Raw genomic sequence first — 52,700 nt, forward strand, 5'->3', positions numbered from 1 at the left:
ATTTTTGTTTTCCAACTAGTTTGTAGGCACTCTTTCTAGCTAGCTTATAAATATTGACAAAAATCTTATCACAATATGGCTTTTATATGTCATCCGAATTTATTTTTTTTAAATTTAATTTGACATATCATAGATGGACCCGTTGATTCATCTAGTCCTTTGATAATTATCTGTCGCTGTTCAGGCATTAATTTGATAATTTTTGTAGGACCACAACATTTAAAACCATGCCTGTGAATTGTATCAATCAACACTAAAAGCATAGCATGTGATTGATCAATCTTTCTTGATCCCAGGTATGAACAGAACCTCTCGATTTAGCTGTATTGTTCACTCTAGCAAGCAGCAAACTAGTTAACGCTCCATGCATCATCACTATACATAACCTTTTCCTGCAAAATTTAACAGCGCAGATGCATGAACATGCGTGAAAAAAGGAATACCGGCTCAAACGCTCCATCATGGATGTATGTATGCATTGGGAATGGTGGTTCTTGCACCATTTTATATATGCAATTAATTAAAAATTGAACAACTATGGAATTGGTCTATATACTTTACAAGCTAGCTACAATAGCAAGATGTTAAAATTTGCTTGCTTGGGATGAGGACTGGTTTGCAATATTGTTATTAAACCCGGTCTAATTCAAGTTGAGTTTTAAATTAAAACTGGATAAAAATTAATCTAATAAAATTTAATTAACTTGGCAGATTACCTCGTGACTTTGTCAAATTTTAATATAACTTTTTTTTAAAAAATTACATTTTATTTTTTAAAAAAATCTTTAAATAATATTGTTTTGAATTGACCCGAGCCATTTAGAGTTAATTTACTCGACTCTTAACTTAGATTTTAACTTAAATTATAAGCTGAGATGAGTTTAGTAACTTAGTTTGAAAGATAATTTTACTATGTATTGAAAGAGAGCGGTCGAAGAAAAGACAAGTTTTGTTAATGAAGCTTGAAGTTTTGTGTCTAAGCTTTTTGTTATTTGTTTTTGTAGGGTTGTATTAAAGGGAAAACACAATTTTGATTATAATAGGTTGAAAAATGAAATTGATGTGATATATCTTGTAAAATTAGGGAGCATCCAAACATGTAGTGATAAGAAAGATTTGATGACCATTAAAGGATTCAATGAGAATCAAAGAAAATCAAAATGACTAGGAAATGAAAGCAACTTGTGCAATTGTCTTTTGGATAGGTCATGAAATCAGCTACCTTAGTTGAGCTTATCAAGCGTCAATATTAATTTCCTTATCTATATAGTATAATTAATAGCTTTTGGTAGGTGATGTTATTAAGGGTTTGATCCACCAGCAATACCTAACATATCATCAATTAGCATAATTAATTAGCTTTAATGATACAACTAAATCTAATTTAATTTAATTTGAAACTAATCCCCACTTTAATTACTCATTTCGAAGTAACAGCCACTTTAAATATCATTATTTATGATCACCAGGTAGTAGATTTGCAAATAAACACTTAATTGTTTTTAATTGATGCTTCCTAAAAAGTGGTTATAATTATGTCTGCCAACACACGTATTAGCTAGATTTTCAGATTGTTTTTCTATTATGATCGAGTTCATAGAATAAACATTGGACCGCAAACGCGATGATAGCCAAGTCTAGCTACTAGCCCTTAATTTTAGTTACTTTTTCCTTTTCTTTTTCTTTTTTATAGAACCCTATTAATTAAGCAGTATAAAACAATTAATTTGAGGTAAAAACATTTAATATATTTAATGTGTTATATAGTAGGTCAATATAGCAAGTTAAAATTAATTACCTTTTTCATTAAATTTTGTGATTTTATTGTTATAAAGTATACTTAATCCAATTCCAAATCTACTCCCAATCATTCTACAAGTTGGGATGTCCAATTCAAAATCCCTTCCACTTCCAAATACCAAAAAAAAAAAAAAAAACTTAACTCAATTCAAGGAAGATTTAATTTTGTGCTGATTGCGACAACAAATGAATTATTTTAACCTGTTATATCTTAAGTTATGGCTCTCAGTGATGCTTCCCATGTTTGGAAGCAGCAATGAACTTGCCTCGAATATTATTAATCTGACCTCTCAATTATTTGCTATCCTAAATAATCCTTGAGACAAACCCTAATCTTGATATATATAGACATAATCCTAAATTTCTGCAATTTATCTGGAGAATAATTTGGTTTTGGCCTGTACAAAAGTCAATATATAATTTAATATAGAGCAACCCACATGCATGCATTAATATTCTAAACATATTTTTTTTAAAAAAAACAACCCTGATTAATTAAATTAAGAAGGGATCTGGTTTGAACTTGGTTTTGTGATCAATTGAATCAAAGCTCGGGTTATATATATAATAGATTAATCTTAATCAATTTAAAAAATTCTATGTTTTAGAATTTATTTTAAAAATTTAAATTATTTTATTTTTTAAAAAATTAAATAAAATTTTGACTGTGTTGTCAATTAAGCTGTAAGCTAATTTCTATTGATTTAATTTGAAATTTGATTAGAATGAATTTCCAAACATACAAGTCGCCAAGTTGAACAAGAAGTTGTATCCTATTTAATAACAACAATAATTGAAGATAAATCTTTCCTAAAAAGAAAAAAAAATGAACAACCTGACAACATTCCATCAACAACCCTAACTCCAAACCTGAGGTGCACGATCACATACTTCCCTTAGATTATGGAAGCCACCATGTGATAACCATGAAAAGAAAATCTTTTCTTGTCTTTTGTTTGGCTCTATGCAGTATGCATTGCATCTTCTCTTCACTCCTTACACGTGTGTCGTCTCCCATTTCCCTCGCTATATTTTTTGCTTTTAGGAAAATAAAGACCCGTACTTTAACAAACAACTCATTACACTTAAGAACATATGGCTACCATTAAGTACTGCTAATAATTCTGTTGATAAAATGATACATTATTATCATAATAGTACGAGCAACAAGGACGACACTTTTAGGACTGTGTGTTACAACCCAACTAGGTTGGTTGCCACTTCCTAGTTGGCCTAGCTGTTTGAGAGCTTGTAATGAGAGGAAGAAAAGTGTTCTTCGTGGGATATCCCACAAATCTCTATTTATAAATATTTATTAAACTCAGCTTCATCTGGTTGGTTGATTTAAGACCCATTCAATCTAGCTTGATCATAGATTGGGTTTAAAAATTCAAAATGAGGATTGATTTCATCAAATTCAACAACTTAATAAATTCACTTGTAACCGGTCAATACGATGAAAATTAGATTTTTTTTTTTTAAATGGTTTTGTTTTATTTAAAAAAATATAGTAATATCATTTTAAATAATTCAAGTCAATCAACTCGTAATCTAAATCTTGAGTTGGATCTTGGGCTGAAATTAATAACTTTAATTAGTATTTGTTTTAATTAAATTTCTATAATTGAATACAAAATTAAATATAACTAATAGCGCAATTTGATGTGCTTCTATAATCACCTATTTAACAAACTTATACATGCAAACAAAGTTAATCCTTAAAACATGGTTGTAAAATTTGTATCGATGAATTAACTTAATAATCCATTAACTTAAAGCATGATTTATATTAAATTTTATTTTAAACCAAAACATCAATATTATATTTTTAAAAATAAAAATGATATATTTTTTGGTAAGGAAAAAATGATACATTCAAGCTAACATGACCATCAATAACTTGGATTTAAATCAAATAATAATCCAAAATTAATTTTATAACTATGTTTTAAACATTATAATCTTTATCATCGACAAACTTGTAGTTTTCTATTTTTCTCCACAAGCTTGAATGAATAAAAAAAAAAAGCTTGAATAAAAACAATTAATCTTAATTTCTTCAAAACCATAAAATTAAGAAATTCTATAAGGTAGCAATTTCCACCATAAGAATAACAAGTTTTAATTTTAAAGTCTGTTTGAAAATACGGGTTAACCCGTGTTTCTAAAAAAAAATATTTTATTTTATTAAAAATTATTTTGTTATATATTCTAAATTGTTTCAATATGTTAATTTTAAAAAAAATAAAAAAACATCATTTTAATATAAAAAATATTTTAAAAAATAATTATAATTATAATCCCAAACATATCTTCGTAGCCCAAACTCTTACTTAGCAAAGAGAATGCCAGCTATAAAGTAAACAGCCAACAAAGATAGTACAGAAGCTGCAGGAGAACCCAATAAATCTGCTTCTGTTTTCTTCTTTCCCAAATTAGCCTGGACAATCAGCAAGTTAATCAACACCCATGGTGTACAAAATAGTAAATATACTCTCATAAATCCCTATTACTTAAAAAAAGGTAAAACAGCCAAAACCCAAATATATAAAAACAAAAAAAACTAACTATAAAACCCAAATTTTAGCTCTCCATTGCACCCTCAAAATCCTCTCTCCCTCTCCAAACATGGAGCTACCACTATCTACACCACCTGTATCATCATCACAAAAACCACTGCTTCTTCCTCCACCATCACCGTCGGAAGACCATCAACACCAACAAGACTTAGTCTTTGACAGCATTAGAGCTATCAAAGTCCTAGGCAAAGGAGCCATGGGGACAGTTTTTCTTGTCCATGATCAAGAAACCGACCCAGCAGCCAAGAACCCCTTTGCCCTCAAAGTAGTGGAAAAATCCACACTCCACACCAAGTTTGACGCCGAGCGCCGTGCACGGTGGGAGATCCAAGTTCTGAACCAATTATCCACCCCAAAAACAGCCCACCCATTTCTCCCTCACCTCATTTCCTCCGTTGAAACTCAAGAATTTCTTGCATGGGCTGTCCCCTTTTGTCCTGGTGGTGACCTTAATGTCCTCCGCCACCGCCAAAACGACCACGTTTTCTCCCCTGCTGTAATCCGCTTTTATTTAGCTGAAATCGTCTGTGCCCTTGATCACCTCCACGAAATGGGCATTGTTTTCCGGGACTTAAAGCCTGAAAACATCCTGATACAACATTCTGGTCATGTGACTCTGACAGACTTTGATCTTTCTCGTACGTTAACGAGGAAAACGGTAAGAAATCTTATCTGTAACGCCGCCGCGACCAGCTGTCATTTAATCACCGGCAACAGACTTGAACAACCTCAAAAGAAGCAGCAACAACAGCATAGGAGGAACTTGACGAGGTGGTGGTTTGTTAATGACAATCAACAAAAGAAGAACGGGTTAAAGAAGGCAAAATCGGCACGAGTTAGTCCAGTTAGTCGGAGAAAGCTGAGTTTCAACAACGGAGAACGATCCAATTCTTTCGTGGGCACAGAGGAATATATCTCGCCGGAGGTTGTAAGAGGGGATGGACACGAGTTCGCCGTTGATTGGTGGGCTCTTGGGATTTTGAGCTACGAGATGCTGTACGGGACGACGCCGTTCAAGGGGAAGGACAGAAAGGAAACGTTTCGAAACGTTTTGTTGAAGAAGCCGGAGTTTGTCGGGAAACGAAACGATTTAACGGACTTGATTGAGCGGCTGTTAGAGAAGGACCCCACACAGAGGTTGGGGTATCAACGTGGCGCTTGTGAGATTAAAGAGCATGGGTTTTTTAAAGGTGTTAGGTGGGACCTATTAACAGAAGTATTAAGACCGCCGTTTATTCCGTCAAGAGAGGACGGGGAGTTGACGGTAACGACAGGTGGTGTTGATATTAGGAAGTATTTTGAAGATTTAAGGGCGCCACCTCCGTCAATGCCTCCGTCACCATCTTCGGATTGTCATAGGAAGTTGTCCGAGTTCTAACCCACACGTGTGGCAGGTGGCATGTGAAAAAAATTAGCTTAGTTAATTTTTTTTCTTTTTAATCTCTGTATTTGTGTACATAAAATAAATGGGTTATAACTTGAAAAACACTAGTCTTAGTGAAGAAGAAGAAGAAGATTACTTGTTACAAGCTATAAATAATAATAATTTTATACATTTATTTATAGTTTATAATTATAATTTATATGTTTGGTTACTTTAATATTTATATTTGCACTAATGAGAATTAATTTAGTCCAACAATACTTTATTATAAAGAAAATATATAGAGGAAGATAGATTCAAATATTTATGGCTCTATGATTGCTATCTAAGTATTAAAAAAATAGAAAAACTTGGTGGCTTGTTGCACCTATATTATTGGAGAAAATAATGCATAGAATTAAATGGGTCTTGGGGGGGGGGGGATTGCTTATGGGAGAAATTATGCTTGTTTTTCCCCTCTTGCAAAAGAAAATAATATATATCTTGCATTTCTTGGAAGAAATTTCTTGAGGATGAGTGCTCATTGTAGCTAGCAATACAATATTTTTTCTCTTAAGAACGAAGGAACAAGAGTGATTGAGTTTTTGTTTTATGAACATGGAAAGAAGTATGTATTAAGAAATTAAATTATATTCAATTAATGTCTACTTTTTATTACTTTGATCATGTTGGCTAGTGGGTCTTGATGGCTTTGGTTTTATAATTAATTACAGTGGTAATGAGAGGGATTAATAGGCGAGTGGGGTCGTGAATTTTTAAAATTGACATCATTTTGTTTACCGAAAGATGATAATAATGCTACTGTTTGTTCCGTGAAGAGTGGTGTGAAAAGATCGATGAAAAATGTTGCTGCAATTTACTACGTGGGCAAATATTAGAAGCTAAGATTTAGATTCTTTCGTGCTCACGTGCAAAGATGAGATCTTTCATCACTGATGTTTGCCTAATTATTCTAGAACTTCATGATTCTTAATTAGATCACTGCCCTTGATAAATATGAGATATTAATTAGCGTGTTGATTTCATAATTTTAGGTATAGCTGGTATAGATTCGGCTTTGCCGCAAGTAAGGTTTCAAAAACCTGAAATCTAGAATATTCTAGAATATAACCTTAATTGAATTTCCAATAGAATAGAATAAGATATTAATCTAACAAAACAGGATTGATCTGATCAAAATAAGATATTTTTATCTTGTTTAGGAGTTATTTTTAAAATATATAGATTTAACTAACATGTTAGATTTAAAATACTTGAATTTGATGGTCAATCAAGTACAAAATAACATGAATATGATATATTTATCAAATCTAAACATCATAAATCTAATATATAATACCTGCCCTGTAATTATAAAAAAACTATTTATCAATAGATTAATCATTTTAAAAAATAATAATAACAGAGAGAGATCGATGATGAGTTTGAAGGAGTCAATGGATGAAGAAAAAGGTATTAAGTTGTTGAAATTTGATCTAAAAAAACTGGGAAGCTCGATTTAATTTGTATTTCACGAACTTTCTTCCAACTTGCAAGTAAAAAGGGTTGCTTGTTGGGAGATGACCACTTTGTAAAAAAGGTTAATTAATTTTTGGTTAGTTTACAAATTTCAATATGAAAAGTGAAGCTTCGAATGATTACCAGACAAAATGTTCTCAGATTACGGGGCTTGCTGGAGGGCTATTGCTTAAATGGCCTCTCAACTTTATTACACAATTCCTGACTTCTAAGGTTTGGCGTCCATTGTAATAATTACACCTTCCCTCAATCTTAGACTTGAAAATATTTGCTAACATGTATCTTTTGGGTAGTGTTCCGTTAGGTAGTGATTGAATACTGTTTTCGAGGAAAGAAGAATATTGCGAGAGTATGAATAAAAATAAACATTTTTCTAAATACTAATCCAGTATTTATTTAATGATGGAACTAGTTTATTATTAAGATTACGGTAAGTTGGAGTTCAAGAAAAAATATGTCTTTTCTATTCATACTCTTTTGAAATTACATGGATTAATATCGGAAGTATTTTAGAAATTAAAATTTTTAATTTTTTAATATTTATTTTTTTAAGCAAACATGTTTTTATTTATCTGTATTTATTTTTATTGTTCATTGCAGAAGAAACGAAGATAGCGAGGAGGTGAAAGGAAATACATTTATGTTATATATCCATTTTTTTTTATCATCAAAAGTATTATCGCATGAATAATAAGAAAAAAACAAGAATTGGCATAGTGAAAAAAAAAACATAGGTTAACTTGTGATTTGATCAATTTATAAAAACATAGTTAAAACTGGGTAAAAAATTATTGACTATTTTTTTTTTTTTGTTTTCTTAATGATATCATTTTTATATTTTTAAAATTAAAAAAAAATATTTAACTTGAGTTAATTCGGGTCAACTCACTTGACATGTGACCTGGTCTTTGTTTCGGATCGACTCTTGTACCGACTCCTCTAAAATAAGAGGACAACTTATAATTTTGAATTAAATGAAAAAAAATCAAAAAGAAAAATCAAATTAAAAAAATCTAAAAAAAACAAGAGAATGAGGACAAAATTTGAAGAATAAAAAACCAAGATTATGGATTCAATGATGAAATTAAATTTTTTTTTTTATAAAAGAACTAAAAATCAAAATTTAAAATAAAAATATTGAGGGTCTAACCTTAAATATTATCAAACTTTGAATCGAATTATAAGTTTTTTTTTTTTAAAAAATTAAATTAACAAAAGAATCCAAAACAAAAAAAATATTAAAAAAATAAAGATCAAATTTGAAAAAAATACGAAGCAGCCTAATATGCTAGCGTGTGTGTAACAACTTTTTTTGAATTATTGTTAGAAATGGAGAAAGATGATTGAATTGCCCCTAACCTTATTTAATAATACCAGAACAACCTATATGAAATGACAAAAACATGTATGGATGCAAAGTTAGGAAAATTGATTTTAGAAGCAATTTAGTTATTTTAATTTTTTTAAAAAACCAAAAATACCCTTTAAAGTAATTAAATGAAAATAAATTTAAGGGCAATTTAGTAATTTAGCTTTGCTATAAAAATATAAGATGACTATAATAACTCTTGGGAATTTAACAATGATATTTGAACCCTTATAAATAAATCTTGTTACCCGCCTAGCGAAAAAAGTTATTCCTGAAAGGAAAGAGTAAAAAGATAAATTTATTATGCTAAACACAGTAAATTAAGAATGTATATACAGTAAAAGACCGATCGTATTTAACTTTTTTTTTTTAAACCTTTTGATATAATAATTGTCTCAATTTTCCTGCATCCGTGAAGACAGAATCACTTTGAACAATGGCAACCCTCTATTAAATGCCAGAGCTGCAAACTAGCCCTTGACTCCAAACAACTAAACTGTGACCATCCAATTATACCAAAAAAGTAGGTTCAAATTTGTGTACGTTAAAGCTTTATAGCTAGTACTACTAGAATCATATACAATTTGCTAGACCACTAGCAGATGGCACCAGGTGCTTAGATCACTAAATTTGGAATTGGTTCCCTAGAAGGCACTGAAATAGTCTCAATTTGTTCTATCTGTCGCGGAATTCAAGGCTTAACGTGACAAAATATTCATAGCAAATTTGGGTTTAGGTCCACTCATGCTAGAGACCAAATTGACCCTTTGTCCTCTACTTGTGGATCTTGGCATATTGCAATTTAAATCAGAGGTGGCCCTCCGGTCACCAACAGGTTAATGGATAGGGAGAGGGTCGCAGAGGTGGGTGGCCCTTGCTTTCCTCTTACAATTGACAAACATCAGCAGGTTACTTTAGTGTTTTGTTTTTCTAAGTCCAGCTAGGTGGAAAGACGTATCATTTGATCAGTTCTTGGACAAGAAATCGATCAAATGTGACCTTCAATTGTAGTTATCACATTGTCTATCCCCATAAATTTCCAGTGAACGCTAGAACATAGAACTAAAACTGTGCCCTATGGCAATTTGGTGTGTGGCGGGGCAATTCTAATCTCATCCCTTGTAATATATTCTATTACTTCAAGAAAAAATTATCAAAAGTTAGGTCACGTGCAATGTTGAGTGTACGATTTGCATGGAACTTGGCATCATATTGTAAGGCCATGGACACGCTTTTGAATTGTGAGCCATATCCAGTCCATTTTGTCAAAAGCTTGATGGATACGAACCATGAAACAAAATGGAGTTGGTACCGAGCTCTCAAGCTTCTCTGGTGTCATGATCATCTCAAGTAAAACAAGAAGAAAGGTGGCTTTGATTATGAGTTTGTCCCCCTTTTACTAGTTTTGACCATGACTAAACTTTGGAACCCTCTTTTCAATGTCCGGCCAGTGTTTGGTTAATTTTACTTTGATGTTTTCAACATCCATGGCATCTATGTTTACCGATGAAGAACAGGATCTTCACGACCATGATACTTTAACATTTTTATGGTGCTATAAAGGCTATTCTTTAAGTCGTCAAGAGAGTCAAAGCAGACATTTAGTTTTGGTGAATGGGATCTCTAGGATCCTTTAGTAAAATCATAATATGTTTGAATTGAAAGTGATTAATTAAGTTCAAGGAAATTATCAACTTCTATTGCCCGTTAAAATGATTTCTAAGTTAGGTAATTAACAAGATTTCCTTTTCAAAGTTAGGACTTCCAACCTTTCTTCGAAGTAAGGACTTGAAACCTTTTGTAGGTGGTTGTAAAAGCATGTAATTTTGTAAGGCTAATTTACATTTTTTTTTTTTTTACATATTTTGTAAGGCTAATTTACATATTTGATGATGGGAACTGCTGCCTGGATTTGGCTCCCCGGCCTCTACTGCAACTACAAGACTTTCATTTTCTGGGCTCGAGTATTGGACTGTTTGTACTTTTTTCATGTAGACGGCTCTTGTTTCTTCTTCTTCTTCACTTCTCTTTTTGCCCTTTGGTACACTAGGATAGAGACCCATTGGGCTTTAGCTACATTATTATAGCCTATAGGAGGAGTAGCTCCTTCTTTCCATGAAATCTCTTTCCCTAGCTTTTCTAACCTAGTAAAAAAACAATTGGTTTGTTGAATAATTAAGAAGGTATGTTCACTTCCTTAACTTTAGGAATTCAACCTTGAAACAGGAAAAATTTATTAATTTTTTTAAATATATCACATCAATAATGAAAGTATTCTTTTAAAAAAAATATTATGAAACTTAGTCTTAATTGATACATAAATTGATTCAATTATACCCCTTGTCATTAAACAAAATTTTCCTTTTCTAACATTGATGATTAAAGTATTTTTAGACTAGCTTTCATTTAGAAAATTCATTAAATTCAAACTCAATATGATTGTAGAACAAATCTACTAACCAAAGTATTAATTATTAAACGAGTCAAGATAGCTTCCTATTTCTCCTTTATCAAATAATGAGTCAATATGGCTAAATTACTGTAGAGTCTTTAGACCAACTTACATACACCCTTTTAGCAAACTTCTTCGAGGGTGAAATGATTTCTACTCTGGTAAATAAGTTACTTTTTCAAAGGCAGAAAGTAGTTGTAATGGTAAGTTATGTGACTTTAAGGTTGAATACATCATATCTATGTTGTTGAACTTGAAACCGGCAGCTAGCTTCAGTCGAATGTCTCCTCTTTCAAACACACAATCACTTGTTCTTAAGTCAAGACATGTAAGATCATAGGACCATTCTATAAGTAGGCAATAATTTCCAGTTGAATAAGGATCCAATAAGGAAATATATAAATTATCTCAAGAACCATAAATTAGTTGACCTGTTTATTTCTCTTTTTCGGTAGAGAATAATAGTACCATAGAGTAAATGCAGAAAAGTACCATAGTGGAAATGTAGGAAATAGAGGCCAGCACACATAATTATGTCTAGAATCACTGGTAAAAATTTGCGATTACGTACGGGTAACAATTGATTTTTACATGACGAAGAACAATTGTCCTTGCAAGTGGAGAACAATTCGTAAAAATGATAAAGTGATCAATCATGTTCATTAAGCTTGGATATAGAAGGTTACTTAAATATTTCTTGAACAATTTAACATGCTCCCTCTTCGTAGTTTCATGAGGATATCAAAAACTTAACACACACATATCTTTTCTTTCATCTTAGAGAGAGAGAGAGAGAGAGTATTCAAAGTAAATTACATCTTGATCTACAAAAAAATAACTTTGAAGTGCAATTTTACTTCCATTCTAAAAGAAGTGTCGAGTATTCTAAACTTAAGGTTATGTGGTATATATTTGTTTCTCAGATATTAGACAGAAAATAAAGATTTGAGTTCATAATTTTATAACATAATCAAGGTTTAGCGTGCGATTGGAATTATTATTGCGAATGAAATTAATTAATCTTTTACTGTTTGTTTTTTATTTTTTATTTTCTTTTTATTCTTTTATCTTGCTTTTGAGCTAGTATATACCTTCTAGTTAGACTATATATCGACTTTTTTAAAAAAATAAAAATATTAAGCTCTAAAAACATATAAAACAATTTATTAATTTTGTTTAGTTCTTTTAGGTTCATGTATGTAAAACATTAATGATATAATAATCCTTAAATTTTTAGAATTATTCTTAAATTAAAAAATATATATATTGAGAGTATTATAATCTAATTTAAATTACACTTGATTGATATGGAAATAATATACTATAATACATGTGAGATGTGTTTCTATCATGCTTCCTACTACTCCTCTCTCTATTTTTTTTTAATGCTAGTTCAATCTGATGGGATGTTCAAGGGATTTAGAACATGTGGTATAAGAAAGGGAGAAATCATAAAGGAAATGAACGTAGATCCAGAAAAATGGACGTAACATTCAAAGAAAAAGATAAAGCACATGCTTCCAATAAGAGAATATGGACCACACATGAAGAATGAATAGGTGCAAGATGATAAGCCCACGATAAGGAGATTTTTTTTTTAATAATAGCCCACGAGAAGGAGATGAGTCCCTGTATGAGAGATAATGTGATATAAGAAGCGACCACACATGAAGAATGAGAAAGAGAGATGAAGCAGTGTCATATAAAACTATAAAAGAGCCATTTAGAGATGAAAATCATGGAAGAAAGATTTTTGGCCAAAAAAATGTGAAATGGTTAAGAGAAGCCATGTTCAAGCAAATAAATTTATTGAAAAAAATAAAAATAAAGAGATAGCAATTTGATACTACAAACTAGACATGGAGAGAAAAATCTGACTAAGAAAAAGATATAAAAACTAAGCACAACATGCTTTTAAATTTTAAGAATTGTGAGATTTTAAAATTAAAAAGAAGTGTTAGAAATAAATTTGAACTCTAAAAAAAATACAAACGTGAGTTTATTAAGATAATCCTTTTAGTTATTGAAAGCATGCTTCATTACCATGAAAAAGGAGAGTGATTGGAAAGTCTAACGCAATCACATAATCAAAAGATTCTATTTTCTTGGATTTATTAAGTGAAGTTATTGATGGAGCTAAATAGTTATTAATTAAGCTGAATTAATTTTATGTTTTGACCGTTTAATTTATACACCCTTTCTGCATACTTGCAAGGCAAATAAGTTTCCTTTTCTAAGGTAGAAAGTAGGTTCAAAGGTCGGTTATGCGACTTTAAGAGCTGAATACATCATATTTATGTGTTGGGACCAGCAAGACAAGATTACAGTGTCCTTAATTCTCTTTCAAGTTTCAAATTCACAACAATGGAGAGGGAAAAAAACATATAAGAAAAAGTTGGAAGTGAATTAAATGAGGATATCTAGAGAGGACCACTTCTATAAGTCGGCAATAATTCCAGTTCAATAAGATCGTACAAGGATCCAATGAAGAACTAACTATTTCATAATCACCGAGGCAGTGTAATAGCTAGTAACAGACAGCTCAAGAAACAGTTTTACGTGTTCTTTGTAAATCAAAATTTGCCAGAGTATTATTTAATTAGATCAAATTAACCTCTTCAACATCTATTGACAAAATAAATTCTTGTATAAATCGATCAAGTTTGAAGCACATATTGAGGGTAAGACGATCAATATATAGCTCCAGATATAAGGGTTTAATAGGTGATCTTTCATTAAAAATTGAGTATTTTTATCGCATTAGTCTCTAATTAGTGATCAATTTTTATCTCATAGATTTCATTTCGCCATTAATAGAAGAAGATGACATGTAGTTGAGAAAATTCCAAAAACATGTTGGTTAGATAGTGTAAAAACTTGTACGTTTTTTTTTTTTTCTTTGTGTTGTTTCTCGAGCGAAAAAGGAAATTGAAAATGATTGATGGAGACAATAATGAAGGAAATTAAAGAAGGAAAAAAAGGAGGATTTTTCACGAGATAAATTTGGTGATCTACAAACCACAAATTAACATTTTGCTTATCTTCAACGATCTTTCCGTCTCTTTAAGAAGCGTGACCTGCGCGCACTCATGTTTTAGCAACTCTATCTATCCCTCCTCCTGTGTCCTAAGAAATGATAAAGCAATTTAATCGTAGCACTGGCCAAGAATGGGTCATACACATCAAACGAACCCTTGATGAAGGTATAGATGAGGAAGATGTAGGCGTTCCTGTCTGCATCTTCAGTGTATCCAAAGCCGTAGTTTCAACCAAACAAGAAGCATACATCCCTCAACGAGTTGCAATAGGCCCTTATCATCATCGACGCGTAGAGCTCTTCGAAATGGAGCGTTACAAGCTCATTGAAGCGGAAAGAGTCCAGAAGAAGTATCAAAACATTAGGTTCAGTGACATAGTTGAGCATTTGGAGGAAAATGATGCCACTGTCCGAGCTTGTTATCATGCCTACTTGGATTTTGATCGAGAAGAACTGGCCTGGACTTTTGCCATTGATGCTTCCTTCTTGCTTGGGTACCTCCGAACCTTCATAATTACAACTGAAGAGCTATCAAGGAATCGTTCATCTTCTAGTCTAGCAGATATGGTCAACCCCCTCGCCAAGAAGAAAACCATTCGCCAAGCAATCCTCGGGGATATGCTGATGCTGGAAAACCAAATCCCTCTTTTCGTGCTAAGAGAAGTCAATAGGTATTTTCAGTTTGAAAATCCTGATGAAGCGTTGGCCATGATGTTAATGAAATTTTGTAAGCATGCGTCTCCTATTAAAATCGTGGATGGACAGCAACGTGTCAGCGAAGAATGTCTCCAAAAGAACCATCTTCTTGATCTTATCTATTGCACGGTTGCACCAAAATTCGAAGATATTGAAAGGGAAATCGAAGAGCCGAAGGAGCGCAACGAAGAGCATGAGGAGAATGGTTGCTTTAAGAAAACTTGGAAGTCAATATGGAGTTTTTTATGTTTCATTATTGTAGTTCCTATTCGGTTTCTTACACGAATACTCAAATCAAAAGCTGTCAAGGCTGCAGTAACCTTACCATGGAAACTCATAAAGAGTGTTTGCCATCTTAAACCCACAAGTGAAATAACCAATCTTGTATCAACAGCAGAAACTGTAGCTGCAGAGGTCGAAAGTGTGTCTGCATTGAACGATGCGAGTGTATTGATCGAAAAGCTATCGATTCCATCTGCGACAAAACTTTTTGGGATTGGTGTCAAATTCATTCCCACAAAGGGAGGCTTGAAGACTATCAGCTTTGACAAACCTGGTGGAGCATTTTATCTTCCGGTGGTGAACTTGGACGATGACTCAGAGGTGTTACTGAGGAATCTTGTAGCTTATGAGGCTTCTTTAGCACCAGAATGCACGGTGTTAGCACGCTATGTTGAATTGATGAGTGGAATTCTGGACACAAAAGAGGATGTGAAGATTTTGAGGGATTCAGGGATTGTCTTGAATCGACTCAAGAGCGACGAGGAAGCAGCAAATCTTTGGCATGGAGTTACTAAATTCTTGAAGCTAACCAAAGTTCCAATTCTTGACAACGCAATAGAGGAAGCAAATTCTTATTATTCAAATAACTGGAAAGTTCGGATGTCAACGTCTTTCAAGAAGTATGTTTATAGCTCATGGCCTGTTCTCACATTCTTAGCAGCTAATCTTCTCATCTTGCTGTCTGCTTTGGAGGCCTTCTGTTCTGTGTATGGCTGCTCTAAATGGTCAGCTTCTCTATGATAAATTTGTAGCACTGTATTTTAACATTTCTATTGCCAATGTCATTGTAACACACTTCTAAGAAGTTTCAAACAAGTGATCATTTTCATCCATACTATTACAGGGAGGCAAACCATGCAGCGGATAACCTGGCAAAATTATGGAGGACTTCATAGAACAAAAGACCTCGTTGCTTGGCTTTAATTTCTGTAACAGATTTGATTAGTTTGAATTTTTTATTTCTGTTTTTGACATTTTTAGAGCTTTCTTATGTAATCTATGAATCTTGTTGGCTTCAAATTATGGGACACAACATCCTTATGTTCCTCGTTTCCTTGATGAAAATCGACTTAAGTTCATCAAACCCTGGGTATTGTAGTGAAGAGTTTTTTTAGTCTTGTCACTAGAGAGAGACATCTCGATGATTTATGATTAGGATTGGTAGAGTAAAATTTAAAATAAAAATCATCATCTAATTTTATAATAGTTAGAAACTTTAATTGACCTTTAAAGTTCAGGTATGAAAGCTAATTATACTAAAGATAAGATTTAATCTTTTAATTACTCCTTTAAAGACATATATATATCTTAATTTTTGGCTGACTATTTTAAGACATGAAAGGTGCTAAATGACAAGCCCCTCGTTGTATGATAGATGATGCAGTGTAAGAGGAGATCACACATGCAAAAGAGAGAGAGCTATGAAAGAATTCAGGTGAGTGTTCCGGTTATTTTTTTAATAATTTTTTATATTAAAATAAATATTAATAATTTTTTTTATTTTTAAAAAATTATTTTTGACATCAACAAATCAAAATAATTTAAAAACACTAAAAACATATTAATTTGAAGTTAATAAAAAAAATAAAAAATTTTTAATTTTTTTTAAAAATACTTTTTAAACACAGAAACAAACCTACTATATTATAATTATATGTTTTTGCATATTGAGCAATTTAATCTCACCCCTGATCAGAAATGGTGTTTAAATTAAGAAAGCTATACTCTTAAATTAGTCAATTCATGTAGCTAAATTTTTATTAATTAAGCTGTATTAATTTTATATTCTGACCGTTTTATACACCATTTCAACGTACTTTGAAGGTTATATGTTTTTAAGAGTTAAACCTAGTTAAATTCTACTGATTAATTTAATGATTTGCTAATTCGAGACTTAATCTATACTTAGGTTTTATATTAAACTTAATTAGAGTTAAACTAAATTGATTCAACTAATTAACCCACGACTTGGTTAAAATAAAAATAAAACTTGTTTTGACTATTGTTTTTTAAAAATATTATTTTAATTTTTTTTAAATAAAAATAAAATCTTAAAACCCGCTTAAGTACTTGTTACCCACATCTTAAATTTGGGTCATAGGGTTTTATAAATATATTCGGGACCATCCATACAAAAGAACTGTGTCCTCTTTCAGATCTCAAATTCACAATATCGAGAAGAAAAAAAAAATATAGAAAGAGTTAGGAGTGAATTAAATAAAGATATCTAGAGAGGACCACTTCTGTAAGTAGGCAATGATGCCAGGTCAATAAGATCACAAGAATCCAATGAAGAACTAACAATTTCATAGCCACGATGCTCTGAAATAGACAACACGTTAATTTGATAAAATAACATTATTAAATAGATGTATAAAATATTTCAAGAGATTAAAAAAAAAAAATTATCCATAAAAAATCAAGTATTAGAGGATAATAGAAATTAATTATTAAATTTTATATAAAATTTAAATTTAAATAATTTTTTTATATGAAAAGATTAAAAACAGAATTGACTATTCAAAATAACGGTAAACGTACTTCAACGTCTCATTTTTCATTTCAAGTTATTATTATTATTATTGGAGCTTTAATGTAACTTTCATCTCAAGTTTTTCTCTCTCTCCTCGCTGGTAAGTTTGGTGATCTTCTGTTTTATTTTTCTTCTCTCCAGCTGTCCTGACCTTTTCTTCTCCTTCTGGCCCATGAACTGTCTGGGCTTTTTTTTCCATCTCTTTCTAGCTCGTGAGATTACATTGCTGCTTTGGGTGAAAATGAAATTGGAAAATGATTTAAGGAAACAATAAGGAAGGAAAGGAGAAAACAAAGAAAGGATTCTGCATGAGCTAGATTTGGTGATCCACAAATCACAAACAACTTGCTTATCTTCAACAATATTTCCACTTTCCAGCTCTTTAAGAAATTTGAGCTGCACTCATGTTTTAGCAACTCTAACTATCCCTCCTCCTGTGTCCAAAGAAATGATAAAGCAATTTAATCGTAGCACTGGCTGTGAATGGGTGATACACATCAAACGAACCCTTGATGAAGGTATAGAAGATGAAGATGAAGATGTTCCTGACTGCATCTTCATTGTACCCAAAGCCATCGTTTCAACCAACCAAGAAGCATACATCCCTCAACTAGTTGCAATCGGCCCTTATCATCATCGACGCGTAGAGCTCTTCGAAATGGAGCGTTACAAGCTCGTTGAAGCAGAAAGAGCCCAGAAGTATCTAAACAATTAATAGGTTCAGTGACATAGTTGAGCATTTGGAGTAAAATGATGATAGTGTCCGAGCTTGTTATCCTTCCTACTTGGATTTTGATCGAGAAGAACTAGCCTACTTTTGTCATTGATGCTTCCTTCTTGTTGGGGGTGATCCTCCACAGCTTCATAAGTAGAACTGAAGAGCCATCAAGGAATCGTTCATCTTCTAGTCTAGCAGATATGGTCAACCACTTCTCCAAGAAGAAAACCATTCACAATGGAATCCTTAGGGATATGGTGATGCTGGAAAACCAAATCCCTCCTTTTGTGCTCAGAGAAGTCAATACCTATTTTCAGTATGAAAATCCTGACGAAGCGTTAGCCAGGATGTTAATAAAAGTTTGTCAGCACGTGTCTCCGATTAAAATCGTGGATGGCCAGCAACATGTTAGCGAATAATGTCCGCAAAAGAAACACCTTCTTGACCTTCTCTACTGCAAGGTTGCAGCAAAATTACAGGATGTTATTGAAAGGGAAATCGAAGATTCGAATGAGGGCAAAGAAAACCAGGAGGAGACTGGTTGCTTTAAGAAAGCTTGGAAGTCGATATGGGGTTTTTTATGTTTCATTATTGTAGTTCCTATTCGGTTTCTTAATTATACGAATACTCAAATCAAAAGCTGTCAAGGCTGCAGTAACCATACCATGGCAACTCATCAAGAGTCTCGCCTTCTTAAACCCAAAAGTGAAATAACCACAGTTGTATCAACAGCTGAAACTGTAGCTGCAGAGATCGAAAGCGAGTCTGGATTGAACGGTGCAAGTCTATTGATCGAACAACTCTTGATTCCATCTGCTACAAAACTTTCTGGGGTTGGTGTCAAATTCATCCCCACAAAGGGTGGCTTGAAGACTATCTGTTTTGACGAACCTTGTGGAGCATTAATTTTATCTTCCGGTGGTGAACTTGGACGATAACTCAGAGGTGTTACTGAGGAATCTTTTAGCTTATGAGGATTGTTTAGAACCAGAATGCTCGGTGTTTACACGCTATGTTGAATTGACGAGTGGGATTCCAGACACAAAAGAGGATGTGAGGATTTTGAGGGATTCAGGGATTGTCTTGAATCGACTCAAGAGCGACGAGGAAGCAGCAAATTAATCTTTGGCAAGGAATTACTAAATTCATGAATATAACCAAAGTTCCAATTCTTGACAAGGCAATAGAGGATGCAAATGCATGCTTATTATTCAAATAACTGGAGAGTTCGGATTTCAACGCCTTTCAAGAAGTATGTTCATAGCTCATGGCCTATTCTCACATTCTTAGCAGCTGATCTTCTCACCTTGCTGCCTGCTTTGGAGGCCTTCTGTTCTGTGTATGGCTGCTCAAAATGGTTGGCTTCTCTATATTAAATCTGTACTGTATTTTAACATTTCTATTTCCAATTGGCACTGTAACACACTTCTAAGAATAATTCTGAAACAAGTGATCATTTTCATCCTTCTATTACAGGAGGCAAGCCATGCAGCAGATAGCCTGGTAAAGCTATGGAGGACTTCAAAGACCAAAAGACCTCATTGGCTCATTGCTTGGCTTTAATTTCTGTAACAAATTTGATTAGTTTGAATTTTTTTATTTCTGTTTTGGGCCTTCTTAGAGGTTTCTTTTGTAATCTACGAATCTAGTTGGCTTCAAATCATGGGACACAACATCCCCTTGTTCGTCTTTTTCCTTAATGCAAATCAACTTAAGTTCATCAAAATATTATGGGCATTGTAAGAAGAGTTTTTGAGTCCGTTAGCATCAAATTGGATTTAATGTTTTACTATCATTGATCAGAAAAGAAGGACTAAGATAAAAAATAAAGAGTATTATAAAACTATTTATAAGATTTCAAATTACACCTTAAATTTTTTTAAAAGATATCTTGTTGATTAAGTAGTTATAAGTTCAAATCTTATTATTTCTATCTAATCAATAAAAATTAAATACAAGATAATACGAGGCTGTACAAGTTTAAAAACTCAAAAACTTTTTACTTAAGAAATGTATTAAAAAATAAATATAAATTTTTACAAGTTTCAAGTCTAAAGATTTTTACTTGATAAATTCTTAAAAAAAAACTCACTTAAACTATTCTTTGATAAAAAATAAAATAAAATTGCATTCATCTTTTTTTCATTCACTCTTCTGATTTTTTTTATTATGAAATGACTAAAACAAAAGTTATTAAACCCTCGGGACAAGGTATCTGGAATTTGATTAGTAATTAAAAATTCATTTTGAATAATTTTTCAAAACCAAATTTTTAATGGATCGACAAAGGTGCTGAATATTTAAATATTGGATCAAAATGAGTAAACTTCTTGTTGACTAAAAAAAAAACCAATTCAGTACAAGGGACATATAGGCTAAATCTCAAGTCAACCATGTTAAATTAATTCGAGTTTAATAACTATAATTAAATTAAATACCGACTAGTGTCTGCTATTAAATGCAAAACGAAATGAGTATGTGTCCCTTAAAAAAAGAAGAGGAGGAGGAGGTCTGCAAGATGGCAACCAACTAGTCTGCACGTGAACGAGGCAATAAATTAATAAACCACAAAAGTTATAAAACGTATGGATATATATTTAAGGATAAAAAAAGATATATAAAAAAACAATAGATATGAATATATTTTTAGAAAGATTTTAAATATGTTTACTAACACTGTTTTAAAAATCAAATTTCTATAATTTATTTAGCATGCCTAGCTATCATTTGACTCTTAAGGAGTTGGCCTAGTAATTAAGATGATTTACTTCCATTTACTTATTTGATTTCGTGACTCGTGAATCTAAAACTAGAGGTAAATGGAAGTAAATCATCTTAATTACCTACTTCCATTTACTTATTTAAATCGTGGGTTTAAGAAAAATAAGCCTTGCCCATCCTGCAATGGTGGTGGGTTGGGGTCCAGAACTCTCGGTTCGACATGGATTGGGTCTAGACTTTAGATCTCTTTAGTTGGACCAGATAAATTTCAAACCCATCTAAAACTAGAAATAAATAATATCTTAACTTATATTTCCACCTTCTTCGACTGCCCAGTATTAATTTTGCGTAACAATTTTGCACTATTTTTTTAATTATGGTGGGTACCTAGGCTATTTTATACGTGATTCGATTAATTTCATATATTTTAAAGTTAATAATCATGAATGTTTTTAGTGGTCCTGAAATTTATGGGATTCAAACTAGTGATCTTTAAAGAGCAAATCTTGAGTTGACTAGTTGAGTTATACTCTTCAGAATTAATTTTACAACTGTTTTATTTGAGCTCGATGTTTTTAATTGATAGATTTGTTTTACAATATGTTGTTTTCCAAATCGTAATGTCGCCTTCATATATATAATTGGCTGTCTAGAGATAAGGTTTATATGCATGTGGCTGTTGCGAGCTTATTGCTAATACATTATTGATTAATGGAGGAGGGTGGAGCAAAAATGAATATAAAATACTTAAACTTGAATTATTTGTGTCCTTTATTGATGTCCAAGTACTATAAGCCTCTAGGAAGCATGCCACGATTAATTTCTTGAAATATGCAATGATTGATTTAATAAAATATTCAATTCGATCCAATATATTGGTGCAAGACTTGACTGTATTTATAGCTGGACTTTCTGCTATCCTCTTAATTTGGACTCAAACTAACCTCATTGAACAATTGAAGGAGTTGTTGACAGTGAGAGTTCTGATGGCCTTAATGAAGCTTCTTTTCCAGTTTAACTTCCAATGCCAAGGTTCCTTCACATACTCTCCCATGTGCAGCAGACAAAGCATAAAGGCCTGGAAATTTGTCCCTTAAAATCCCACTTTGTAAATATTTATCTGTTCAAAATTAAATAAATTGTTCTTCCATTCCCAGCCATGAAATAGCACTCACTCTTCAAAACTGATAAAGTTTCAGAATTAGAGTCTATAAATACTCTTTCCATGTTTCCGAAAGTGGGACTTCGATTAAAATATGGAAGACCCCGTAGAATCAATCATATATTTACTTTTCTTGTCGAATGATGCGAGCGAGTCGGATGATATTTCAATATTAAATTAGTAATTTGATAGAAACAACCTCGTAAATATTCCTCCATAATTTGAACTCGTATGATAACCTCCAATTATTAGAGAGAAAAAAGGGCTATAAATGATTGTTTGATCTACAAAGTTTTCTTTTCCTGCCCCACTAATGTATTATTACAAGCCAGCTGAGATGAAAGAGACGTACGAGACATTTTATTGAGCAACTTGTCCAATTCTCTAACCTACATAGTTGGAAGCAACAACAGCCAACCAGGAGAGGTTTCTTTTCAGCCATGGAGACTTGAAGAAAGATATTTAACACAAATGTCCCATCACGGGAGAGCTTTGGGTAACAAGACGGTATTCTTAGCAGTTACAGGACATTTACGACCATACATTCACTTACAAAACTTGGCTGGACACTATGCCTGAGATATGGAACTATGATTATTTTATTTTGCAATAAATATCAGGAAACTGCTGTGACAAAAGGGAAAGTGTCATATTTTATTTTTTTTTTAAATTAAAAAGAAGAGTTAATTGTTATGGAAAGCATGGAATCAGACGTGCTACATCCAATTACAAATCGCATGATATGATACTCTCGCTCTCAATCTATTCTGCAACTTGCATGGATGATTTGGCCCTTTGGATAAATTCAACCAAATAATTCTTAAAATAACTGGTTTATTAATTGATTGTCCTTTGCATGCCTTCATTCCCTTCACAATTTATTATATGAATCCCAGTGGACCCTAATGAAGAAAGCTACTAAGAATATTTTAATTATTGGTCGCGTGCAATACTTTCCTGCCAATAATAATAAAAAACTTACAGCAAGTTTAGTTTATGAGAGATGTCCATTTTCAATCTCAATTGTTTTACTAGTTGGGATCACAAGTTTGAGTGGTGATAAAACAGTGATTGATATTTTTTTAAATTCTATATATATATATATATATATATAGGGATTAATGAAAATCTAAAGCTAACGACGAAAACTTTCATCAAATATTTTGTGATTTTTGCTTAGTAAACAAGATTTTTATTTTTAAAAATTATACTAGATTTTGATAAATTAAGATCGACGTACTCATTCATTTAATCCGGTTTACTTTCACTCAGTTTTTTTTTTAAGCCTAAATTGTACCCATAACACCTTTTGAGATGGTGATTCCAATAATAATTAAAAAAACTAAATAAATTCTGTTACTTAATTTATTAATTTGGTTGAGATGATTTATCAAAGATTTGACGAGAAAAAAATTTTAATCTTTCTACACCAAATGAGCAAAAACCGTTCTCTTCTTATTCATAATCTGGAAATCCAATAAAAACAGGAACAACCCACAAAAAACCCGGGAACTTAAAAATATTTACAACTTATATATATATAGAACCCTTTTAACAGCTAAGTTCTTACTTTATATTTAAATAGATACATAGCTGTGTGTTGTTGTCTCTCAACAGTTGTCCAAAGATAGATTCTATGTTTTTGTAGTTTTACTCATCAGATTCTCCAGATTCCTCTTTTCCAGTTCTGCAAATTTTAGTCATACGCAGCCTTCCATAGAAACCGACAACTTATCCGTGATTCTTCTCTGTCATCTTATACTCTCTCTTGTCTACTCTAAATCCCTCTCTCTCTCTCTCTCTCTCTCTGTGTATGTGTGTGTGTGTGTGTGTAGAATACACATTCCTTGTTGTTTTTGGTTTCTTTTCTTTTCTTATCTTATCTTTTGTTTTTTAATGTGCACGAAACCAAATTCTTGCCTTTCACGAGATGATAAGAGAGTAGTAGTGGTAGTAGGAGGAGCAATAGCTTTTAGTCTTTTGAGCTTGATATTTTTGGACTCTTTCTTGCTATTGTTGGCGCTGTGTGTATGTACATATAGGGACTTCACGTGCCCTGTTTTATTCAGCTATTCAAGGCCCTTTGGTTTTGCTTCTTTCTCGCTTTGTTTTTGGTGATTTTCTTTGACTTGGAGTCTTGTACAATTCTGTGTTTATTGGTATAAGATCAGTACCACTTGAATTTGATGATTTTGATCTTTGTTTCTGCAAATTTTGGCAAAGTGAGGTTTTGGTTTCTGGGTTCTAGTTAAAGTTCATGTTTTGATTCTTTTTAATTGAATTTGAACTCAAAAGAGTTGTTCTGCTAAGCTTAAGTTAACTCAAATTGGGTGTTCTTGAACTGTGATATATGCAAATGGAAAAAGAAATGAAGGGTTTGTTAGCTTTGGCCATGGTGTCTATGCTATGTAGTTTTGGTATCAGCAAGGAGTGTACAAACATCCCGACTCAGTTATCGTCACATTCATTTCGATATGAACTTTTATCATCACAGAATGAAACATGGAAAGAAGAAATGTTTGAACATTATCATTTGATACCTACCGATGATTCAGCTTGGGCCAGTTTGCTGCCACGAAAGATACTGAGAGAAGAAGATGAGCATAGTTGGGAAATGATGTATAGAAATTTGAAAAGTCCTTTGAAATCCTCTGGAAATTTCCTTAACGAAATGTCATTGCATAATGTGAGATTGGATCCAAGTTCAATCCATTGGAAGGCTCAACAAACAAACTTGGAGTACTTGTTGATGTTGGATGTGAATAACTTGGTGTGGAGCTTTAGGAAAACTGCAGGTTCGTCTACACCGGGAAAAGCTTATGGTGGTTGGGAGGCACCGGATTCCGAGCTTCGAGGACATTTTGTAGGTTAGTTTTTTTGTGGTTTTTGCTGATGATCTTAAATTTAGTGTTGATCAATATTAGTACATATATTTTTATGACAAACAAATTTGATTTGGCTTGTTGAAGGGCACTATTTGAGTGCATCAGCACAGATGTGGGCTAGTACTCATAATGTAACTCTAAAGAAGAAAATGTCTGCAGTAGTTTCAGCTCTATCTGCCTGTCAGGTGAAAATGGGAACAGGATACCTTTCTGCTTTCCCATCTGAATTATTTGATCGGTTTGAAGCTATAAAGCCAGTCTGGGCTCCTTATTACACCATTCATAAGGTAGTATCTACTTCAAAATGGTTCACTGTAGTGATTCTTCAGAAAATCATACGACTAACCATTTGTGTTGTTGGCTTTGACAGATCCTAGCAGGTCTTTTGGACCAATATACATTGGCAGATAATGCTCAAGCTTTAAAAATGGTTAAGTGGATGGTTGATTACTTTTACAATCGAGTTAGAAACGTTATAACCAATCACAGTGTTGAAAGGCATTATCTATCACTCAACGAGGAAACTGGTGGTATGAATGATGTCCTTTACAAGTTATTTAGCATTACAGTAAGTACACTAATCTGTGCAGTTTCCTTTGCTTCTCCTGATTCTTCACTTAACGAGTCCTATGAATTGTCTCCCTGGAGCTGGAATGGATATATTTTTTGAATTTACTCTGTTCCGTGGAAGATAAACCTCTGGATATCTTTAACTGGAGCCTTAAATGTTACTTTGGTGCAGGGAGATCCAAAGCATTTGGTGCTGGCTCACCTGTTTGACAAGCCTTGCTTCCTTGGTTTGCTTGCAGTACAGGTAATTTATGACTATCAATTGTTGTTTTTCAGCTTTTGGCTGGTGTTTTAGTCTTCTGGTTTTTCAGGTCTTTTCCTTCCTTTTGCCGGTAAGAATAGTTTCCCTTTGAGAAAACAAGCTTCTGATTTTGTAAAATGAAATGTTATCATCTTTGACATAACCATTCCAATCAGTTAGAGCAAGCCTAATTTAAGATGAACTTCTGAGTTTTTTATATTGCAAATAGAATGAATTTGGAATGCAGGCTATTTTATAGAAGCTCCTTCTCTTCCTTGTAGGCCGATGACATATCAGGTTTCCACGCCAATACACATATCCCTGTTGTCATCGGTGCACAGATGCGATATGAAATCACTGGCGATCCTCTTTACAAGGTTAATGCTTTATATTAATCATAGATTACCTGAGCAGCATTTTCTATGAAATGTTGTAGCATTTTGATTACTGTTCTACTGAGCTATTGCAGTTCATGTTAGAGTAGTCATGCATGCATGATCTCTGATCTTAAAACTGCCTAAGACAGATTTGATCTTCCAGGATATAGGAGCATTCTTCATGGATGTAGTCAACTCTTCTCACAGCTATGCAACTGGAGGAACTTCTGTTAGCGAGTTCTGGTACTGATTGTTGTTTTAAGTTCAATAATACTAGTGATATTCTGAAGTAGGTTTAATGCCTCCATATAGAAGAATCTTGCTTCTATTTTCATAAAAAAAGCTTGCTAAGATCTTATCCTCTGTTGGTTGACACCTTGCCTGATGTGTGAGTAGGTCAGATCCAAAGCGACTGGCTAGCACGTTACAGACAGAAAATGAGGAATCATGCACAACTTATAATATGCTGAAGGTGTGTTTCATATCATATCTCTGCTTACTGATTTAGATTTTATGTGTACTTGATGAATAGAATTTGTTTCGATCTTTTCAAAAACTTATTTTGACTCCAAGGTCTGTATGTCAGTAAACATTTTGGCATCTATACGGCATTTACCTGGCAGTTTTTTCATCTTCGTGTTACATAAATTTTCCGGCTTAAATACTCTGCACTTTATTTGCAACCTGTAGGTCTCTCGCCACCTGTTCAGATGGACCAAAGAAATGGCTTATGCAGATTATTACGAGCGAGCTCTGACAAACGGTGTGCTAGGCATCCAAAGAGGAACAGAACCTGGAGTGATGATTTACATGCTTCCACAATATCCTGGAAGTTCCAAAGCCAATAGCTATCATGGATGGGGGACTTCGTATGATTCTTTTTGGTGCTGCTATGGAACAGGTGTGGAAACTGTTACCTGCCTCATCCTTTCTTAGCTGCTAATACAGTTCACTGTTTTTAATCATTTTTTACTTGTAGGAGGAGAAACATACCTCTGCTTCTGTGCTAACAATTTGATATTATCTTTTGTTGCTGTACCCACAGGAATTGAATCATTTTCAAAGCTGGGAGATTCCATATATTTTGAAGAAGGAGAAGCCCCAGGCCTTTACATCATTCAGTATATATCAAGCTCTCTTGATTGGAAATCTGGACAGATTGTGCTCAATCAGAAAGTTGATCCTATCGTTTCTTCGGATCCATATCTTCGGGTGACATTAACCTTTTCTCCTAAGAAGGTATTTGCTGAATCGATCTATCATATGAGCATACGGAAACTAGTGTTACTTTTAGAGGTGCTTGCCAATAAAAAAAAATTCGACCTGGGTCCTCCTTGGCTGGGAAAACGATGTTAAAAAGTGGCTAAATCTACTGGAAATTTATAATTATTTTTGTAGTGTGCAAGTGCACAGAGAATTCTTAACAAGGGATGGGAAAAAAAGGCCTACCTGTGATCATAATGGATCTGATTTGTGCAGGGGACTAGCCAAGCATCGACCTTGTATTTGCGGATACCAATTTGGACAAATTCAGAAGGTGCTACTGCAACAATAAATTCTCAGGGTTTGCGTCTACCGGCTCCAGGTGTGAAGTATAATATTGACTATTTGCATCTGTTAATCTACAGGTTTCTCATATTTGACTTAATACATTTTATAAGTGCTAATAGGAGAGTTCATTTGGCATCTTCAGAGTGATACCTGGAATAGTCTCTAATACTCTGCTTCTAATGCAGGTAGTTTCTTATCAGTCAATAGAAAATGGAGAAGCAGTGACAAGCTAACCCTCCAGATTCCCATCAGTTTGAGAACAGAGGCCATTAAAGGTATTTTCTTTGGATTCCTGTTTGTAATGTAAAATATTTTCGTAAATGTCTATAATGATGATGGACATAGAGCTGACAAAGTCCTCTGAACAACATTCAGATGACCGGCATGAGTATGCTTCTGTTCAGGCAATACTATATGGTCCTTACCTACTTGCTGGTCATACAATTGGTGACTGGAACCTCAAAACCGGGTCAGGAAATTCTCTTTCAGACTCAATAACACCAATCCCTGGCTCTTATAACGGACAATTAGTATCTTTTTCCCAAGAGTCTGGAATTTCGACTTTTGTGTTAACAAATTCAAACCAGTCAATATCAATGGAAAAGCTCCCGGAATCAGGCACCGATGCTTCTCTTCAAGCCACCTTTAGACTTGTATTAAAAGACTCTTCTTCCTCGAAACTCTCAAGTGTTAAAGATGTTATTGGAAAATCAGTCATGCTTGAACCCTTTCATCTTCCTGGAATGCTTTTAGTGCAGCAAGGAAAAGACAGAAGCTTTGCACTCACAAACTCTGCTGATGATGATGGATCATCTATCTTCCGCGTGGTTCCTGGATTGGATGGAAAAGACGGAACTATATCCCTGGAATCAGGTATCCAGAATGGTTGCTACGTGTACAGTGGTGTGGATTATAAGTCAGGTCAAAGCATGAAGCTTAGCTGCAAATCGGAGACATCGTCAGATACTGGTTTTAATCAGGGAGCCAGCTTTGTAATGAACAAAGGACTAAGTCAATATCATCCAATCAGCTTCGTTGCAAAGGGGGACAAAAGAAATTTTCTTCTTGCACCATTACATAGTCTGAGAGATGAATCTTACACTATTTATTTTAACATTCAACCTTAACAAGTGTTGATAGAGCTATTGATTAGTGACTCTGCTTTTAGATAAATTAAGTTCAATACATAAAGAGGAGGGTTGACCTTGAAACCTCTTACGAGGAAAGGGTGTCCTAATTGGTGTGGGGCACTTTCTTCATTAGTTTAGTATAATTATTTTTATTATATTACTTCCTTAACTGTTAAGATTTTTTTGGTGTATGAAAAGACTCTAGTGTAAGAACATGCTTATCTTTTGATTCCATCAAGCTAAAATGTTTTTACAATGTTTTAAATGTTTAATTATATAGGATAACCAGCTTGCTTACAGGCTGTTTTTCTTTGAGGCTCAAATTAAGCTCGAAAGCTACCATTTAATTTATTTTTTTGTTGTTTTTGAATTATTTTTTCCTATTTAGAATAGGATTTTTGATGTGGGACAACCAATCCAAGATTTCATGGATCAAATCGACAAATAAAAATGGTTCAAGGCTCAAAATAATTATATTTTTTTATTTGATTACTAGATCAAATTCAAATTTTACAGTGAATTTTTGATAAAAAAAAATAATTTGAACTTACGATCAGCATCTTTCGCACTCCAAACTTGATCATTGCTCATATTCACCAAATTCCACTTCAAAAATCCTGAATTCCACTTCAAAAGTCCTTAAAATTGCCTTCAAAGTTTTGGACCCTATTTGGAACCTTTTCCTTGTTAATTTTGGATGTTAGCTTTATTATTTTTCTAAATTAGTTGTTTTCTAGCTATTTATGAATGTTTACGGTATTTAAATTTATATTCTCAGATTTTATGACTTTTTGATTAATAAAACTATAGTCTTGTAGAACTTTGATTGTGTTTATATCTTATCGTGTGTTAAATTCAAATCCTTAGCTTTCTCTACATCAATTTTTAATTTAATTATGATTTTACAAATTGAGTTTTTTCTTGTATTGAAACAGCTTTTTAAGCTATTTTTTTTTAGATTTAAGAACACCAATTTTTTTCTCTATATATAGAGCCGCAAAATCTTAGGAATTAAAGATCCTATCTATGTAATAATAATTAGTAGAAAATTAATCCTATTCCTTATAAATACTCAAGATTTTCATTTTCCATTTAAATCATAATTTTCTAATTCCTTTAACATATAATCCATATTTCTTTGCTAAAGCAGGCAGTTCGATCAAGAGGTCAGCTTTATTTTTTTTAATTATTAGTTTTTTTTAGGACTCACATTTTTTTATAAGCCAAATCATCATATATATATATATATATATATATATATATATATATATCTTGAATCTCTACCTCGTTTGCATATCTCTCTACTATAGAGTAATTACGGTGGTTAATGCTCTAAATTGTTTTGTTTCTGATAAGACTCTGACAAGAGGCAAATAATGATTTAATATACAGCAAATAATGTTTTTGCTTGAATGATGGAACACACTGTTTGTATGACAGTGAGAATTCCACCTGCAATAACAGAGACTATGGATTATTGACAAACATCTGTTTCAAAGCTGCCTTCAAGGCCATTAACTTACTATCCCTACGCCTTCTGCAATGTAAATTCAGATCTTCGCAGACACCCCAAAGAAAACTATTTGTAGTGACAACAATATTGTCGTGGTCATGACTGTCAAGAAGATTCGACACTACTTCATAACTGTTTAGCATATTTTTCGACTTCCATTTACGAGAAAGTACTTCCACATCATTAGGGGCCCTGACGAGGCAGCCGATGAAACTAATATAGTCATTTACGAAAGTATCCTCAATCCTATGATGGTATTCCTCAAAGGCCAGAAGATTTCTCAATAAGCTTTCCGTGCCTTCATCTATCTGCAGTTGTGGAATTTCTAGAATCCCTTTCCTGAATCTTATGCCAAACAGTAAGCTTCTTTCTGGATTCCTAAATTTCACTCCATATTGATGGAGCTCTGTTGCAGTGGGTGCTCTTGAAAAGGCTGTTTCTTCGGGACGAGGGCACAACGCCGGTGGCTGCTGACACTTTCTTAGGAAGTCAACGAAATGCAGGACTCCAGAGATATCGATTGCTTTCCAACTGTCCTCTTTTACCCAGCCAGCCCATTGACATCTTAGAAAACCACAGCAATTGATTGTTTTCCAACTGTCCTCTTTTACCCAGCCAGACCATGATACTTTTAATAACCCAAAAGTAAGCTCAATAAGGGTACAATTATCAGGATTGGCAGCTACGCTGGATAGCTCAAACAACTTCTCGAGGATGAAGAATGGAAGCTGATTTTCAAGCAATAGCATATCGAACACTACGTTATGTAGCATAAATGGACGATAGAAAATCCGATCACTACGTCCATTTCTAAAAACCAATCTCCTGTACTTCAACTTCAGTAAGACCATAATAATAAAGACAGCATCCAGTACGATCATTGTTGCGAATTCATTGCTAGTAAGATCAATGGCCTCTGCATAACAATCACGTAATTTCGTTTCATTCTCCTTGATAATGTTAAATAAATTCTCCACACTTAACTTGTACTCTTCAAGAAACTGCTGCAGGTACGTTTTCTTTTGGTCTTCCATAGCTTTTAGATTTTCCTTACCATGGTGAAAAGGGCCTATTGAGACTACTCGAGGTGTAAATGCCTTTCTATGTAACTTCCGCGATCGTTCGGGGACTCTATAGATGCAGCATTCCGGGGAGGGAGCCTTCTCGATCTTCAACCACTCCGTCAAAGAATTGGCCAACTCATTGATATCAAGTGAAACTTCATGGCTCTGATCCATTATCTTCTGCTCAGAACCAGCACGTATAATTAATCACTATTGATAAAACAAACTGAAATACCAAAATAATATTTGCAGGAAATCAAATTAGAACAATACTCTCTTAAATCACGTCTTTTCACATTTTCACACAAACAGCAATATAATGGCTAAACGCAGATATTTTTCATGGCTACTCAAGCTCACTTAAATTTTATTGGTTTCAAAAAGTTCTTCTCATTTACAAGCCTCCAAAAAAGAAATTTTTTTTTAAAAAAACTATTTCACTAATTTTCTATTGAGATAATTTATTTTAGTTTGCACGCAGCAAATAATAAATTTTTATCATTATTGAGATTTTTTATATAGTTTTATTGAAGATACTGAATCAATTCTAAAGATCTTCACTATTACGCTATTACCAAGTATAACTTATTTGTTACCTAGTTTAGATATGATTGTATATTTATTATTAGCATATAATCTTAGCATACTGTTGGGAGAAGGGATGCGCAGGATTGTCTTTCCTTGCTGCAAGTTTTTTCTTTTGTATATATATGCATATGTACAACATAAAAAACTGTAAATGAGAACTCTGTTTTTTTCACATCTCTTCTCTGCTTCAAATTTCTTCAAGTTTATCACCTTTGGGATGGAAAGGTGTAATATTAAGTTTTGATAATTGAGAATAAAATTTAGAGTATTTTTCCTTGTATTATGAGAATTGTGTAAGGCTAAGCTTTCTCAAGCTTCGTTTTTATAGCCTTTCCTGATTGATTACCATACAATCTTAATTTGTGGTTATTTCTCTGTGTTAGTTTTCATGGGGTGTCTAGTGACGAGCCTTTTACTCATGTTTTATTATGGAATGCGAAGTAGTGGTGTCTTGCTGTAAAATAAAAGGGTAAACTTCAATTATTTTCCTTGTAATAGATTCATTAATATTCTACTTCTACTCCTACTCTTATAGTTTTCATAAAATCCTGTTAATATTACTCTTAACTATTTAATATCTTCTTTTTATTTTGGTCTTTCAGTTTTTTAGGTTTCGATTTTTTGTTGTAAGATACTATGACATGCATAAGGACTTGAGAGGAAATAATAAGAGAAGGGTTAAAAAAAAAAAACAATAATATTGCTGCATAACAATCACGTAATCCTTTTTCATTATCCTTGATAACGTAAAATAAACCCTCCACACTTACCTTGCTCTGTTTAGGAAATTGTTGCGGGTGCATATTTTTTTGTTCTCCAATAGCTTGTAGAGGTACATATTCCATAGGTTGTTCATATTCCATACAACCTTGTACAGGTTGTTCATATTCCATACAAGCTTGTACAGGTTGTACATCTTCCATACAAGCTTGTACAGGTTGTACATCTTCCATAGCGGAGAAAGCCTTCTTGTCTCTTCCAAGGATCTGACCCGTTATCCTTTGATCAGTACTTGATGTTCCGCCAATTTCCCTCTTAAGATTGAACTGAGATAATCAATGGCGTTAGAACCAGCACGTATAATTAATCACTATTTGATAAAACAAACAGAAATACCATATTTAAGAAAAACATTTTCAGGAAACAAACACAATAATATTTCCAAGAAATCAGATTTGAACAATATTCTCTTAAATCATGTCTTTTCACATGTTCACCCGCTCAAAAAAAAAATAAAAAACTGGTATCCAGTTCTATATGTTACCCAATTTTGGACTGGAAAATTTCAGTTTTCTGAGGGGTTTTTAGCGACAAGCTTTTCACTTATGTTTAATTATGGAATGCAAATTAGTGGTGTCTTCTTGTAAAATAAAAGGGTAAACTTCAATAATTATCCTTATAGATTCATCATTGTTCTACTTTACTCTTATAATTTCAATTTTTCCACTATAACCCTTGTAGTTTTCATAAAATTCCATTAATATTACTCTAAAAGCAATTAACAAAGACATCAAAAGTCTGTTGGATAGAAACTTACATACCTAAAAGCTCTCGACAACCGGCAGTTTTAGAAGTTCTTCTCGTTTCAATGATGACAATCCACCTCTAGTGTCCAAAAAGATGTGCCAAGAATGGTAGGCTCTCCCTCTTTAATATACCTTCCAAAATGTTCTATTGCCCCTTAATCACCACACACGTACTTATCAATAATCCTTAATCACCACATACGACACAGTACAATTGTAATATCCCTATTATTTTATCTAGATAATTTCTCAATTAAATATAAAAATTTAAAGTAATTTTTATTTTTATTTTACTAATCATATGAACAAGCATTATAACATGCAATTACTTAATTTAGCATAAAAAAATTTAACATGACATTCACATTAGTTACATATAAAAATTATATTCTATAACCAAAAGGATTCGTTTAATATCATTTACATAATTTATTCATCCCATAATATTGATTAATTATCATAAATATATAAAAAATATCTAATATTCAAACAAGATCTATTTTATTATTACAAGGATCTGAAAATAAAATTAATATTCTATCAACATAATTATCAAAAAATACAAAGCATCATTTCATTACATCCATATAAAAAAAAAATTATATATATTTTATAAGGAGTCATTAATATCTCGGGATCTCAATACCTTCTTATCCAGCAAGATTCTCCTTCTGTTCATGTAGAAAAGAATAAGTAAAAAATTAGGAGTTAATTTCTCCTCCTAAAATGTTAAACACTTTATTTTTATTTTTTAAAAAGTAAAACTTGGTATGGGTAGAGAAACCAAAACATATATTTGGTTTCTTTAATGTAAAATGATATTTTTTTTTCATTATAAAAACAAAAGTATGATAAAGAAATGTGCAAAAAAACTATTGTGGTAAAAAAACTGGTCTCATTCTCAATCCTTTTTTTCTCACATCTCTAAAAAAAATCAAAAACCAAAACATTAAAAAAAAAAAATTAAGACCCAAATATAAATTGCTTAAATAATAAAGATTAAATAACACAAAAATTAAAACCTTTTTAAACAAAAACAAAGTTTTTCGCCTGGAAATGAAAAAGGTTCTTTATTTATTTATTTTTGTTTACTTTTGTCCTGTTCATTCAACTTTTCTTAAACTATAGTCTTGGATTCTATTTTATAAAATTGATCATTAATTTAATTTCAAAATCTATAGAAACACTTTTAATTTGAAAAATCATGCAAAGAAAAGTAAATCTCAACATATAACATATAAGTTGAATCAAGTTCTCCTACGCATTTTCCTTAAAATTTATTTTCCCTTCTCTAAAAACATACTTTTACTCTTTAAATTCTTTGTTGAATCCCTAACACCTAAAACCCTTTCTTTAATTAGTCAAAATTTTCATGTTACTCACTTTTCTTATATTTGTGGTTTTTTAAGTAATTTCCATAAAAAATGAGAAGAGCTCTATATTCTCTATTTTCTTTTCTTGGTTGGTTGCACACTTTTTTTTTGTTTTTTTTTTTTAGTGTTTGTGTTGCTAGCAGCTTATAAAGAAGGCTTTATGATCTAATTTTCAATTTGGCCCTTGAAGAAACTTCTAGACACTCATTTGTACTATTTTTTATCCATTAATTGTACTTAACTTGAAAAACAATTCTTATTGACCTCCAAAAATTCTAAAACTCTAACCTAAATTAAAACAATATTTTATAAGACTCCACATAAAATTTCAACTTAATCTATAACCCTGCACACAAACCTCCCCCTCTTTAAACCAGCCGCTCTACCCTTATTCTCCGCGACTACAGCTCCCCTTTACTTTTCCCTTTCCCCTCATCAGACCTTCCCTCTCTCAGCCTCACCATTGTCCCTCTCCCCTTAGCCACACACCGGACAAAAATCAGAGCTCCCATTCTCTTCTCACAACCCCCATTTCCACATATCTTCCCTCTTAGCTGCTCCATTCTCCAACCGCCAACTCGCCAAGACCAAAAGGGGGGCAGAGTCGTTCCCCCTCACTCTCTCCTCTTGTTGGCCGTTTCAACTTCTTCTTCTCCAATCACAAATTGAATCAGGCCTCCCTTCCATTAAGCCACCAGCAGCTACACAGACACGACAGAAACTCAGCCGCCGCCCCACCAAACAACCCACAGACCAACGATCTTCACCGTCAGCCGTGTCGTAACCCATTTTTGGGTCCCCGCATAAAAAAGAAAAAACTATATAAATATATAGTCGGAAATAATTGGAAAAATAATAATAGCAGTAGGAGGCTGGAGGTCGCAGAAAATGGTCAGAACAATTGATTAAGGAGGTTAAAAAATATAAAGATTGAAATTTTGATAGTATATACTTGAATGATAAGAGCCCTATTGAAAAACAAAATTTAATTTGAGGAGAAAAGTCCAAAGTTGGATGTTTATGGGCTCAATTGGATTTTATTGAAGGTTTAATTGAATTTATAGAGGGTTTGATTGCAGGAAAAATTACTTTTTAAGTCAATTTGAGCTTTAATTGGAAGAAATGAAAGTTTCATATTATAATTTTTGAGAGTTGATTTGGTCAAATCATGTGCTCAATTGCATAAATATTGAAGTTTGATGGCCAATTAGGGACTTTATTGAATAAATCCAAAACCAAGAACCAAACTGGAAAAGGCGCGAAAATATGGGATTCAAATTGAAGTTCGTCAAGGGTGAAATTAAACAAAATTGAAAGTTTGAGGCCAATTAGGAGTGTAATTAGAGATAAATCACAAACTAACGGACTAAACTGTAATTGATAGAAAATCACTATTCATCTTGTTCTTCAGATAGGCTGCCCGAGGGGCCTCCTTCCCAAGGCATTTACGCCTCGTTTCTTCCCCAAATTAAATGAAACCTGCACAAAAATGATACCCTGACACCTTACTACACCCTAGTATAAATAGTTTGGGCTGATCGAGGCTGTAGAGGAGGTGGCACCACCCCAAAGTGGCCAACCCGACCAGCCATTTCCCTGCACAAAACTGGCAGTTCATCATTGCTTCTTTAAAGCAGTGGTTGGAGTGCTTTCGGGTCGAACCAAGGCCCAAATTTTGGCACTAGAAGAGACGAAGTGTTCCCCTTCCACCACCTATAAATAGATGTGATTTTCATGCTTCAAGGAGGAAGAAATTTGGGTCCAAAGACAACAAAAAAACTAGCCTCCCTAACCCGGTTTCTGCTGCCAGCAGAACCTCCCTCTCTCTCTCTCTCTCCACTGCGGCGTTCAGCCGCCAACATCGTCAGCATCGGCTTGAGCACCTCCATCTCCATCACAAGAAACCACCCGAAAACCCCATATAATGAGCACGCCGCCAAGCCCCTCTCCTCCACAACTTTTCTTCTACTTTCACCAGCAACCAACACCAGCCACCATTCCCTCCATTGAAGCCTACTGAGCAGCCGGCATAACCTCCTCGTCGCAGCCAAGCTTCCACCGTAGGTCAGCCTCCTTCCCCTTCCCTTCTTCTTCTTGCTCGATGGTCTCCACTGTTCATTATTTAAAAAAAAATCCAAAAAATATTTTATAAAAAATTTGGTGATTTTCTCGTGTATTTTTATATCTATTTTGTGTAATATTGGTTTGTATTTTTATACTATGAAGATACAAGTCTGGTATTATACCTGGTTTTCGTCAAAACATTGCAAAAAATTATAAAACAAAAGAAAATATTTTGTTTTCATGCATATGGCCAAGTCTCTCAAAGATAAGAAAAAAATCATCCCATGGTATTTTCCTAAAAAAAAAAATCATATTGTTTTTTACACATAAAACAAAAACATTCAAAAAAAAGTTTTAGCATGCACTTTGGCTTTAATAACAAGTTTGTTAGAGCCATGAGAACTTGGCCAATAGTTTAAAAATTCTAAAAATATATTTTTTGTCTTCTTTTAGCATCTGGGATTTCGAATTTATACATAAAATGTATTCCTGATATTAAAAATATAGTTTTTTTTATATAGATGTTAGAACGGTTAGGATTTTACCCGATAAGATAAGGGTCTTCTTATTGAGGAGGACTTTTCTTGAACCCTAGACGGACCAATAATTAAATAACACCTTAGCTTTTTATCAGACAATCAAACAATGCAGCTTACCTTAGGTAAGGCGTATTTGGGGTGCTAATACCTTCCTTTTATGCAACCAATCCCCGTACCCGATCTCTGAGACCAGTTAGGGTTCCTAGTGATCAAAATACTAGGTGACGACTCTCATTCTATTTTCCACTGATAAAAAACAAGATTTTCTTATCTCCCTATATTTGCCAGAATTATACATTTAGATTGAAGTGGAATATTCGTCGCGACGCCGCACACATGCGACAAGCCATATCAGCGCCTTTTTCATCCAGCAACGGCCAAATTTGACAGAAGCCTAGTCACTGGTGACCCCTTGGTCTTGCCGCCACTTGAAACAGAGAAGATTGGGAAAGAAAAAGAAAAGAACAGATTTGTGCAAGATGGAGAAGAACATATTGAAAAGAAAAGAAAAATTAAAATCAACTGCCTGTTGTGTTTTTGGTTGTTTTGCAGGTCACCGTCGGTGTAGGGAGACAGAGAAGAAGAACACGTTCCCGATCTAGTGGTTTTGTCACCTTCATCGGTGGTGGTGCGTGGAGGAGACGCGCCGCCACTGTTCTTGCAGTTGTAGAAAGCCTTCCCTGCAATTTCTGGAGTTTTAGGGGATATTTTGTACTTTTAAATTGTGTAATGTAATTTTTGTTTAGTTTTAATTTTTTTTATATAATTTGTAGTGTGAATGTAAAAAAGAAAAAATATAGTGAAAGTGAATGTGTTTTTTTTTTTTTTTTTTTTTTATGAATGTTTTTATGATAAAATTGCAAAGAATAAAGAAGAATTTAATATTTTAATTTGTTCACGATCAAGAATTATAAACTTACACGTAAGTTGTATTTTTAATATTCGATGAAAAAAACAAAACTTTTAAAACTTCTTTAACACATCAAAGCCACGAAGCAGCTTATCTCAGGTAGAGTGCGTTAGGGGTGCTAATACGTTACCTAACCATAACCAGTCCCTTACCCGTGAATCTCTGACAAGACCAGTACACCCAGGTTTTCTAGTAGCCCTCAATTAAATATTAGGTGGCGACTCCCAACGAACCAAGCAAAAGCAAACGAAAAATCACCAAACAGACACCGCGCGGGTGACATGCGACAACTTCAATGCAACTTCTCTATGTGAAACAAATATATTAACACCATGATTATCTTTTACTGTGATTGAAATAGGGTGAACCAGTGTCTTTTTTTCTCCTTCCTGTTTTTCGGTGACTTATTCTCACATCTCTAAAAACACAAGAACCCGAACATCTATAAAATCCAAGTCGTCAAAATCAAGGCACATAGAAAAATTATCTTATTATCAAAAGAAAATGACCGAGAATATAGATCATAGGCAGAATAATTTTGGAGATAAACGAAAATCAGTCCACAATTATATGGAAGTTGTGAAATAACGCAATTTTGTATACTATTATCCTCCAAACGTCCTCCTATTGCATTTGCTTAAAGCTCCAGTTAAAACGTTGGTTAAAGTAATTAGAGCAAAATAAATGATGTAAAGAAAAAGAAATATAGTGAAGAATATAGGTATAAGTCTTGGTAGGTGGGGCGATAAGATGCCATTTAATATATTTGGCATTTCCTTGCTAGGGATATTTCTCCCAAACTTTTGGATGACCATGAGAGAAATAATATAGGTAAAGTCAAAGAAGATTTTAAGAAAATTTATTTGTTGTGACATGTGACATTTACGTTGTTTCACACCCGACATTAGATTGGTTGATTCATAATTGCAGGAAGGACGTCGAATAATTATAGAGGGGACCGATCAACAAGTTTCCCTTTTTTATTTAGTTTTTTAAAAAACATATTTTCATTGCAAGTTTTCTCTATTTGTTATTTCTTATTATCATAGTTATAGAGATGTATATATTCACCTTCATGTAATTATACATAAAATTATAATTGTTAGATTCGAAACGATAAGACGGTGGAGTTAATAAATTAGCAACTCAAAACATTATCTAGACCGGATTTTAATTTTAATTAATTAACTTTATCATTCATCTAGATAAATTTAAACAATTAAACAATCTAATAAATTAATCTAGTAACTCAGTTGATCAGCCAAACATTGCCCAAAACCAAGAAAATTTTTAAGAAAATAAAATTGAGATGACTTGGATTCTTTATGTTTTCATATTATTTTGATGTATTAATATAAAATATATTTTAATACATTCCAAAACAAAAAATAATTAAAAAAATAATTACTAATTAACATATTCTCAATCACACCTGAAAAGGGCGTAAACAAAAGGTGATGTAGAGCAGTACAACCAATTCATTTGCAAATAAAATGAATTCCAGGGACGGAGCGCTTGTGCTGAATCAAATAAAGAAAGAAAATGAGCAAACAAGAAGAAATAAAATGTTTATAGTATAAAATTAAAGGTAAATGATATACTAAAACCTTTCTTTCTTTTCTATCTTGTAGCATTCACACTTCCACCACACCACACATGTAACTATCAACTAATTAATCCTTAATCACCACATGCGTAATTATCAAATTAAGATTTACAAGTTAAAAAAAGATAGTAACATCTATATATATTGCCAACCTTTTCAGACGCGGACTTTGTCAAATTGATGTGGTTTCATTTCAGGGGCCACAATGAAATAATAACAACACTGAATTTTCCTTATGCATACATTTATGAGATATTTATTATTCCTGTCAATCCATCAATTAGTTGAATCAATAAATAATTAATGATTCATGAGTTTTCCTTTTCAACACCACTAAAAACGATTTCATCTCTCTAGAGATCATAAAAGGGGGACCAAGCAATTGTCAACTTCACATTGCTAAGCAAGATTCTCCTTCGATCTGTTCATGTAGAAATGAGTACATAAAAAATTAGGAGTTAATTTGTCCTCCTAACTTTATTCTTTTGAAAAAAAAAAATTTGGTATGGGCAGAGAAACCAAAACATATATTTTTGGCGTTTCTTTAATGTAAAATGATATTTTGTCATTAGAAAAAAAGAGTACGAAAAAGAAATGTGCAAATAATGTTGATATTCTTTTCTATTATGGAAACTATTTCTGACAGTTTTATTTGGAATTAAAAATGAAGGTCAAACTATTGGATATTGAATCACAATTTTAGTATATTATTTAGAATTAAATAGAGATTCGTTTGACACCCATATTAAAAAAGAAAAAGAAAGGTACTGATAATATTTGCTTGAATATGATAATTTAGATATAAAATTGATGAAATTAGTAGTACAGATCTCAATCTGTCATAACTCAAATAATCTAGAAGCAAAACCATCATTAAACTCATTTTTTGTAGCATGGAGAAGGAACTTGGTGATGGTAAATACCACTCCCTATGTATCGACGCAGACTCGCAATTGCATTGCCCAAAGGCGTGGAGATTTCTAAGGAACTTTCTGTGGGGTCTACATAATTTCTCCATCAAAATTTGATCTCAAGTCTAAATCAAGGCACAAGGCAATCTTATTATCAAGAGAAGATGATTAGTCAGAATGATTTTGAAGATAAATGCAAATCAGTCCCCAGTTAATCGCAATTTTGTATACTATTATTCACCGATATTGCATTTTCATAAAACTCCAAAGAGTTGGTTGAAGTTATAAGAATAAAATAAATGATGGAAAGAGAAACAATGCGATTGAAGAACATAATTGTAAGTCCCAACCAGGAGGTCCACCCGGTCGAAAGCGATGGAGGTTGACTCATGAGTTAACGGGCTAACTGAATTTTTTAGTAAAAAAACTCTGAACAAATATTGTTTTAAGAATTTAGAGGAAAAAAAAACAATATTATATATCCTAAAATTTTATTTCATTTTAGTAAAATAAAAATGGATTGTTCTTTTGACCTGTCCAGGTTAGGGAGGGCACTCAAGCCAAGTTTATAACAATGGTAAGGAGAGGCATCCAAAAATATAGTTCTTAAAATTGATTTTTGTATTTATTATTTATTTATTTTTTTTGTAAGTCTTGGTAGGTGGGACGATAAGATGCCATTTAATATATTTGGCATGTCCTACAAGATTTTAAGAAAAATTATTTGTTGTGACATGTGACATTTTACGTTGTTTCATACCCGACATTATGATGGTTGATTCATAACTGCAGAAATGACGTCGAATAATTATAGAGAAAGATCTCAATACCTTCTTATCCAGTAATTTACTTATACATCTCTCCGAAGATAAAGGGGACCAAGCAATTGTCGACTTCACATTGCTAGGCAAGATTCTCCTTCTGTTCATGTGGAAAAGATTAAGTACAAAATTAGGAGTTTGTCCTCCTAAAATGTTAAACTCTTTATTTTTATTTTTTAAAAAATAAAACTTGGTATGGGTAGAGAAACCAAAACATATATTTGATTTATTTAATGTAAAATGATATTTTTTTTCATTAGAAAAACAAAAGTATGATAAAGAAATGTGCAAATAATGTGCAAAAAAACTATTGTGGTAAAAAAAACTGGTCTCATTCTCACTCCTTTTTTTGGGATTTTTTCTCACATCTCTAAAAAAATCAAAAAACCAAAACATAAAAAAAAAAAATTGAAGACCAAAATATAAAATGCTTAAATAATAAAGATTAAATAATACAAAAATTAAAACCTTTTAAACAAAAACAAAGTTTTTAGCCTGGAAATGAAAAAGGTTCTTTATTTTTATTTTTATTTTTTGTTTATTTTTGTCTTGTTTGTCACACCCCGTACAAAAAATTTATAAAGGCACGACATCGGCTGGCGATTTTCGTTGTGTTCTAAGGATTTGGTTCTTTGGAGTCGCCACCTAGTATTTGGTCACTAGGAACCCTAACTGGTCTTTCAGAAATTCTAAGGCAAGGGACTGGTTGCGTAAAGGGAAGGTACTAGCACCCCTAATACGCCCTACCTAAGGTAAGCTGCTTGGTGTTTGGTTTGCTCTATAGTCTATGGTGTTGGTGTTTTCTAATCCCGTCAACTCGTAAATCGCAAGGAAAAGAGAATAAAAAGAACGAAGAAAATTTCACAATTCCTAAAAAAAAATTACTTTTCACGGCTCGTAAACCGTGGAGAAAAAAATAATTTTGAAATATTCTCGATTGCAGCCAAAGCTTCTTTCAAACATGTGCGTTGATTTATTACTCCCGATAATATTTTGGATGTTCGTCCTTTTAAGGATTTCTTCATCCAAACATTAGCGGTGAACAATAATCACAACTTCTCCTCCCAAAATAAGATTTTTATAGTTTTTTGGAATATTGGCCAATACCCTTTGGAGTTTTACAAACGGGTTGTAAAATCCACAAATGCAAAAAATGATTTTTGTGTTTAAGAAATCTATGCGAAAACACATTTTCAAAGCTTCCAATATTTTTTTTTTTTTATAAAAAGAACATTCAAAACATGCTAGTGTATTGGCCGTATGCATGAAAACAAAACATTTTTTTTTTTTTTTACGAAAACAGGTGTTTTTTAAATACTGAAATTATATCCCCATAGTATAAAAAAAACAAATCAATATATACCAAGAACAACAATATATTTTTTTTTACTTTTCAAATTTTTTTATTTTTTAGAAAAAAAAAAACATATATACACACACATGCATAATATAATAATATAATAATATAATATAATATATTAAATGGGCTGGGCCGGCCCAATTAATTGGGCCGGACTCCAGCCCCAAAAGACGTTGGGCCGGACTCGGCCCAACAGTGTCTTGTCTTCTGGGCCGGACCGGCCCAGACCCGCAATCTGGGCCAGACCGGCCCAGACCCAAATCATTGGTCTGGCCCAAAAAAAAAAAGAAATGAACGGGGGGGGAATTATTTTCCCCCCCGTGCCTCCTGCATGCAGAAACGATTCTGCATGCAGGGGGCAAGAAATAAAACAAGATAAAAAAAAAAAAGGTGCAGGGGAGGAGGCGTACCTGGCGCGGCGGAGACGATGGCTTGCTGGCGGTGCTGCGGTGGAGGCGGTGGCAGTGACCTACTCCTGTCGACTCCTCACGGCGAATTCCAAGTGGTCCGGCGACGTCCTCTCGGTTCGTTTGCTTGGTTTCGGTTTTCTCACTTCCCTTCCGGTTTCAAACCTTCCCTTTGCTTTCGGTTTTCTTGGGTTTTTTGGTAACTCTCTCCTCTGTTATGGTGTCTCTCTCTCTTCCTCTCTCTCTCAACTGTCTCGGTTTTTTGTTGTTTTTTTTTTTTCGGGTCACTCCATCGGTCCTCCTCCCTCTTCTCACTCTGCTTCTTCTCTATTTATAGGCAATATCGGGGCATGCATGGGGGAACAAGGCGTGCTGGTCGGCAGGCGCCGCTGCCAAGGTGCTTCTCTCGGGTTCGGTGGCGCGGCGGGTGGTCGGCCAGCGGCTTCGGCTTCGGGGGTCCCAAAGTGTGGGGCGTCGGGCCATGGCACGTGAGGAGAGAGGCGGGGACAAAAACCCCGGTTTTCCTCTCCTCTGCTACGCCTGCGGGGGGGAAGAAGAAGAGAAACAGTGCCGTTCAAAACGGCACCGTTTGGTCCTTTTTTTTTTTTTTTTTTTAAAACGCATGAAACGGCGTCGTTTTGGAGAAAACGCGCCGTTTCATTTAAATTTGGCGCCAGAAATGCGCCAACGTTCACATCAGTCCCCCAATTATTTTTTGTTCCTTTCAATTACGTCCCTGACAATTTCGGTCTTGTCCGCCAAGTTGGCCGCCTTTTCCACTTTGGTCCTTGGCCTCTAAATTATGCAATTTAGCCCTCAATTGATTAATAAACTTCCAATTTCTTCAATTAGGCCCCTCAATCAACTCCAAACAGCCCCCTATCTTTGCGCCTTTTCCAAATTGGTCCCTGGTTTCGGATTTTCACAATTAAACCCCTAATTGGCCATTAAACTTCAATATTTATGCAATTAAGCCCCTGATTTGACTTAATAAATTCCTAAAAATCATAATTTGGCCCCAGGACTTTAATTTCTTCAATTTAAAGCCCAAATTGACTTAAAAAATCAATTTACTTGCAATCAAATCCCCTATAAATCAAATAAAAAAACAATTAAACCCATAAACATCCAAATTTGGGCTTCTCTCCTCAAAAATTCAAAATTTTCTTCTCAATAGGGTTCTCATCCTTCAAGAATATCTTGTCAAAAATCCAATCTTTGTATCTTTATACTCCTTGACCAATTTTCTGACCATTTTCCGAGCGCTTCTGCCTCTTGTCATTTTTCTAACCTTCTTTGGCTATTTATTTTATATTTTTTATTTTTTATTTTTATTTTTTATTTTTATTTTTTTTTTGCGGGGACCCAAAAATGGGTTACAACAGATGCCCCCTCTTTATAGAGCTTACGGAGCGAAGGTTTTGCGCAGTAAGTTTTATAAAGATAGTCCCAACTAAACTCCCGAAAACTGATCTGGTCGAAGCTTGATCGATCTGAAACTCTTTCTTTACAACAATCCTCTTCGGCCATCGGAATCCCATCTGGAAATTCCCTTTAACAAAAATGAAATATGAGGTCCCTTCTGGCGACCCCTTTTTTGAAAAATATCGAAATGCGAGATCCCTTCTGGCGATCTCCTTTAATCAAACTTATAATCCCATCTGGGATTCCTATTAACAAACATGAAGTATGAGGTCCCATCCGGCGACCTCCCAAAATAGTGAAATGCGAAACCCCTTCTGGCGATTTCAAACAACCTGGAATCCCATCTGGCGATTCCTTTTAACCAACAATAAGTGTGAGGTCCCATCTGGCGACCTCCACAATAGTGAAACACGAGATCCTTTCTGGCGATCTCAAGCAACCTGGAATCCCATCTGGCGATTCCTTTTAACCAACGTGAAGTGTGAGGTCCCATCTGGCGACCTCCATAATAGTGAAACATGAGATCCCTTCTGGCGATCTCCAGCAACCTGGAATCCCATCTGGCGATTCCTTTTAACCAACAAAGTGTGAGGTCCCATCTGACGACCTCCACAATAGTGAAACACGAGATCCCTTCTGGCGATCTCAAGCAACCTGGAATCCCATCTGGCGATTCCTTTTAACCAACATGAAATACGAGATCCCATCTGGCGACCTCCAAATAGTGAAACACGAGATCCCTTCTGGCGATCTCAAACAACATGGAATCCCATCTGGCGATTCCCTTTTATTCAAAGCTGAAATATGAAGTCCCTTCTGGCGATCTTCATCGAAAAACGAGATCCCTTCTTGCGATCTCTTTTAACCAAACAACTTGGAATCTCATCTGACGATTCCCTTTTACCAATTGCTATCGATGTCGTTCTTCCTGTTGGCAGGGTCTGAAAAATATTATCTTCTCTTTTTTCTGTTCTAGACTCAACTCAATAATTCTTTCTTCGTCCACAATCTCGTTAGAATGCACTAAGATCTCCTCCTGTAACGATAAAAAAACATACGTGCAATGACTTTATGATTAGATGCAATGCATGCATTCGTACCTGGTTTTGAAACATAGGCCCCCATCCTCTTTTCTATGTTCATGAGACTTCCTCGTAACATGAGCGTGCTTTTGAAGTCGTATGCCGGATTCATCTCTCGTGTTGCCTTTTTTCTTATCATATTCTTGGAGAAAAAGTATTTGACTTTCCTCAAGTAACCCTTTTCTCAAAATGTAAGACTTGTTCTTGCTTTTATGTCATTGCTCTTGTCAAATGCTTTAGCTTGGTTTTCAAATCTATAGGCTTCCGTAAAAACTTTTCATAAAACATCTTGTATTGCCCCCAGTGTAGAGGTGTGATCCTAGTTTGAGCTTTTATATAGAGAAGAAATTCGTTCAGTCGATGCTAAACTTTTTAAATGAGTGAGGAGATGCACTGTTGGGATTAATGCAAAAAAGATTGTTGTGAGATCAATGCACAAAAGGAAAGAAATCAATGGCCAAACTTTGCTTTATTGATTTAAGGAACTACATCAAGCGTAATATCTTTTTACAGAGTCAGAATTCACAGGCCGAGCTAGATCTTCTCCATCCATTCTAGCTAACTTCAACGCTCCTCCTGAGAATGCCTTTGTTACTACATAAGGACCCTCATAATTTGGTGCCCATTTGCTTCGATCATCTCCTGGTAATGACAATATTTTCTTCAATACTAGATCCCCTTCTTGAAACAAACGCGGTCTAACCTTCTTATCATACGCCTTAGCCATTCGTTTCTGATAAAGTTGGTGATGACATATTGCGGCCATCCTCTTCTCACTGATCAAGTTCAATTGCTCGTATCTCACTCTGGCCCACTCGGCCTCTTCTATCTCAGAATCTATTAACACTCTTAACGATGGGATTTCCACTTCCAAAGGCATCACTGCTTCCATACCGTACACCAAAGAATATGGGGTAGTCCCTGTTGAGGTTCGAACTGCGGTGCGATATGCATGAAGGGCAAATGGTAACATCTCATGCCAATCCTTATAGGTGACTACCATTTTCTGAACAATCTTTTTGACATTCTTGTTAGCAGCTTCTACCGCCCCATTCATCTTTGGTCTATATGGCGAAGAATTGGAATGCTTGATTTTCCATTTAGTGCAGAGCTCTATTATCATCTTGCCGTTGAAATTCTGGGCATTATCCGTTATAATCTGTTCTGGGGGACCATACCGACATATCAAATCTCTCTCAATAAATTTCTTCACCACTTTTTGTGTCACATGAGCAAATGACCCGGCTTCTACCCATTTTGTGAAGTAGTCAATAGCCACGAGGATAAATCTATGACCATTGCTCGCTTTTGGGTTTACAGGTCCAATCACATCAATTCCCCACATCGCGAAAGGCCATGGAGATGTTAAGTTAAACAGAGGAGCTGGTGGCATATTGACCTTATCACTGTAAATTTGACATTTGTGACATTTTCTGACATAGTCGATACAATCTTTTTCTAGTGTTATCCAAAAATAACCAGCCCTTTGGATTTTCCTTGCCATCATGTGCCCGTTAGCATGGGTTGATCAAATCCCCTCATGGACCTCTCTTAATGCCTTTCTAGCATCTGCCTCCTCCAAACACCTTAACAGGGTACCATCAAATGATCTTTTATATAAAATCTCTCCATCTAAATAGAAGTCTATAGCCAACCTTCTCAAGGTTTTCTTATCCGTTTTAGAAGCTCCCACCGGATATTCCTGATTCCGCACAAGATTCTTGATATCGTAATACCAAGGTTGTCCGTCCACCTCTCCTTCGACTAAACAACAGTGCGCTGGATCATTTCTAATATCAATGTGTACCGGTTGTACCTTGCATTTGAGGTCAATGGTAGTCATAGCAGCTAGTGTGGCCAAAGCATCCGCAAAATGGTTCCCTTCCCTTCCTAGATGGGTGAATCTAATTTCTTCAAATTCCTTTGCTAGCATGGATAGGTATTCCTGGTACGGCCTCAACTTTTCCTCTTTGGTTTGCCATTCCCCTTTGACCTGGCAGATGATCAACATTGAATCCCCATATACATCTATCTTCTTTATCTTTAACTCCAATGCCGCTTCTAAACCGAGTATACAAGCTTCGTACTCAGCTGTATTGTTGGTGCATTCAAAATGTAGTTTGACCGAAACTGGGTATTGTTTCTTATTAGGAGAGATTATTACCGCCCCTGCCCCGTTACCATGTACATTTACTGCCCCGTCAAAAAACATGGTCCACCAATCTGTCTTCTCTTCTTCCTTTTCTATTGACGATATATCTTCATCAGGGAAATCAAAATCCAAAGGCTCGTAATCTTCAACAGCATTATCGGCCAAATGGTCTGCAATGGCACTTCCTTTTACGGCTTTCCTTGTCATGTACACTATGTCATATTCTGCTAATAAAACCTGCCACCTTGCAATTCGACTTGAGAGAAAAGGCTTATTACAAATATACCTCAGGGGATCCAATTTTGAAATCAACCGAGTGGTATAGTATAACATGTAATGTCGCAACCTCTTTGCCGCCCACACCAATGCACAACACAGCTTTTCTATCTCCGTGTATCTGGACTCACATTCAGTGAATTTCTTACTCAAGTAATAAATAGCTCTTTCCTTCCTTCCGGTTTCATCATGCTGACCCAATACACATCCCATGGCTACTTCAGTTACGGTTAGATATAATATTAGAGGTTTCCCTGATACAGGAGGCACCAGTAGAGGTGGATTTTGTAAATAGTGCTTGATTTTATTGAACGCCTCCTCACACTCCTCATTCCAGGTTCCAGGGTTCTTTTTCCTTAGTAGTCGGAATATAGGCTCGCATGTTGTTGTTAGCTGAGCTATAAATCGAGCAATGTAATTCAACCTTCCTAAGAATCCTCTTACTTCTTTCTCTGTCTTAGGGGATGACATAGCTTGAATGGCCCTCACTTTGTCTGGATCCACCTCTATACCTCTATCGCTTACCACAAATCCCAACAGCTTGCCCGACTTAACTCCGAATGAACATTTTGCAGGATTAAGCCTTAGTTCATACTTCCTCAACCTCTCAAATAACTTCCTCAAAACTTCCACATGATCCTGTCCCTTTTTAGACTTGGCAATCATATCATCTACATACACCTCAATTTCTTTGTGCATCATGTCGTGGAATAGAGTCACCATTGCTCTTTGATATGTTGCACCCGCATTCTTTAACCCAAATGGCATGACCTTGTAGCAGTAGGTCCCCCAAGGTGTGATAAAAGTTGTTTTCGCCTTATCCTCGGGAGCCATTTTTATTTGATTGTATCCTGAAAAACCGTCCATAAAGGAATAAGTGGAACTTCGGGCAGCGTTATCCACTAAAACATCTATGTGTGGTAGAGGAAAATCATCCTTAGGACTAGCTCTATTCAAATTTCGAAAATCTACACAAACTCTAATCTTCCCTTCCTTCTTAGGCACCACAACAATGTTAGATACCCATTGCGGATATCTAACTACTTCTAGAAAGCCAGCATCCCATTGCTTTTCGAGTTCTGCCTTGACCTTGATCCAGACGTCCGGGTGGGCCCTCCTCAGTTTCTGCTTGACTGGCTTATACCCTTCTTCCAACGGTATCTTGTGTTCTACAATACTTGTATCCAAACCGGGCATATCTTCATATGACCAAGCAAAGACATCCGAATATTCTTGTAATAGGGTGATCAGTTTTATCCTTTGTTCAGAAGTAATTAAGGTACCTATTTTCAACTCTTTCCTGAGCTGACCATTGCCCACATTGATAGTTTCGAGTTCCTCGGTGGCAGGCTTCCAAGTCTGTTCCTGTTGTTCTACTAGCCTGGTGAATTCACTGATGTTGCTTTCATCCCACTCTTCTTCTTCCATAGATATTACATGCTCGTTCAAGTTTGGCCATTTATTCTTGAGGCTAGATGTATGTGATGTTGTAGGAGATCCGCTTTCAGGATTCCTGAAAGCGGGAAGTGCTTGGTGTAAATGCATATATAAATAATCAATTTTTGAAAAAGTGCATGATCTCACATTTATTCAAAGGGAAAAGGTGGGCTCCATGACAAACATAGAATCTAGCTGACATCATGAGCCTCGATTGTCAACTAGAGAAAATAAAGCAAGCATAAGCAAATGACAAAAACATTCTAAGGCAAACAAAGTTGGTTTACATTTTGAAAACCATTGGAGCTTCTTGGGTCACCCAATTCTGGAACTTTTCGCCTTGAGCCAACTTGCGCACAAAGGTCTTGGCGGAGACTTCTTCTAGTGTATGGATCGTCAGTTGTGGCAGCACTTCATCTTCTTTTCCCGCTATTTCTTTCGCATCACCTTTTTCCTTCTCCTTTCCCTCCAAGGTGTTTATGCTCATTTTTTGCCAACTCTAGACCCAGGCTTTCAGCTCCCTTATCATGTTGCACTATGTATGCAGCTCTTGGGAATGATACGCTAAGGGGAGGGATTTCCAGCTGTTCTTCTTCAAGATCTCTTCCTTTAATTCTAGCCATCCTTCTTGTCCTTCTCTCCGATCAGCAGCCCAACGATAATCCTCTTGGTTAGGTTGATATCCTAGCCCAAATCTTTTGATCAGCCTTTCTCTTCCTTGTCGGATTAACCCCTTCTGGTATTCCGCAAGCGAGGTTATATCGACGTGGGACCCCACGGTTCAAGAAACATAGACTTGCCATCCTGGCTGCTTCTGAGATCCTTGGTCTTCTCAACACGGTGTTTTCTGGTACCCAGTCAGTGTTCACGATCTCAAAAGCATGGATATTGTTATCCTTGCAATCCCCCGCTTCGATGAAAGGCACAGCCCCATTCTTTGTCATGGCTATTGCCTCCTCAGCCCTGACGGTTACTAACATCCCATTCATGATGTACTTCAAACATTGGTGTAATGATGAAGCTACTGCCCCCGCTGCGTGGATCCAAGGTCTTCCCAACAACATACTATAGGAAGGGTGAATATCCATAACCTGAAGTGTCACTAGGAACATCTGCGGTCCCACATATAGCTCCACTTCTAAAGTCCCAAGTATTGGCCTAGGTGAGCCATCATATGCTCTAGCCATCATAGTACTTGGCTTCATATGAGATTCATCAATCGGCATTTCCTCTAAAATGTGCTTTGGCAATACGTTCAGGGCCGAGCCATTATCGACGAGCACCTTCCCTACGAGGCAGTCTTTGCACCTAACCGTGATGTATAAAGGCTTGTTGTGTCCGGTACCTTCAGCATCAAGCTCGTCAGCCGTGAAGTAGAGGTAATCAGTTGCATGTATCCTCCCCACTAAATGCTCCATAGTTTTATGCTCAATGTCCTGGGGTACATATGCCTCATTTAATACCTTTTGCAAGGCATTTCGATGCGGCTCAGAGCTGAGTATCAAGGACATAAGGGAGATCCGAGCTGGAGTCTTTTTTAGTTGATCCACTATGCAATATTCGCTATGCTTGATCAACTTCAAAAATTTCATTTGATTCCTCTTCCGTTACTGGCTTATTAACTTCTGGTGCTTTGTCCAGATCTACCACTTTTTTACCCTTTTCCTTCCTCCATTCTTCAGGCGTAAAGCAACGACCACTTCTGGTCAAACCACTTATCTCCGTCTGGAACAAAGGAAGAGGAGCTCGAACGTTGGAGGCATACCCATAATTGTAACGGCATGGCATTGTGATTTCTCTTTTGTGCAGGACGGTTTAACCGAAGATCAGCCTTGGGGCCCATTAGCAGTCTGTTTGAACCCTGCAAACTCCTGCCATCTGATCTTGACCTTCCGTCATACTTACTTCACACCTGCTCTCCATTGGTTCAATCCTTAATTGTCCCATCCTCAACATTTTAGCAATCTTTTCGCAAAACTCGGTGCAATCCTCAATGTGATGTCCTTCTCTTCCATGGAACTCACAGTAGTCCCCCCTCTCTCCAATTGGCTTACCTCCTTCACCGCTAGAAATCCTGATTGTACTAACATGTCGTACAACCTTTTCATCGGCCACCTTCAACACCTTGCATTGATTTCCCACTTCGATCATGCCTATTCCGCCACTGTTTGGAACATGTTTAGGCAATGGGTTTGAATTAACATTGGGCTTGTCTTCGAAGGATACCCATCCTAACTTAATAAGCTCCAATAACCTCTTTTTGAATGCATAGCAGGTTTCAATCCCATGCCAGGATTACCCCCGTGGTACTCGCAAGTCAAATCGGGCTTGTACCAAATTGGGAATGGTGGTTGTAGCGGTAGTGTAGGGATAGGAGCTACTTGCCCAATGCTTAAAAGTTTGGCATACATGTCCTTCAAAGGCATGGGTAATTGGTGGCAATTGTTCTGAGGTGTATCCTGAGTGGGGTCTTTGGTAGTGATTTGATAGTTTGGTTGGTTATTTGTTCGGTTAGGTGAAAAAGATTGGTTTAAAGTTTATGCGTGGGGATTGAGAGGTAGGTGCTTGTGGGCTGTGGAAATTTACTTTCTTGCCTTTATATCCGCCTTCCAAATTGTTAACGTCCCCTTCTCTTTTCCTT

The 52,700-nt window shown here is 34.7% G+C and overlaps 5 protein-coding genes across 6 annotated transcripts; 4 read left to right on the forward strand and 1 right to left on the reverse strand.

Annotated features, from left to right (window-relative positions):
• The first annotated feature begins 4,380 nt into the window (after positions 1-4,380).
• Positions 4,381-5,952, forward strand: LOC118054338 (serine/threonine-protein kinase UCNL). Its single transcript, XM_035065881.2, has one exon. It carries the CDS (start codon positions 4,429-4,431, stop codon positions 5,755-5,757), a length of 1,329 nt encoding a protein of 442 aa, XP_034921772.1. The 5' UTR covers positions 4,381-4,428; the 3' UTR covers positions 5,758-5,952.
• An 8,210-nt stretch (positions 5,953-14,162) lies between these two features.
• On the forward strand, positions 14,163-16,158 carry LOC118054339 (putative UPF0481 protein At3g02645). The gene is made up of 2 exons (XM_035065883.2): positions 14,163-15,842; positions 15,962-16,158. The coding sequence occupies exons 1-2, from the start codon at positions 14,236-14,238 to the stop codon at positions 16,011-16,013; spliced, it is 1,659 nt and encodes a 552-aa protein (XP_034921774.1). The 5' UTR covers positions 14,163-14,235; the 3' UTR covers positions 16,014-16,158.
• Positions 16,159-18,098: 1,940 nt separating this feature from the next.
• LOC118054611 (putative UPF0481 protein At3g02645) lies at positions 18,099-19,490 on the forward strand. The gene is made up of 4 exons (XM_035066244.1): positions 18,099-18,349; positions 18,511-18,727; positions 18,848-19,247; positions 19,336-19,490. The coding sequence occupies exons 1-4, from the start codon at positions 18,099-18,101 to the stop codon at positions 19,488-19,490; spliced, it is 1,023 nt and encodes a 340-aa protein (XP_034922135.1).
• A 4,364-nt stretch (positions 19,491-23,854) lies between these two features.
• LOC118054340 (uncharacterized) lies at positions 23,855-29,185 on the forward strand. The gene is made up of 12 exons (XM_035065884.2): positions 23,855-25,118; positions 25,221-25,423; positions 25,507-25,704; positions 25,879-25,950; positions 26,229-26,324; positions 26,488-26,567; positions 26,721-26,796; positions 27,015-27,225; positions 27,370-27,563; positions 27,804-27,909; positions 28,061-28,150; positions 28,251-29,185. The coding sequence occupies exons 1-12, from the start codon at positions 24,602-24,604 to the stop codon at positions 29,000-29,002; spliced, it is 2,595 nt and encodes an 864-aa protein (XP_034921775.1). The 5' UTR covers positions 23,855-24,601; the 3' UTR covers positions 29,003-29,185.
• A 1,185-nt stretch (positions 29,186-30,370) lies between these two features.
• LOC118054343 (UPF0481 protein At3g47200-like) lies at positions 30,371-33,847 on the reverse strand. 2 transcript variants are annotated; one of them, XM_035065887.2, is made up of 3 exons: positions 33,712-33,847; positions 32,941-33,216; positions 30,371-31,762 (listed from the first exon to the last, which is right to left on the reverse strand). In XM_035065887.2, exons 2-3 carry the CDS (start codon positions 33,121-33,123, stop codon positions 30,473-30,475), a joined length of 1,473 nt encoding a protein of 490 aa, XP_034921778.1. In that variant the 5' UTR covers positions 33,124-33,216; positions 33,712-33,847; the 3' UTR covers positions 30,371-30,472. The 2 variants fall into 2 exon arrangements, with proteins under 2 accessions (XP_034921778.1, XP_034921779.1); XM_035065888.2 differs by having other exon boundaries at positions 33,708-33,847.
• Between the last annotated feature and the right edge of the window lie 18,853 nt (positions 33,848-52,700).

Source organism: Populus alba, chromosome 3 (assembly GCF_005239225.2).
Source record: "Populus alba chromosome 3, ASM523922v2, whole genome shotgun sequence".
Taxonomy (NCBI): domain Eukaryota; kingdom Viridiplantae; phylum Streptophyta; class Magnoliopsida; order Malpighiales; family Salicaceae; genus Populus; species Populus alba.

Excerpts from the sequence above, each read along its gene's own strand:
- LOC118054339 (XM_035065883.2), top strand. The coding sequence starts at position 14,236 with ATGATAAAGCAATTTAATCGTAGCACTGGCCAAGAATGGGTCATACAC. Across the intron at positions 15,843-15,961 it reads GTGTATGGCTGCTCTAAATG|GGAGGCAAACCATGCAGCGG; the intron begins GTCAGCTTCTCT and ends ATACTATTACAG.
- LOC118054343 (XM_035065887.2), bottom strand. The coding sequence starts at position 33,123 with ATGGAAGATGTACAACCTGTACAAGCTTGTATGGAAGATGTACAACCT. Across the intron at positions 31,763-32,940 it reads AATTTCCTAAACAGAGCAAG|AAGATAATGGATCAGAGCCA; the intron begins GTAAGTGTGGAG and ends GGTTCTGAGCAG.
- LOC118054611 (XM_035066244.1), top strand. The coding sequence starts at position 18,099 with ATGATAAAGCAATTTAATCGTAGCACTGGCTGTGAATGGGTGATACAC. Across the intron at positions 18,350-18,510 it reads GAAGCAGAAAGAGCCCAGAA|CTTCATAAGTAGAACTGAAG; the intron begins GTATCTAAACAA and ends GATCCTCCACAG. Across the intron at positions 19,248-19,335 it reads GGGTGGCTTGAAGACTATCT|CTTATGAGGATTGTTTAGAA; the intron begins GTTTTGACGAAC and ends GGAATCTTTTAG.
- LOC118054340 (XM_035065884.2), top strand. The coding sequence starts at position 24,602 with ATGCAAATGGAAAAAGAAATGAAGGGTTTGTTAGCTTTGGCCATGGTG. Across the intron at positions 25,705-25,878 it reads ACAAGTTATTTAGCATTACA|GGAGATCCAAAGCATTTGGT; the intron begins GTAAGTACACTA and ends ACTTTGGTGCAG. Across the intron at positions 25,951-26,228 it reads TTGGTTTGCTTGCAGTACAG|GCCGATGACATATCAGGTTT; the intron begins GTAATTTATGAC and ends TCTTCCTTGTAG.
- LOC118054338 (XM_035065881.2), top strand. The coding sequence starts at position 4,429 with ATGGAGCTACCACTATCTACACCACCTGTATCATCATCACAAAAACCA.